This window comes from Homarus americanus, unplaced genomic scaffold, assembly GCF_018991925.1.
Source record: "Homarus americanus isolate GMGI-L3 unplaced genomic scaffold, GMGI_Hamer_2.0 scaffold9583, whole genome shotgun sequence".
NCBI classification, from domain to species: Eukaryota; Metazoa; Arthropoda; class Malacostraca; order Decapoda; family Nephropidae; genus Homarus; species Homarus americanus.
In genome coordinates this window covers 63,792-135,880 of record NW_024732098.1, presented here as the reverse complement: position 1 = coordinate 135,880, position 72,089 = coordinate 63,792, and the positions used below count along the sequence as shown (strand labels likewise).

At 50.7% G+C, this 72,089-nt stretch overlaps 1 protein-coding gene across 1 annotated transcript; it reads left to right on the top strand.

The window, feature by feature from the left end:
- Nucleotides 1-18,788: 18,788 nt before the first annotated feature.
- On the top strand, nucleotides 18,789-24,805 carry LOC121868162 (serine/arginine repetitive matrix protein 1-like). The gene is made up of 2 exons (XM_042368475.1): nucleotides 18,789-18,960; nucleotides 23,982-24,805. The coding sequence occupies exons 1-2, from the start codon at nucleotides 18,789-18,791 to the stop codon at nucleotides 24,803-24,805; spliced, it is 996 nt and encodes a 331-aa protein (XP_042224409.1).
- The last annotated feature ends 47,284 nt before the right edge of the window (nucleotides 24,806-72,089 follow it).

Here is a 72,089-nt window from a genome sequence, read left to right as displayed (position 1 = left end):
CCCCTCCCACCCACCCACCCTCCACCACCCATCTCTCCTCCACCACTCCATCCCTCCACCACCCCACTCCACCACCCTCCTCCTCCACCACCCATCTCTCCACCACCATCTCCTCCACCACCCATCTCCCTCCACCACCCACTCCTCCACCACCCATCCTCCACCACCTGCCCCTCTCCACCACCTCCATCTCCCTCCACCACCCATCTTCCCACCACCCATCTCCTCACCACCATCTCCCACCACTCCATCTTCCTCCACCACCCATCTCCCACCACCCATCTCCTCCACCACTCCACCACCCTTCCACCACTCCATCTTCCCTCCACCACTCCATCTTCCCCCACCTCCACACCTCTCCACCCTATTTCCTCCACCACATCTTCCTCTCCACCACTCATCTTCCTCCACCACTCCATCTTTCCTCCACCACCATTCTCCTCCACCACCCCAAGACAGCTATCAATCAACCATCGGATAATTGAAATGAAATATGATGCCCCTACCCCTTGGCGTCAACACAGTGCTAAAACACACACACACACACACACACACACACACATAGATCCTTTGTCACTTTGTTTCTTGAGGCCAGTTTGATTCTTAAGGTAATATCTACTATGTTACTATGTCATACCACCGTCATTATCCAGTTGGGTCAAGAAAATGCTTTACCTCATATAAGGTCCTTCATCACTTGTTTCTTAAGGAAGTTTTGACCCTTAAGGGGATATAATATACTATGGCATACCGTCTCAATCATCCAGTAGGGTCAAAACAGTGCTTTGCCGTTCTTAAGGTTCATTAAATGGGCATTCTTCCGGTAGTTTTGAACTCTGGGGGAAAGATTTGTGGCCATATAGTGCTAGACAACACATAAGGCTCATTGATATGTGGTACATCTGGTCTATCTCAACTCTAAGGTAATCTACTGTAGCTGTAGTCGTAGTTACACCCGTGGGTTATTTATTTAGTAGCGGGGGGAGTTTTGTGTAGTAATTAGGGGTAATGGTCGTTAGCCGGGACAACACTGGATAGGTGAATTTGTCATAATTTAATGGTGATGGTTGATGGTTGGTGGTGGTGGTGATGGTGATTGATGGTAGAGGGTGGTGGGGGTAGATAGTGGTAGGCTGGTGGTGGTGGTTGATGGTGGTAGATGATGGTGGTGGTGGTGATTGATGGTAGATGGTGGTGGGGTAGTAGATAGTGTAGGTCAGGTGGTTGATGGTGGTGGTAGATGATGGTGGTGGTGGTGATTGATGTAGAGGTGGTGGAGATAGTGGTGGTGTGTGGTTTATGGTAGTGGTAGATGATGGTGGTGGTTGATGGTAGTGGTAGATGGTGTGGTGGTTGGGACCCCAGACCAGCCAGACCCATCCAGAGCCATCTGACCATGTTTTTCATCCTGACCCTGCCATCTGACCCTGCCAGACTGTTGTCTGCCATGCCAAGACCCTGCTGCCAAACTGACTCAGTGCTGCTACCGACCCTGCCAGACCAGCCATGCTTGTGCTTGACTTACCGCAGACTTGCTACCAGCAAACGGTGCTGCAGCACTGAGCCACAGACGTAAGTGACGGCGGTCGTTGAAGCATGACGGCATGTTATCGACTTGTTGTTTGATCATGACAGCCAATGTTTTTCAGCCACATCTACCCTGTTTTATCTGACCATGCTGATCAGTCTTGCCAAGACTGCAATGTCTGTTTTTGTTCAGTCTGCCGTTGTTTGACTTGCCATGACAGTTTGTGCTTGTTTGACTTTCATCGTTTTTGCCCAATCTATGACAAACGGCCATGATTGTGCTAATGTGCTTGTGCTAAGACTTTTACTTGCTAACAACCAAGATCATCTATGTTATTGCTATCGTGTTTGTTGATTTTTACTGTATGGCCGATTTGTTATGATAAATTTGTTATGATGTTGTACTGTGCTTGTTTTATTTGCCAGTCTTGCAATACCTATATACAGTTTATGCTTGCTAACCTGCCTTTTTTACACATTAACCATAACTAATACAACCTGAGGTAAATTAGAACTACATAATGGGTTTCAAAATACAACAAAAATATAACAATTTCCCAACAAACAAAAAATAGTTTGTTTTTTGTTTACGACCAAAATACATTAAAAAAAAGAGAGAAAATAAATATATTCAAAAACAATTAGTAAATAATGTTTGTTGTTTTGGGTAACATCTGTTTGGGGATTTATTTCGTGAAAGATGTTGAATGTTTATTTCTTATATTTGATTTATTATTTGTTTTAGTGTAGGTTGTGATGTTAAGGTTAGGTTAGGGAATAGGTTGTGTTAGATTAACATTGGTTAGGTTAGGAATAGTTTCAGATAACCCTTTGACCTTTGTATAATATGAGGTCACGAAAGGTCAAAGGTCAGAAAATATAAACGTGATTCTTAGCATGAGTTCGCACCCTACTCGAGTACAGTTCAGGTAATTTTGTTTTCATTTTCCACGCTGTCATGTAGAGTTAGTTGCCTTTTGAACGGGTACGCAGTAGTCAACGCTGGTGTCCTTATTAGTATTCCAATTGAGTTTATCAGTACTTTCTACACACGGATGAATATTTTGCACCACTGGAAGACTAGACACCCCAGCTTAGTTCACCTGTAGATTTAACACCCTTAACGTTCAGAGCGGTTAACCCAACATTAAACCAACCCCACCCTAATCTAAAGCTAACCTAACATGACGCTAACGTACCCAGCCCAGCCCAGCCCGCCAGCCTGCCAACCCAGCCCAGCCCAACCCAACTCCAGCTCAGCCCAGCCCAGCCTGGCCCAGCCTGCCCAATCTCAGCCCACCCAGCCTAGCCCAACCCAACCCAGCCCACCCAACTCCAATCCACCAACCCAACCCAACCTAACCTCCCCTCAGGTAGCGTTTGGGTATTTAATCATCAGGTGAAATAAACTGGTGGCGCTAATCCTCAGGTGAATCCCATTTTGTTAATTAACCACAGTGCGTCAGGTGGTAAAGTCACTCTACATTTTGGGTCGAAATATGTTGAGTGAGTTAGGTGGGTGTGTGATGGAGACGTATGTTACAAGTCCCGCTTATTACAGGTGTCAGGTGTGTATCAGGTGTGTTTCTGTACTGTGTTATGGAGGTGAGGTGTTGGTAAGGCTAGAAGTGAGGTAGATGAGGGTGGAAATGGTGGAGGTAGAGGTGGGGGGATTTGGAGTGGAGGCCGCCATATGTTGTGTGTGGAGAGCGTGGGCGTGCATTAACTTTGTAGAAGTGGTGCTTGTGAGTAGTGGTGGTGGTGGAGGAGGTGGTGGTGGTGATGGGTAGTGGTGGTGTAGGTGGTGGAGAGGGGACAGGTGGTGGGGTAGTAGGGTGGTGGGGAGATGGGATGGTGTTGTAGGGGGGGTAGTAGGTGGTGGAGAGGGATGGTGGTGAAGGTAGATCGTGGTGATGGGTAATGGTGGTAGGATGGGGCAGGTGGGGGTGATAGGTCTGGTAAGTGGTGGGGAGTTGAGGGAGGGGAGGTGGTGAAGCAGTGGTGAAGCAGTGGAGGATGTGTGGTAGTAGTGGTGGTAGTAGTGGTGGGAAGGTGGTGAGTAGTTGGTAGTAGTGGTGTGTGGTAGTAGTTGCGAGGTAGTGTGTAGCAATTTGTAGTTGAACATTGGATTGGATGAAAACTTGAATGAGTTGATCAAGGGTAGTGGTTGGTTGTGCCCATAAAGACACACCTAACCTAACCTAACCTAACCTACCTAACCAACCTAACCAATCCTAACCTAACCCAATCAATTAACTCAACTAACCCAACCCAATAACCAGGTTACGTTGGTTCGCAAAGTTAGTTCAGTGTAATGTTTTTCCTTTTATACTTTGACCCTCTGTGTGTGTGTGTGTGTGTGTGTGTGTGTGTGTGTGTGTGTGTGTGTGAGCTGTTTGTTTTGAAGTCTGGATTGTTTTTTCTTTTCACTTTCGTTTTTCTTTTGATTCATATTGTTGTTTTGTTTTGTGTTAGAGTTTTATTGTGTTGGGGGAGGATTCCGTTCATGGCTGCAACTTTGACATAAAAAAACTAATCGCCAATTTGACCTGATTAGTGAACGAGATCCTGATGCTAACAGCCTGAAGGATCTGTTGACAAGGCCTACTGATCCTTCATCCAATATGGCCGCCGTCAGGATATTCCCAGATAAGAGGTCAATCCTTATCGAATATTTGCCTCTTGTTTTGTCAGGATTATATTCGCCTTTACTGACTTATCTGATGTATGTTGCTTTAACCCTCAGTTTAGTTATTATTTTCGTTTTATATTCATCAATAAACTTCCTAGTCTATATTGTTTACATTTTCGCTGGACTTTTAACATCAATTTTTTTTTACCCACACCGAATGCTAATCCCAGTCACAATAAATGGTCATGGGCAAATTATATATACCTTGTGATGGTCTTAAGATATATAACTCTGAGGTTGTGGGCGTTTCTCCCTTCATATATCCGAGAGATTATAGATATTTTCACCTTAAGAGTTGTGGGTGCGTTGTGTTGTGTTGTGATGGATGGCTGGTGGGTGTGTGGCGGGCTGCCTTATATAGTAATGTAGTGTGTCACTTATCTTACCCCTAGTGTCTCAAAGTCCTGGACCCTTATACCTACACTAACTGACCTGGTTACCTGTGAACCTACCTGAGTACCTGTGAACTAGCCTTTATAGAGAGTGTGGTATCCCTGAAAATTTGGTCCCATTGGAGGATTAGGTCCCCAGTCAGTTGAACGAGATAAACATCAACACAGCGGCAGCCAATAAGCGTGTCTCCCAGTCAGTTGAACGAGATAAACATCAACGCGGCGTAAGTGTTCAGTCAGTTGAACGAGATAAACATCAACACAGCGGCAGCCAAAGCGTGTCTCCCAGTCAGTTGAATCGAGATAAACATCAACACAGCGGCAGCCAATAAGCGTGTTCCCAGTTGAAGAGATAAACATCAACACAGCGGCAGCCAATAAGCGTGTCTCCCAGTCAGTTGAACGAGATAAACATCAACACAGCGGGAGCGTTCTCAGGTTAACGAGATAACATCAACACAGCGGCAGCCAATGCGTGTCTCCCAGTCAGTTGAACGAGATAAACATCAACACAGGGGCCAATAAGCGTGTCTCCCAGTCAGTTGAACGAGATAAACATCAACACAGCGGCAGCCAATAAGCGTGTCTCCGGCAGTTGAACGAGATAAACATCAACACAGCGGCAGCCATGGTGTCTCCAGTCATTGATCGAGATAAACATCAACACAGCAGCCAAAGCGTTCCAGCGTGATCGAGATAAACATCAACACAGCGGCAGCCAAAAGCGTGTCTCCCAGTCATTGATCGAGATAAACATCAACACAGCGGCAGCCAATAAGCGTGCCCCAGTCGTTGATCGAGATAAACATCAACACAGCGGCAGCCAACAAGCGTGTCTCCCAGTCAGGTGATCGAGATAAACATCAACACAGCGGCAGCCAATAAGCGTGTCTCCCAGTCAGGTGATCGAGATAAACATCAACACAGCGGCAGCCAATAAGCGTCTCCCAGTCAGCTGATCGAGATAAACATCAACACAGCGGCAGCCAATAAGCGTGTCTCCCAGTCAGGTGATCGAGATAAACATCAACACAGCGGCAGCCAATAAGCGTGTCTCCCAGTCAGGTGATCGAGATAAACATCAACACAGCGGCAGCCAATAAGCGTGTCTCCCAGTCAGTTGATCGAGATAAATCACACGCGGAGCGGCCTTGTCCCCAGTCAGTGATCGAGATAAACATCAACACAGCGGCAGCCAATAAGCGTGTCTCCCAGTCAGTGATCGAGATAAACATCAACACAGCGGCAGCCAATAAGCGTTCTGTCAGTGATCGAGATAAACATCAACACAGCGGCAGCCATTGCCGCCCCCAGTCAGGTGATCGAGATAAACATCAACAGCGGCAGCCAATAAGCGTGTCTCCCAGTCAGGTGATCGAGATAAACATCAACAGCGGCAGCCAGTCAGTGATCAGATAAACATCAACAGCGGCAGCCAATAAGCGTGTTCCCAGTCAGTTGATCGAGATAAACATCAACACAGCGGCAGCCAATAAGCGTGTTCCCCAGTCATTGATCGAGATAAACATCAACACAGCGGCAGCCAATGCGTGTCTCCCAGTCGCTGATCGAGATAAACATCAACACAGCGGCAGCAGCGTTCGTGTGATCAATAAGCGTGTTCCCAGTCAGTTGATCGAGATAAACATCAACAGCGGCAGCCAATAAGCGTGTCTCCCAGTCAGTGATCGAGATAAACATCAACACAGCGGCAGCCAGCCAAGCGTGTTCCAGTCAGGTGATCCGAGATAAACATCAACACAGCGGCAGCCAAGCCGTGTCTCCCAGTCAGGTGATCGAGATAAACATCAACACAGCGGCAGCCAATAAGCGTGTCCCAGTCAGTTGATCGAGATAAACATCAACACAGCGGCAGCCAATAAGCGTGTCTCCCAGTCAGTGAGATAAACATCAGGGGTGGGTGTAGGCCAATAAGCGTGTCTCCCAGTCAGGTGATCGAGATAAACATCAACACAGCGGCAGCGAATAAGCGTGTCTCCAGTCAGTTGATCGAGATAAACATCAACACAGCGGCAGCCAATAAGCGTTCCCCAGTCAGCTGATCGAGATAAACATCAACACAGCGGCAGCCAAGCGTCTCCCAGTCAGTTGAACGAGATAAACATCAACACAGCGGCAGCCAATAAGCGTGTTTCCCAGTCAGGTGATCGAGATAAACATCAACACAGCGGCAGCCAGTCAGTTGACGATAAACGCGGCAGCCAATAAGCGTGTTCCCCAGTCAGGTGATCGAGATAAACATCAACACAGCGGCAGCCAATAAGCGTGTCTCCCAGTCAGTGATCGAGATAAACATCAACAGCGCAGCCAGCGTGTCTCCAGTCAGGTGATCGAGATAAACATCAACACAGCGGCAGCCAATAAGCGTGTCTCCCAGTCAGTGATCGAGATAAACATCAACACAGCGGCAGCCAATAAGCGTGTTCCCCAGTCAGGTGATCGAGATAAACATCAACACAGCGGCAGCCAATAAGCGTGTCTCCCAGTCAGTTGAACGAGATAAACATCAACACAGCGGCAGCCAATAAGCGTTCTCCCAGTCAGATCGAGATAACATCAACACAGCGGCAGCAATAAGCGTGTCTCCCAGTCGTTGATCGAGATAAAACATCAACACAGCGGCAGCCAATAAGCGTGTCCCCAGTCAGGTGATCGAGATAAACATCAACACAGCGGCAGCCAATAAGCGCGTCCCCAGTCAGTTGATCGAGATAAACATCAACACAGCGGCAGCCAATAAGCGTGTCTCCCAGTCAGCTGATCGAGATAAACATCAACACAGCGGCAGCCAATAAGCGTCTCCAGTCAGTTGATCGAGATAAACATCAACACAGCGGCAGCCAATAAGCGTGTCTCCCAGTCAGGTGATCGAGATAAACATCAACACAGCGGCAGCCAATAAGCGTGTCTCCCAGTCAGGCTGATCGAGATAAACATCAACACAGCGGCCAATAAGCGTGTCTCCCAGTCAGGTATCGAGATAAACATCAACACAGCGGCAGCCAATAAGCGTGTCTCCAGTCAGGTGATCGAGATAAACATCAACACAGCGGCAGCCAATAAGCGTGTCTCCCAGTCAGGTGATCGAGATAAACATCAACACAGCGGCAGCCAACAAGCGCCCCAGTCAGCTGATCGAGATAAACATCAACACAGCGGCAGCCAATAAGCGTGTCTCCAGTCAGCTGATCGAGATAAACATCAACACAGCGGCAGCCAATGCGTGTTCCTGTTGATCGAGATAAACATCAACACAGCGGCAGCCAATAAGCGTGTCTCCCAGTCAGTTGATCGAGATAAACATCAACACAGCGGCAGCCAATAAGCGTGTCTCCCAGTCAGCTGATCGAGATAAACATCAACACAGCGGCAGCCAATAGCGTCTCCAGTCAGTTGATCGAGATAAACATCAACACAGCGGCAGCACGTGTTCCCAGTCAGTTGATCGGATAAACATCAACACAGCGGCAGCCAAAAGCGTTCCCCAGTCAGGTGATCGAGATAAACATCAACACAGCGGCAGCCAATGCGTGTCTCCCAGTCAGTTGATCGAGATGAACATCAACACAGCGGCAGCCAATACGGTTCCAGTCAGGTGATCGAGATAAACATCAACACAGCGGCAGCCAATAAGCGTGTCTCCCAGTCAGTGAACGAGATAAACATCAACACAGCGGCAGCCAATAAGCGTGTCTCCAGTCAGCTGATCGATACATCAACACAGCGGCAGCCAATAAGCGTGTCCCATTTTCCCCCAACACTGCCGAACGAAAAAAAAAAAACTCAGTATACGGCTGCAGTGAGCGGGTCTGCCAATTAATGAGACAAATAAACAGTTCGCAGCGAATGTGGGAATAGTTGAAGGGCACTTTAGATAAACGGAGCGCTCGACCCCAACGAAAAGCTTTTGAAGTAAGAGGAAAAACACTCAACGTTTACTGTACCGTCAGGTGAGTTAGAGTACGGCGGAGTGTGCACCTGTGGGAACCCTGATGAGGTGTGAACTAGACAACAAATGTTTTTAAAAGTCGACGGATAAAAAATATAATAATGATAGTAATAATAGTAAGAGTGTGAATCGATGGTGATAATAAACTGAACTCTTTTGTGTTACGGGTATATTATCTGATGCTTTTGTTATATATTATTGTGATGCTCTCTCTCTCTCTCTTCACGTGTGTTAGGATTTCTTCTAGTGTGACCCAGCCGACAGTCCCATTACAAGGCTGGATAGATCATTATTTGTCATCTACATAGAGGGAGGCGCCCCCACGCCCTCACCCCCTACCATATATGAATTATTTCTTTATTAAGTAAAACAAGAGTGTGGTAAGAGACCCGTCCCATGAGGGTGAAGTGGGAAGGAGATTATAGGAGGTTCTTTGAGTAGTGTGACAGGACAAATAGGCGTCATACTTGATAGGCCCAACATCTGATAGGCCCCACATCTGATAGGCCCCACATCTGATAGGCCCCACATCTGATAGGCCCCACATCTGATAAGCCTCACACCTGATAGACCTCCACCTGATAGGACCCCACACCTGATAGACTACATGATAGACCCCACACCTGATAGACCCCACACCTGATAGACCCCACACCTGATAGACCACACACCTGATAGACCCTACACCTGATGGACCCCACACTTGATGGACCCCACACCTGATGGACCTCACACCTGATGGACCCCACCTGATGGACCCCACACCTGATGGACCCCACACCTACAGGCCTGACACCTTATAGCCCCAGACCATCATCAACTGTACTCAACCTAACCATTGCCATTCAGATCGTCCTGATTGGCTTCAACTATAATGTGATCCTCTCCAATGGTTCCACTCGTTATACATTCCAATCGTAATAGGTTTCACTGTTAATTGTGGGGTTGGGTTAGGTTAGGCTAGCCTTGGGGCCCATAATGGGGGCCTATTTGACAGGCAGCCTTGGCGTGCAGTAGGACTCTACTCCTGACGGAGAGGTTCCCCACGTGGGTTCTCAGTCCTCAAGGGGCGCGTGTGTGTGTGTGTGTGTAGGTCCACCTCCATGCTGTCTGCCTCCATCACCTCCTCCTCCTCCAACATTACTCCATCACCTCCTCCAACATTTACTTCCATCACCTCCTCCTCCTCCTCCAACATTACCTCCATCACCTCCCTCCTCCTCCTCCTCCAACATTACCACCATCACTTCCTCCTCCTCCTTCTCCAACATTACCACCATCACCTCCTCCTCCTCCTCCTCCAACATTGCCTCCATCACCTCCTCCTCCAACATTACCACCATCACCTCCTCCTCCTCCCCTCCTCCTCCTCTCTCTCCAACATTGCCACCACCATCACCTCCTCCTCCTCCTTCTCCAACATTACCACCATCACCTCCCTCCAACATTACCACCACCACCATCTACCTCCTCCAACATTACCACCATCACCTCCCTCCAACATTATCACCATCACCCTCCCAACATTACCACCATCACCTCCTCCAACACACCACCATCACCCTCCAACACACACCCACCATCACCTCATCCTCCAACATTACCACCACCACCCTCCTCCAACATTACCACCATCACCATCTACCCAACATCACCACCACCACCACCACCTCCTCCTCCTCCAACATTACCACCATCACCACCTCCTCCTCCTCCTCCTCCTCCTCCTCCTCCTCCCTCCTCCTCCTCCTCCTCCTTCCAACATTACCACCACCACCACCTCCTCCTCCTCCTCCTCCTCCTCCTCCTCCTCCTCCTCTTCTCTCCTCCTCCTCCTCCTCCAACATTACCACCACCACCACCTACCCCTCCTCCAGCATTACCACCACCAACTCCTCCTCCAACACTACCACTACAACCACTATCACCACCTACTCCTCCTCCAACATTACCACCATCACCTCCTCCTCCTTCTCCAACATTACCACCACCACCACCTCCTCCTCCTCCTCCTCCTCCTCCTCCTCCTCCTCCTCCAACATTACCACCACCACCACCTACCTCCTCCAACACTACCACTACAACCACTATCACCACCTACTCTTCCTCCAACATTACCACCATCACTCTCCTCCTTCAACATTACCAACACCACCACCACCACCACCACCTACCCTCCTCCAACACTACTACTACAACCACCATCACCACCACAACTACCATTACCATATACCACCACTAACCCAAACACCGCCGCCTACCACAACCTCTCCACCACCACCGCCAACCACAGTATTAACATCACGAATACCCATGATACTCCTCCCGCTTGTAGTAGTAGTAGTGGTCAGAGCGGTTGATTGTTACGCTACCATCCTCATGGCATTATGGTGGCCCGGGAGGTAATTACCTCCCTGGTCGTGAAATTGGCAGTTAGAGAACAAAGGCTTGTGACCAGCGCCCCAGCCTGACCTCGACCTCCTGCCCCCCTTTCCCTCCAACCCTCCTGCTCCCCCTTCCCTCCTCTCTTCTATCCTCCTCCTCCCTCCTTCTCTATCCTTCTCCCTCCGTCTTTCCCTCCTTCTTCTCATTCTCCGCTCCCCCTCTCCTCCCTCCTCCCTCTCCTCCCTCCCTCCTCTCTCTCCCCCACCCTCCTCCCTGAAGGAATGTTGACCAGCGGAGTTTCGTGTACCGCCCTGGAACACTTATGCTAATTAATGCAGGTAGGATGTAGGTGAAGACGTCAGGTATGCTGCTGTGATTTATGTATGTCTGCTGGGATGTGTGTATGTGTCTGCTGCGATGTGTATGTCTGCTAGATGTATGTGTTCGCTGGGATGTGTATGTGTCTGCTGCGATGTGTGTATATGTCTGCTAGGGATGTATGTGTCTGCTGCGATGTGTATATGTCTGCTAGGATGTGTGTATATGTTCGTTACAATGAATGAATAATAACGTTTAAGTTAATCCATGTCCTGGTCATGATCCTAACCTAACCTAACCTGGACTGACCTGACCTAACCTAACCTAACCTGACCTAAACAGACACATAAATTATTCGTTCATTAAAACCTAAAGACTCAATCTCCTTTCCTCCCCCTCACCTCTCTCTCCCCCCAATTTGAAGCCCCCAATTTTATATTAAACCTCTTCCTGTGGCTTAGTTTAGAACACAGGGTTTAACAAGCGTTTTAAGTTTGATGAAGATGAGGGTTTATCCATCCGTTCGTGACTTGCCTTGCCACGCCCCCCACGCCCAGCCGCGGCAAACATCAAGGGCGTGTGGTCTTCTATCACCCTTGTTTACGGGAGGTAATATCAGTTGTCTACTTCCAAAGCGGTAAATTTCACTATAAACAAGATGGTGTGTGTGTGTGTGTGTGTGTGTGTGTGTGTGTGTGTGATGCAATTGATGTCCGCTATACCGGATACTTCTCTCGACGTACCATTAAGTAAGCAATAATAATCTTACAGTTCTTTGGGGGTTTATTGATCAAATGGACCCCAATTCCTAATGGGCCCCTGTCCTAATAGGCCCCCAGTCTTTATAGGGCCCCTAATCCTAACAGGCTCTAGTTTAATATAACCATTAGTAATATGTATAATTAACCTCAACTACGCCATTAAGTAGCTTGAATAATTAATCCCCTAATTAATATATAAATTATTCCTTGAAGAAACCTGTCTATAATTATCCCTCAAGGAATTATATACAGTAAAATTATCGTATTTTTAGGGGCTATAATTACCACACGTTGTTATATATGAGTTATAGATAGATTAAGGTGGTTATATTAGTTTTATTATAGCCTTATGTGAGGTGGGGTTAGTTATAGGTGCACAGGTGAGTAATTAACAGGTGAAATACGTACTACTACCAGGAACACAAGACTTCCATCTGACGAAGTATATAGAGATGAAAGTCCGTTATATCGAGGGTCCGGATTATATATATATAGAGAGAAGTCCGTTATATCGAGGTTTCACTGTCATTTGTTTACCATCAGATCACTGTCAGCTCAGATCACTGTCAGCTCAGATCACTGTCAGCTCAGGTAATGTCAGGGTTGAGGACCAAGGAAGTTAGCACATACACCTACTGTACATGAACACTGCTGTTGCCTTAACCTGTCGTGATACAAGTACTGGTTTGTTTAGTGTGTAGGGGTTGGACCCTCCCCATGTAGGCTGGATTCCCTTCCCCTCATGTATGGCTGGACCCCTTCCCTTATGTACTGGACCCTCCCCTAGTGTAGATGGACCCCCTCCCCCTATGTATAGCTGGACCCTCCCCATAGCTGACTCCCTCCCCTATGTTAGCTGGACCCCTCCCCCCATGTATAGTTGACCCTCCCCAAGGGTGTCAAGCGACCCTCTCCCATGTAGGATGACCCCCTCCCATGGTTGGACCCTCCCATGGCCGACCCCTCCCTATGTGAGGCCGACCCCTCCCCATAGTAGGATTCTCCCCCCATGTATACATGACCCCTATGTATAGTTGACCCCTCCCCCTAAGCTGACACAGCGACTCTCTATCGCCCGGCTAAGGAGCAAAACAAACAAAACAAATAAACAAATTGAGCAACCACTGAGTACCTTAAGGGGGTGAGGGGGGGAGGTTTGAAGGGGGGGTGAGGTGGGTGAGATTGAGGGGGGGGTGGAGGGGGGTGAGGGGGGGGAGAGGTATGAAGGAGGTTGAGGGGGGAGGTGTGAAGGGGTGAGGGGAGGTTGAAGGGGGGGAGGGGGGGAGGCATGAAGGGGTGAGGGGGGGAAGCATGAAGGGGTGAGGGGGAGGTATGAAGGGGTGGGGGGGAGGTTTGAAGGGGGGGAGGGGGGAGGTATGAAGGGGGTAAGGGGAGAGAAGGGGTGAGGGAGGTTTAGAGGGGTATGAAGGGGTGAGGGGGGGAGGTATGAAGGGGGGTGAGGGGAGGTTTGAAGGGGAGGGGAGTGAGGTAAGGAAGGGGTGAGGGAGGAGGAAGGGGGGGTGAGGGGGGGAGGTATGAAGGGGGTGAGGGGAGGTATGAAGGGGGAGAGGGGGGGAGGTATGAAGGGGTGAGGGGAGGGAAGGAAGGGGTGAGGGAGGGAGGTAAGGGGGTGGAGGAGGAGGCATGAAGGGGGAGGGGGAGGTAAGAAGGGGGTGAGGGGGGGTGAGGGCATGAAGGGGTGAGGGGGAGGTATGAAGGGGTGAGGGGAGGATGAAGGGGGGTGAGGGGGGAGGGTAAGGAAGGGGGTGAGGGGGAGGTGGTGAAGGGGGTGAGGGGGAGGTATGAAGGGGTGAGGGGAGGTATGAAGGGGGGGTGAGGGGGGGAGGCATGAAGGGGTGAGGGGGAGGTATGAAGGGGGAGGGGGGAGGTATGAAGGGGGGTGGGGAGGGGGGGAGGTATGAAGGGGGTGAGGGGAGGAAGTGGAAGGGGGTGAGGGGAGGTATGAAGGGGGTGAGGGTGAGATTGAGAGGGGGGTGAGGGGGAGGTTTGAAGGGGTGAGGGGGAGGTTTGAAGGGGGTGAGGATGAGGGGTGAGGTATGAAGGGGGGTGAGGGGGAGGTATGAAGGGGGGTGGTGGGGAGGTATGAAGGGGTGAGGGGGAGGTATGGAAGGGGGTGGAGGGAGGAGGCATGAAGGGGGTGAGGGGGAGGTATGAAGGGGGGGTGGAGGGGGAGGTATGAAGGGGGGTGAGGGGAGGTGTGAAGGTGAGGGGGAGGTATGAAGGGGGGTGAGGGGAGGATGAAGGGGGGTGGAGGGGGAGGTATGAAGGGGGGGTGAGGGGAGGATGAAGGGGGGGTGAGGGGGGGAGGTGGGAAGGGGTGAGGGGAGGTATGAAGGGGGTGAGGGGAAGTATGAAGGGGGTGTAATAGAGATATACAGTCATCTGAACTTATCTTAAAGGATGTGGAGAATGACCTCCTAACGTGAGTCCAGCATATAGAGGGTCGAGGTGTGTGAGGTGGTGGTGTGGAGGTGGAGGTGGTGGTGTGGGAGGTGGTGGTGTGGAGGGGTGGGTGGTGGTGTGAGGTGTGAGGTGTGGTGTGAGGTGGTGGTGTGAGGTGGTGGTGTGAGGTGAGGTGGTGGTGGAGGTGAGGTGGTGGAGGGTGGTGTGGAGGTGTGAGGTGGTGGTGAGGGAGGTGGTGGGTGTGAGGTGGTGGTGTGGGGTGAAGCGGAGGTGTGAGGTGGGGTGTGAGGTGAGTTAGGGAGGTGAGGTGGTGGTGAGGTGAAGTTATGAGGTGAGGTGGTGGTGGTGAGGAGGGGAGGTTGTGGAGGTGATGTTGGAGGTGAGGTATAGGTGTGAGGTGGGTGTGAGGAGCTATGAGGGTGGTGAGGTGGTGTGTGTGGAAGTTAAGGAGGTGTGAGGTGGTGGTGTAATACCCAGTGACAATATTAGTGGAGACTCTCCCTCCCTTTAAACTCTTGACATAAACCAAGACTTCAGGTACCATCGTCTCCTTCCCCTCCCTTCCTCCTCCTCCTTCTTCCCTCCCTCCCTATCCCTTCCTCCCCCTCTCCCTATCCCTCTCCCCTATCCCTCCTCCCTCCTCCTTCAAAAGTCATTGTTGTTGGGTCTCTCTTCTCTCTCTCTCTCTCTCTCTCTCTCTCTCTCTGCTCCGCCTTTGATGTTGACGCCTCAGCTCCTGGACGGCACAGGAGTTAAGAGGCCATCACGGAGACTCACTTTTGGACAGAGACTCGATATTTGGGCTAAGTTAATTAAATCTGAATGGAATGGCGCCACTCTCCCTATTGATGAAGAGAGAGAGAGAGAGAGAGAGAGAGAGAGAGAGAGATCCGCCTTTGGTAATGCTCTTCGTTTAGGTGGGGAGAGAAGGGGAGGGGGAAGAGAGATAGGGATAGAGAAAGGAGGTGGAGGAAGGAAGACAGAGAGAGGGAGAGGGGGAGAGAGGAAGAGAAAGAGGGGATAGAGAGAGATATATATATATAGAGAGAGGGAGAAGAAGAGAGGTAGATGGAGAGAGAAGATCTTCTTTTGGTAATGCTATTTAATAATGACAAGAGAGAGAGAGGAGAATCATTATAATATATTTATTATTTGTATCATTATATATATATATATATATATATATATATATATATATATATATATATATATATATATATATATATATATATATATATATATATATATAATCTTGCTTTTAAAAAAAAATCATCTAAAATTATCCACGACAGTTTTACAGAAATATGTTAATTTAACACTGAAACAATTCCATATATTTTCAAATCAAAAGAATTCCTCCACTAACGCTCAACAGCTGGTCGTGTAGATAGTTAAAAAAAATATTCAGCCAACACATCTAACAAGTGCCATCAGAATGGGTTACCTGGGGAGTTTCAGGTGTGTAAAGTGGATGAAGGGGGAGGGTGTTGATTGGCTGTACGGGAGAGGTGTTGACCAATCCGGGGAAAGGGGGGATTAAAATTGTGACTTTTGACCTTTTAGAGGGAGGGGGGTTAGTTGTTTAATCAGGGGTGTCTTATCTTTAGGTGATGGTTGTGTGTTTTGTGCTTATTTTGTGGTTGTTGTAGTTGTACCTTTTTTAGTTGTTGTATTGATTTAAGTTGTTGTGTGTGTAGGGGTTCATATGCATGAGGCATGACTTAAGTAAGGGATCTCACAGCAAATATGTTGAAGGAAATCTGTCGTGATGTCAGGGTAGAACCGACCTCCTTCCATTGGACGGTGAGAATTTCCAACACAGGATCTTAAACACATCCAACGAAGCCCGTGTTGACGTCAGTGCTCGAGGATTCTGGACCCGGGGACAGCGAGCCGCCTTCGACATCAAGATTTTTTATTCCATGGGCGCATGTCACCGTAAATTAGCTCTCGATGCTGTACACAGGAGGAACGAGAACGACAAGATATGGGCATATGGGAGAGAGAACGTTGACCAAAGCAGCTTCACTCCTCTGGTGTTCACAACCTCTGGTGGGATGGGACCAAGTGCAAGTTGCTTCTACGCCAGACTTGCGGAGGTGTTATCCGAACAGAAGCAGCAGCCCAGTAGTTATGTTACAGCCTGGATGAGATGTCGACTGTCCTTCTCTCTCCTAGGTTCGGTTTTGCTTGCCTCAGGGGAACGAGAGCATCGGGCTCCAAAGCCGACAAATAAATGCAGATATTGACTATGAGGCTACAGTCACTGAATGCCCCATAGATCTGCGGCTCAACTAACTCAACACAGATAGGATAGCTACTTATGTATTAGGATATTTAATATTAAGGTAATAAAATGGCAGGAAGGTGGCTGTTGGGGGAGGATGGAGGCCACTTTTTTTTAAGTTGTAGCTGTTGTATTAATTGTAATTGTAGTTGTTGTTGTAGCTGTAGTAGAAATGGTAGTTATTGTAGATTTTGTAGTAGTAGTAATAATGCTTGTAATTGTAGTAGTAGTAGTATAAGTAGGATAGCTTCATGTATTAGGATATTTAATATTAAGGTAATATTAAGGTGTGGCTATTGGGGGAGGCTGGAGGCCATTTTGTTAATAATAAAAAAAAGTGGTGGTAGTAGTAGTAGTAATATTTGTTATAGTTATTGTAGTCTTAGTAATTGTTGTTGTTGTTGTAGTAGTAATGGTTCACCGACTTATAAACCTGCCAGATTACAAGGCAGAAAGTTAACACCTGGTTCACACATCAGTAAGTTCAGTTTACCTGTGATCAACATAAACTTATTAACCTTATTACACCTTCAAGTTCAACTCCAGTTCGTCTTTTACCCGACCTTTTAATTTTTACTTCAAAGGTTAAAAGGGAAATAATTTTTAGTGTATTAAAATGATGCAAAGTTTTCTGTCTAGAGTTTACATTAGTTCATGTTAATAATGTACTGATAGAAAACGGGATCCAGGTATGTCGCTGGAGTGCTGTGTATGGACGATCGTTCTACTTTGAATACTTTACTTTGAAGTGTGATAAGTGTTAGTATGAAGTGTGAGGATGAGGCTATGGTGAACGTAGAGTGTGTCATTATAAGTGTGTTAGTGTGAAGTGTGAGGCTGATAAAGTGTGGCAGTATTCAGTGTGTGTAGTGAGGATGTGTACAGGCACCCACGTCTGGTCCGGCCTGATAACCTGACCCCTTGCTTGCTTATTTTATACATGTTATTTTGATAGTGTAGTGTAGGATGTCCAACATGTACACACACACACACACTCACACACACACACACACACACACACACACACACACACACACACACACACACACAGGCACACACACACACACACACACACACACACACACACACACACGGGCACGCCCACTCCACTTACATAGATACACACCATGTATACACCCTACACAAATCCTGGTCTCTCTCTCTCTCTCTCACCTTCAGCCAGGTCGGTGTGTGAATTCACTATATGTTACTGCCTGTAAACAAACGTGTGGTAGGTGTAAACAAGGTGGGGTGGGTGGTAAACAGGTGGGTGGTGGAAAACAGCGTGGGGTGGTGAAAACGGTGGGTGGTGGTGTAAATAAGGTGGACAGATAGTGCAAGATGTTATCAGGTGTGTGTGTGTGTGTGTGTGTGTGTGTGTGTGTGTGTATATATTGAGTCTAATGGTTATTTTCTTGTCCACAGGTAAAGGAGTGGAGGGAGAGTTGAGGCTGTGTGGTGACTACTACACCAGGTGAGAGAGAGAGAGAGAGAGAGAGAGAGAGAGAGGGAGAGAGGGGAGATCAACACGACAGGTAAGTTAAACACACAACACAGGTGAGTTTTTCCTCATTTACAAAACTTCTAACCTAAAAATAAATAAATAAAACACCTAACTATTTTATGTCTCTCTCTCTCTCTCTCTCTTATCTTTATTGTTTCGTGACGTAGATCAAGAATAAACAGAGATACGAAACAGAAGAAGAAGGAAGAAGATAAACCAGGAGATAAGGCATGATAAGACGAAAATAGATAAAAACATCTTGAAGAAACACACACACACACACACACACACACACACACACCACAGGCATCAAGTTCGTTCGTGGTTTTCAATATTATGTTTGTAATTGCTTTCTATCGTTCGTAGATGTGGGTTATGGACACGTGTTTGTTCGTAGGTGCAGAAAGTGGATGCGTTCGTAGACATAAAAAGTAGTAGACATGGGCATGGGTTTGGGCGTGGGCATGGGGAGGGTGTAAGTATGGGCAGGAGTGTGGGCGTAAACATGACATAAGTGTGGGCGTTAGTATGGCCTTGAGGAGTGGCATGGGTATGAATGTGGGTGTAAACATGGGCATGAGCGTGGGTGTAAGCATGGGCATGAGCGTGGGTGTAAGCATGGGCATGAGCGTGGGTGTAAGCATGGGCATGAGCGTGGGTGTAAGCATGGGCATGAGCGTGGGTGTAAGCATGGGCATAGGTGTGGGCGTGGGCGACACTAATTAAAGGTACAAGGAAGACACCTGTGGGTGGAGGAGATGAAAGAATTCCAATCGCTTTTTTTTCTCCAAGAAACTGAACCTGTTTGTACAGGAGGTGGATAGTGGTGTTTGTGTGGGTACAGAGGTGGATAGTGGTGTTTGTGGGTACAGGAGGTGATAGTGTTTGTGTGTGTACAGGAGGTGGATAGTGGTTTTTGTGTGGGTACAGGAGGTGGATAGTGGTGTTTGTGTGTGGGTACAGGAGGTGGATAGTGGTGTTGTGTGGGTACAGGAGGTGGATAATGGTGTTTGTGTGGGTACAGGAAGTGGATAGTGGTGTTTGTGTGGGTACAGGAGGTGGATGGTGGTGTTTGTGTGGGTACAGGGGTGGATAGTGGTGTTTGTGTGGGTAAAGGGTGGATAGTGGTGTTTGTGTGTGGGTACAAGAGGTGGATAGTGGTGTTTGTGTGGGTAAAGGTGGATAGTGGTGTTTGTGTGGGTACAAGGGGTGGATAGTGGTATTTGTGTGGGTACAAGAGGTGGATAGTGGTGTTTGTGTGGGTACAGTGGGTGGATAGTGGTGTTTGGGTACAGGGAGGTGGATAGTGGTGTTTGTGTGGGTACAGGAGGTGGATAGTGGTGTTTGGGTAGAGGTGGATAGTGGTGTTTGTGTGTGGGTACAAGAGGTGGATAGTGGTGTTTGTGTGGGTACAGAGTGGATAGTGGTGTTTGTGTGGGTACATGAGGGTGGATAGTGGTGTTTGGGTACAGGAGGTGCATAGTGGTGTTTGTGGTACATGGGGTGGATAGTGGTGTTTGTGTGGGTACATGGGGGTGGATAGTGGTGTTTGGGTATGGAGGTGCATAGTGGTGTTTGTGTGGGTACATGGGGTGGATAGTAGTGTTTGTGTTGGTGGGAGGTGGATAGTGTGGTGTTTGTGTGGGTACAGGAGGTGGATAGTGGTGTTTGGGTACATGGGTGGATAATGGTGTTTGTGTGTGGGTACAGTAGGTGGATAATGGTGTTTGTGTGGGTACAGTGGGTGGATAGTGGTGTTTGTGTTGGTACAGGAGGTGGATAGTAGTGTTTGTGTTGGTACAGGAGGTGGATAGTGGTGTTTGGGTACAATGGGTGGATAATGGTGTTTGTGTGGGTACAGTGGGTGGATAATGGTGTTTGTGTGGGTACATGGGGTGGATAGTAGTGTTTGTGTTGGTGCAGGAGGTGGATAGTAGTGTTGTGTTGGTACAGGGAGGTGGATAGTGGTGTTTGGGTACAATGGGTGGATAATGGTGTTTGTGTGGGTACAGTGGGTGGATAATGGTGTTTGTGTGGGTACAGTAGGTGGATAGTAGTGTTTGTGTGGGTACAGGAGGTGGATAGTGGTGTTTGTGTGGGTACAGGAGGTGGATAGTGGTGTTTGTGTGGGTACAGGTGGAAGATAGGGGAGGGAGGTGGGGGATGGGGAGCAGGGCAAGAGGGCGGTGGGTATGGGGGAGCAGGGCAAGAGGGCGGTGGGTATGGAACCCAGGGCAAGAGGGGCAGTGGGTATGGGAGCAGGGCAAGAGGGGCGGGAGGTAGGAGCAGCAGGGCCAAGAGGTGGGAGGAGCAGGGCAAGAGGGGCCAAGAGTAGGAGGAGGAGGGGCAGGAGGGGCGGTGGCGGGGCATAAAAAGTATAAGAGTGGGTTTTGGTGTAGGTGGGTGTCATCTGCATTCCTACTTGATAAGACTGTGTGCGGCTCCTCCTCCCTCTCTTCTCTTCCTTCCTTCCCTCCTCCCTCCCTCCCTTCCCTCCTTCCCTCCTCCCTCCTTCACCCTCTCTTCTTCCCTCCAGTGTGCAGCTCCTCCCTCCCTCCCTCATTCCTCCCTCCCTCCCTCCCTCCCCTCCCTCCCTCCAAGGTATATGGTGAGATGTGGACTGACGAAAACACACACACACACACACACACACACACACACACCACCACACCAACTTTCTTTTCTCCTTACTCTCCTTCCCTCCCCGACCCTATTACTCCCCCTCTTTTTTACTCTCCCTCACTCTCCTTCACTCTCGATACTCCCTCCTCTCCCTCCTCTCCCTCACACTTTCATTATGATCGTTGAGGACCTGATTGATGTGGACGACCAACCCCCAGGTGGTCGTAGTCGTGGTGGTGGTAGTGATTGTTGTTATTGTTATGATGGTGGTGTGGTTGGGTGTGGCAGAGAGATGGTGTGGTTGGGTGTGGCAGAGAGATGGTGGTGGTGTGGTTGGGTGTGGCAGAGAGATGGTGGTGGTGTGGTTGGGTGTGGCAGAGATGGTGGTGGTGTGGTTGGATGTGGCAGAGAGATGGTGGTGGTGTGGTTGGGTGTGGCAGAGATGGTGGTGGTGTGGTTGGATGTGGCAGAGATGGTGGTGGTGTGGTTGGGTGTGGCAGAGAGATGGTGGTGGTGTGGTTGGGTGTAGCAGAGAGATGGTGGTGGTGTGGTTGGGTGTGGCAGAGAGATGGTGGTGGTGGTGTGGTTGGGTGTGGCAGAGAGATGGTGGTGGTGTGGTTGGGTGTGGCAGAGATGGTGGTGGTGTGGTTGGGTGTGGCAGAGATGGTGGTGGTGTGGTTGGGTGTGGCAGAGATGGTGGTGGGGTGGTTGGGTGTGGCGAGAGATGGTGGTGGTGTGGTTGGGTGTTGGCAGAGATGGTGGTGGTATGGTTGGGTGTGGCAGAGATGGTGGTGGTGTGGTTGGGTGTGGCAGAGATGGTGGTGGTGTGGTTGGGTGTGGCAGAGATGGTGGTGGTGTGGTTGGGTGTGGCAGAGAGATGGTGGTGGTGTGGTTGGGTGTGGCAGAGATGGTGGTGGTGTGGTTGGGTGTGGCAGAGAGAATGGTGGTGGTGTGGTTAGGGTGGTGGTGTGGTTAGGTGTGGCAGAGATGGTGGTGGTGTGATTAGGTGTGGCAGAGATGGTGGTGGTGTGGTTAGGTGTGGCAGAGATGGTGGTGGTGTGGTTGGGTGTGGCAGAGATGGTGGTGGTGTGGTTGGGTGTGGCACAGGTGAGGTAGAGTTAAGTGAGGCAATGCTGTTTTCCATTTTGAAACACAGCAGCTAGTTATTGTGCACCCTCCCCCAGTGGTGAGGATATTGTGGCCTTAAGTGTGAGGGCAGTGTGTTGGGCATTGTGGTCAGAGGATGTGGTGAGTGTGGTTAGAGAGGTGTGGTGGGGTGTGTGAGATGTGGTGAGGGTGTGGTTGGGTCTGTTAGGGAGTGTGGTAGAGATATGGTGAGATGTGGTTGGTGTGTGGTAAAAAGGTGTGGTGGTGGTGTGGTTGACGCATTCACAGACCACTCTCCTCTCTCCTACACTCTCCTCTCTCTCCCTACACTCTCCCTCTCTCTACACTCTCCCTCTCCCCCTACACTCTCCCTCTCCTACCTCTCCCTCTCTCTCCTCTCTCCCCTACACTCTCCCTCTCTCCACTACACTCTCCCTCTCTCTCCCCTACACTCTCCCCTCTCCCTCTCCCTCTCTCTCCCCTCTCCCCTCTCTCCCCTACACTCTCCCTCTCTCCCTACCTCTCCCCTCTCCCCTCTCTCCTCTCTCTCCCCTCTCTCCCTCCTCTCTCTACCTCCCTCTCCCCCTCCCTCTCCCTCTCTCTCCCCCACTCTCCCTCTCTCCCTCACTCCCTCCCTCTCTCTCCCTACACTCTCTCCTCTCCCCTACCTCTCCCTCCTCTCCCTACACTCTCCCTCTCTCCCCTACACTCTCCCTCTCTCCCTACCCTCTCCCTCTCTCCCTACCTCTCCCTCTCTCTCTCCCCCACTCTCCCTCTCTCCCCTACACTCTCCCTCTCTCCCCCACTCTCCCTCTCTCTCCCTCTCCCTCTCTCCCCTACACTCTCCCCTCTCTCCCTACCTCTCCCTCTCTCCCCTACCTCTCCCTCTCTCCCTCCACTCTCCCTCTCTCCCCACACCCCCTCCCTCTCCCTCACACCTCCTCTCTCCCTCTCTCCCCTCACACCTCCCCCTCCCCACACCTCCCTCTCTCCCCACACCTCTCCCTCCCTACACCTCCCCTCTCCCCACACCTCCCTCTCTCCTCCTCTCCCCCTCTCCCCCCCACACCCTCCCTCTCCCCCACCTCCCTCTCCCCCTCTCACACCTCCCCCTCTCCCCACACCTCCCCCTCCCCACACCTCCCCTCTCCCCACACCTCCCCCTCTCCCCACACTCTCCCTCTCTCCCTACACCTCCCTCTCTCCCCACACCTCCCCCTCACCTCCCCCTCTCTCCCACCCCCTCCCTCTCTCCCCACACCTCCTCTCTCCCCACACCTCCCTCCCCACACCTCCTCTCCTCACTTCCCTCCCCCCCCCTCCACTCTCCCCCCCTCCCCCCCCTCCCCCCCTCCTCTCTCCCTCTCTCTCACACCTCCCCTCTCTCACACCTCCCTACACCTCTCTCTCTCACCCTCCCCCACCTCCCCCACATCTCCTCTCCCTCACACCTCCCTCCTCTCCCCACACCTCCTCCCTCTCTCTCACACCCTCCCTCACACTCTCCTCTCTCCCCACACCTCCTCTCCCTCTCTCCACACCTCCCCTCTCCCCACACCTCCCTCTCTCCCCACACTCTCCCTCTCTCTCTCCCCACACCTCCCACACCTCCATCTCTCTCCCCACACTCTCCCTCTCTCCCTACCTTCCTCTCTCCTCACACTCTCCCTCTCTCTCTCTCTCACACTCTCCCTCTCCATCTCTTCACACTCTCCCTCTCTCTCTATTCCCTCTCTCTTCACACTCTCCTCTCTCACCTTCCTTCCCCTTTATCCTTCTCTACTTTCTTCATTTTATTGTATGTTTTTTCGCTGTTTCCTGTTTGCCTCTCATCTTTTCCCTCCCTCTTATTCTCTCCACTCCATACCCCCTCCCTCCTCCCCCTCTCTCCCACCTTCCCTCTCTCCTCTCCCTGCCATGTCCTGGCAGGGTGCTGAGCGTGGACGGAATACTGAGCAGGAGAGATAAACCCCTTCCTGGCCGTCACACCAGGTCGCCGTCACACCAGTCGACGTCACACCAGGTCGCCGTCACACCAGGTCGACGTCACACCAGGTCGCCGTCACACCAGGTCGACGTCACACCAGGTCGCCGTCACACCAGGTCGCCGTCACACCAGGTCGACGTCACACCAGGTCGCCGTCACACCAGGTCGACGTCACACCAGGTCGCCGTCACACCAGGTCGACGTCACACCGGTCGCCGTCACACCAGGTCGACGTCACACCAGGTCGCCGTCACACCAGGTCGACGTCACACCAGGTCGCCGTCAGCAGGTCGCCGTCACACCAGGTCGCCGTCACACCAGGTCGACGTCACACCAGGTCGACGTCACACCAGGTCGACGTCACCCAGGCCGTCACACCAGGCCGTCACACCAGGTCGACGTCACACCAGGTCGCCGTCACACCAGGTCGACGTCACACCAGGTCGACGTCACACCAGGTCGCCGTCACACCAGGTCGACGTCACACCAGGTCGCCGTCACACCAGGTCGACGTCACACCAGGTCGACGTCACACCAGGTCGCCGTCACACCAGGTCGACGTCACACCAGGTCGCCGTCACACCGGTCGTCACACCAGGTCGACGTCACCAGGTCGCCGTCACCAGGTCGACGTCACACCAGGTCGCCGTCACACCAGGTCGCCGTCACACCAGGTCGACGTCACACCAGGTCGACGTCACACCAGGTCGCCGTCACACCAGGTCGCCGTCACCAGGCCACCGTCACACCGAGCAGCTATAACACCAGTTGTTTACTTTCTGTTCACCTGTTGTTCACCTGCCGTTCACATGCCGTTCCTCCCTGTTGACTGTATCGTTCATGCAATATCTGTTGCATTTATTGCTTCATATTGTTCAATTAGTTACCCTATAGTCTCGCCCGCTGTTGACAAAATGTTGCTGTTCTTTTGTCTTATCACAATAGCTAACACACACACACACACACACACACACACACAGATTATACTCTGTGGTTTGTTTATGAAATTGGAAAATAAGTTTATTTAATGTCATTCCAAGGGTTGGATATGTGTTTCAGAGAGGGGGCAAGGGCTGTGGAGGGGCTGGCTGAAGAGAGAGGAGGGGGGGGCAAGGGCAGTGGAGGGGCTGGCTGAAGAGAGAGAGAGAGGGGGCAAGGGGCTGTGGAGGGGGCTGAAGAGAAAGAGAGAGGAGGGGGGGGCAAGGGCTGTGGAGGGGCTGGCTGAAGAGAGAGAGGGGGCAAGGGGCTGTGGAGGGGTTGGCTGAAGAGAGAGAGAGAGGGGGGGGCAAGGGGTGGAGGGCTGGCTGAAGAGAGAGAGAGGGGGGCAGGGGCTGTGGAGGGGCTGGCTGAAGAGAGAGAGAGAGAGAGAGAGAGAGAGAGGGGGGGGGCAAGGTGGAGGGCTGGTGAAGAGAGAGAGAGGGGGGCTGTGGAGGGGGCTGGCTGAAGAGAGAAAGAGAGAGGGGGCAAGGCTGTGGAGGGGCTGGCTGAAGAGAGAGAGAGAGAGGGGGCAAGGGGCTGTGGGGGGGCTGGCTGAAGAGAGAGAGAGAGGGGGCAAGGGCTGTGGAGGGGCTGGCTGAAGAGAGAGAGAGGAAGGGGCAGTGGAGGGGCTGGCTGAAGAGAAGAGAGAGAGAGAGGGGAGGGGGGGCGGAGAGAAGAGAGGGGGCAAGGGGTGTGGAGGGGGGGCTGGAAGAGAGGGGGCAGGGGCTGTGGAGGGCTGGCTGAAGAGAGAGGGGCAAGGGGTGTGGAGGGCTGGCTGAAGAGAGAGAGAGGGGGGGGCAAGGGGTGGAGGGGCTGGCTGAAGAGAGAGGGGAGAGAGGGGCAAGGGGCTGTGGAGGGGGGCTGAAGAGAGAAAGAGGGGGGGGCAGGGGCAGGAGGGGCTGGCTGAAGAGAGAGAGAGGGGGCTGGCTGAAGAGAGGGGCAAGGGGCTGTGGAGGGGCTGGCTGAAGAGAGAGAGGGGCAAGGCAGTGGAGAGGGCTGGTGAAGAGAGGGGAGAGAGGGGGCTGGCTGAAGAGGGGGGGGCAGGCAGTGGAGGGGCTGGGAAGAGAGAGAGGGGGGGCAAGGGGCAGTGGAGGGCTGGCTGAAGAGAGGAGAGAGGGGGCAAGGGCTGTGGAGGGGTTGGCTGAAGAGAAGAGAGAGAGAGGGGCAAGGGCTGTGGAGGGGACTGGCTGAGAGAGAGGGGGGGGGGGGGGAGAGAGAGAGCTCAAACGTTACTGATACTTTATTGGTCAGTTTTGATCTCTCTGTATACAGTACTAATGTAGCTGTGTGTGTCCCAGCGTCGATCGGTAAGAGGTCGTGTTTATGTGTCTCCCCACGTTCTACATATCCCTCCCACACCTCCCCTCACTCACCCACACTCCACACACCCACACCCTCCCTCCCACACACCCACACACCCACACACCCTCCCCACACCCCACACCTCCCCACACCCCCACACCTCCCCACAACCCCACACCTCACCACACCCCCACCACACCCACGCCTACCACCCACACATCCCCCACACATCCCCCACAGCCCCACACCCACACCCCCCCACACACCCCACCCCCACGTCCCCCCCCACACACCACACCCCCCCACACACCCACACCTCCCCCACACACCCACACCCTCCCCACACACCCACACCTCCCCCACACCTTCCCACACCTCCCCACACCCCCACACGCCCACACCCTCCCCACACGCCCACACCCCCCCCACACACCCACACCCACACACACCCACACCTTCCCACACACCCACACCTTCCCACACACCCACACCTCCCCACACCTCCTCTACACCCACACATCCAACAAACCCACACCCCTCCCCACACACCCACACCCTCCCCCCCACACCCACACCTCCCCCCAAACCCACACCCCCCCCCCCACACCCACACCTTCCCCCCCACACCCACACCTCCCCACACCCTCACACACCCACACATCCAACAAACCCACACCCCTCCCCACACACCCCACACCCACACCCCCACACCCACACCTCCTCCCCACACCCACACCCTCCCCACACACCCACACCCCACACCTCACACACCCACACATCCAACAAACCCACACCCCCCCCCCCACACCCACACCTCCCCCCACACCCACACCTCCCCCCCACACCCACACCTCCCCCCCACACCCACACCCCCCCCCCCCACACCCACACCCCCCCACACCCACACACCCCCACACCCACACCTCCCCCACACATCCCCCCCCCCCACACCACCCATCTTCCGTCATGTTTGGTTGCAGGTAATTCATGGACTGGAAACACAAACAGTCGAGCTCCCAAGATAAAGTTAGTTGTATACGTATTGAGACAAGAGGGAAGACCCGCCTTGTGGTAGTGTCTTTGATGGAGGAGGCGATCATGGTGGTGTGTGTCGCCAGATTATTCCAGTCCCTACCCCGTCCCAACCCCTGCTAGTCCCTCGGCAGTCCTAATCCTCCTAGCCCCTTCCAACCCTCCTAAGCCAGTTTTGCTTCTAGTCCCATGCAACCCCCCCTCTCCAGTCAGCCTTCTCTTCCTCAACCAGTCCATCCTAAAGTTCCATTCAACACCTTATGTCTCCAACCCCTTCGCACCCTCTCCAGCCAGCCCAACTTCTAGTCCCTCCCAGTCCCTTCAACAATTCATACTCTAGTTCCTGCCAGCTCCCCTTCTATCAATTGCTTCTATCCTAATTATTGTCCATCTGTGTTCTTTACTATTCTACCCCGCCTTAGAATCTGTGGCTCCATACGCTTTTGACACACCTCTGTCATCAGTCCATCCAGGCGAAATCTTTAACATTCAGTAACATCAAAATTACTTCATGAATCGATATGAAATTTGGAATGCGACTTTAAGTTGTTAATATCTCATAGGAGCTAAAAAATTAATGTCTCAAGTGTTTATTTATCCGACTTATGGACGTCCTTATACTGAGCTATTTCGATGGGAGCTAAAATGGTCTTTGTTAGTATTCAATTGTTTTCTTTGAGTGTTTTATTGTTTAACACACACAAACACACACACACACACACACACACACACACACACACACACAAAACATTTAAAACAAACAAAACTTAAAAAAAATACATAAATCTCCGTCAACAAAAAACATCAAAGAAAAACGGGGGTAAAAAAACGAATAATTTAACAGAACTCAAGTAAAGTAAATAAGAAATATCCAGAAGGACTTAACCTTCTCCAAGTGTAAACAAAGGCTCTAGGACCGGATGTAAGTGAGGAAGACTAAGAAAGAGGAGGAAGATAGTATGGGACGTAGAGTGAGAGAGAGAATGGAATAAAAGAGAGTAATTGTAAAGAAACATAGAATAACATACATGATAAGGAGGAGGAAGAGAGAATAACAGAGAATAAGATGGCATGTTGGGTTAGAAAGGACATGAGAGAATTGGGAGTAACAAGAGGAAGCATAGAATGATAATTGTGGAGAAAGAAATTTGCAAGTGAGAAGACAATAAACGTAGGGATGATGATAATAATAATAATAATATAAATAAATAATAATAATAGGAGAATGAAGAGAGAGAAAAAGAAGAGGGAAGACAAGAAAAAAAGGAAGAGAGGGAAAGAAGAAGAAGAAAAACAAGGAGAAGGAAAGAAAGAGAAGGGAAGAAGGAAGAAAAGGGAAGAAGAAGGAAAGGGGAAGAAGGACTCATAAGCCAAGAAAGCATGAGTGAGTGTGAGTGATGGGGGCTAGTGAGACCTTGATGAGGCAACAGGATCACTCTCACAACAACGACGATGAGAGAGAGAGAGGGAGAGAGAGAGAGAGAGAGAGAGAGAGAGAGAGAGAGAGAGAGAGATCCAACATAGCTTAAAATCTGCCCCACATAACTAACACCTGTCCTACATATCCAACACCTGTCCCACATAATTATAATCCTTGATAATGTTGTTAGCATTGCAGGTTAGGGATGAGGTACCAGATATGAGGGTGCAGGCATGATATAATGAGGTGACATCATGCTATGTCGTAGGATATAAGGTGCCATCAGGCATAAGATATGATGCTATGATGCAGGTCAGGGATGAGGTACATGATGCCACAGTCATGTTTGGGTGGAAGTCAGTATGAGATGGCGAGATGCCTGACATTCTTGTATTAAGATGGCGATGTCGTTTTGTAATAGAGTCGTGGATGTTGGTAAATGGTGAGTTGGTAGAAGTGCAGGATTGTGGTGGTAGTAATTGTGATGATTGTGGTGGTTTTTTTTTTTTTTTTATTGTGTCATATTATTGTCTGTAGAAAGAAGGAAGGAGAGGAGGGAAAGTGTAAGGAGTGAGAGAGAGACAGGTAACACTGTCTACGTCCATCCAGGTGTGCTTAAAATCCTGGAACAGTTTTATTTGACTATCCTCCACCACTTGTTCCTCCACCACTAACCTCTCCACCACACTACCTCCATCACTACCCTCACCACTACCCCTCCCACCACTACCCTCCACCACCACTACCCCTCCACCACCACTCACCTCCACCACTACAACCCCCACCACATTACCCTCCACCACCACCACCTCCACCACTACTACCCTCCACCACAACCCTTCACCACTAACCTCCACCACCACCCCTTTCACCACCACCCCCCATCACTCCCTTCACCATCACCCTCCACCACTACCCCCACCACTCACCCTCCACCACCACCCCTTCACTACACCCTCCACCACTCATCCTCCACCACCACTCCTCCACCCACTACTCCCACCACCACTACCCCTCCACCACACCACTCTCTCCCACCACTACCCCTCCACCCACTACTCTCCACCACCACCCTCCACCACTACCCTCACCACTACTACCTCCCACCACTACCCCTCCACCACTACCCTCCACCACTACCCCCACCCCTGCCCTCCCCTCACCCCACCTACCCCTCCCACCCCACCACCACCCACCCACCACCTTCACTACTGCCCTCCCACCACTACCCCTCCACCACTACCCTCCACCACTACCCCTCCACCACTACCCTCCCTACCCCTCCACCACCTACCCCTCACCCCTCCACCACCACACCCCTCCCACCACTACCTCTCCCACCACTACCCCTCCACCACCACTACCCCTCCCACCCACTACACTCTACCCCCACTACCCCTCCCACCACTACCCCTCCCACCACCCACCCTCCCACCACTACCCCCTCCCACCTACCCTCCTCCCACTACCCCTCCTACCACTACCACCACTACCCCTCCCACCCCTCCACCACTCTACCCACCACTACCCCTTCCCACCACTACCCCTCCACCACTACCCTCCCACCACCTACCCCTCCCACCACCCCTACCCTCCCATTACCCACCACTGCCCCTCCCCCTACCCTCCACCACCACCCTCCCCCACCTACCCCTCCCACCACCACTCCCTCTACCACTACCCCTCCACCACCTACCCCTCACCACCACTACCCCTCCACCACTACTACCTCCACCACTACCCTCCCCCCACCCCCTCACCACTACTACCCCTCCCGGCTACCCTCCACCACTACTAACCCACCACTCTAACCCACCACACTACCCCTCCCACCTACCCCTCCCACCCCTCCCCCCTCTACCCACCACTACCCCTCACCACCACTACCCCTCCCCACCACTACCCCTCCCTTCTACCCTCGCACTACCCCTCCTACTACCCCCTCCCCACCTACCCCTCCCACCACTACTGCCTCCCACTCTTCCTCCCACTACTAACCCCACCACCACTACTACCCCCTCCACTACTACCCCCTCACCACTACCCTCCCTACCCCTCCCACCACTACACCTCCCCTCCCACTACTACCCCTCCCACCACCCCTCACCCACTACTACCCCTCCACCACTACTACCCCTCACCACTACTACCCCTCCCACCACTACCCCTCCACCACTACTACCCCTCCCACCTCCCACCACTACCTCCCACCTACTACCCCTCCCACTACTACCCATCACCACTACTACCCCTCCACCACTACTACCTCTGACTACCCTCCCACCACTACTTACCCACTACCCCTCCCCACCCTACCTCCACCACTACTACCCCTCCACTACCCTCCCACCACTACCCCTCCTCTACCCACTACCCCTCCCACCACTACTCCCTCCCACCACTACCCTCCCTACCCCTCCCACTACCCTCCTACCCCTCCCACTACCCTCCACCACCACTACCCTCCTGCACTACCCATCCACCACTTACTAGCCCACCACCACTACCCTCCACCACTACTACCCCTCCACCACCTACCCCTCCTACCACTACCCTCCCACCACTACCCCCTCCCACCTGCCCCTCCCACCACTACTACCTCCTCCACCACTACTACCCCTCCCCCCACTACCTCCCTCCACTACTACCCCTCACCACTACCCCCTCCTACTACCCTCCACCTACTACCCCTCACACTACCCCTCCCACCACTACTACCCCTCCACTACTACCCACCCTCCCACCACCTACCCCTCCCACCACCCCTCCCACCACCACTACCCCCTCCACCACCACTACCCCTCCACCACTCCTCCCACCACTACCCCTTCACCCACCTCCACCCCCACCTCTCCCACCACTACTACCCCTCCCACTACCCTCCCACTACCCCTCCACCACTACTACCCCTCCCTACTACCCTCCACCACTACTACCCCTCCACCACTACTACCCCTTCCACCACTACCCCTCCACCACTACTACCCCTCCACCACTACTACCCCTCCACCACTACTACCCTCCACTACCCCTCCCACCACTACTACCTCCACCACCTACCCCTCCACCACTACCCTCCCACCACTACTACCCTCCCACTACTACCTCCACCACCACTACCCTCCCACTACTACCCCTCCCACCACTACCCCTCCCACCTCCCACCACCTTCCCACCACCCCTCACCACTACCCCTCCACTACCCCTCCACCCACCCCTCCCACCCACTACCCCTCCCTACCCCTCCCACCACTACTACCCCTCCCCACCACTGCCCTCCTCCCACCACCCCTCCACCACCACTACCGTCCACCACCACTTCCTCCCACCACCACTACCCTTCACCACCACTACCCCTCCACCACTACCCTCTCTACTACTACCCCTCCACCACCACTACCCCTCCACCACTTCAACCCCTACCACTACTCCTCCCCACCACTACTCCTCCCCACCACTAACTACCACTACCCCCTCACTCCATCGCTAACCTGGCTTAACCCTGCTTCTTCCCCTCCCAGCCCTCCCCCAGCCTCCCCCTCCCCAGCCCACCAGGTGGCGTTCAGGTGTTTAATCGTCAGGTGATCCGATATACAAACTAGTTATTTTAGTGTTATTGTTTGGGTTATTATCTTACCTGGGTTTTACCTGTTAACTTACCTGGTGTTGGTTATTCATCATCATCATCACCACCTACACCAACTCAGGCGTCATGCTAATTGGATGGTACAGTAGTTAGTGTAGCCTCTGTGTTAGGTCTTTGGTGTTAGGGTATCAACTGGTTAAAGTTGACGTTGGTATTGGTGGGTGTGGATGATGGTGTGATAATATGGAGTGATTGACATGAAGGTGTGGAGGTGGATGATGTTGAGTGTATGGGTGGATGATGTTGGTGTATGTGGGTAGATGATATGGATGGGTAGATGATGTGGGTGTATGATGGATGATGTGGGTGTATGGGTGAATGATGTGTATGGAGTGATTAACATGGGTGATGAGGAGTTATTATATTTAAGAATACATTACCCCATCATCTTACATACATGTATACATACATGTAGGCAGGGAGAATAAAATACCCCGTTTTGTGATTTTTTTTTCAGCTTAATTGGCGTTTTGCGTTTGTACACTGCTTATGGCGTTTTCTTCCCTGGCTTAATGGCGTTTCTTCCTAGCTTGTTGTTTCTAGCTTTGGCGCCTCTCCCTACAATTTCTTGCCTAGTCGTGTGCAGATGAACGGGTGTGTTTTATTTAGTTTGTCTCAGGATGTTGCCAAACTTGTTTCTGTTTTAAGGAGGTGCCATCATGTGCTGTGGGGGGTGGGAGAGGTGCCATCATGCTGTGGGGTGGAGACATCGCTGTGGGTTGGAGAGCACATGCTGTGGGTGGGAGAGGTGCCATCATGCTGTGGGGTGGGAGAGGTGCCATCATGCTGTGGGGTGGGAGAGGTGCATGTGCTGTGAGGTGGGAGGTGCCATCATGCTGTGGGGTGGAGAGGTGCCATCATGCTGTGGGGTGGGAAGGGTGCCATCATACTGTAGGGTGGGGACATTTGCCTCATGCTTTGTGGGGTGGGAGGTGCCATGTGCTGTGGGGGTGGGGAGGTGCCATCATACTGTGGGGTGGGGACAGGTGCCATCATGCTGTGGGTGGGAGGGTGCCACTGTATGCTGTGAGGTGAGAGGTGCCATCTTGCTGTGGGGTGAGAGGTGCCATCATACTGTAGGGGTGAGAGGTGCCATCATACTGTAGGGTGGGAGAGGTGCCATCATACTGTGAGGTGGGAGAGGTGCCATCTTGTTGTTAGGTGAGAGGTCATCATGCTGTGAGGTGGGAGAGGTGCCATCTTGCTGTGGGGTGGGAGAGGTGCCATCATACTGTAGGGGTGGAGAGGTGCCATCATACTGTAGGGGTGAGAGGTGCCATCATACTGTGAGGTGGGAGAGGTGCCATCATGCTGTGAGGTGGAGAGGCTCATCATACTGTGAGGTGGGAGAGGTGCCATCATACTGTAGGGTGGAGAGTGCAGCTAATATACTGTAGGTGGGAGAGGTGTGCCATCATGCTGTGAGGTGGAGAGGTGCCATCTTGCTGTGAGGGGAGAGGTGCCATCATACTGTAGGGTGGGAGAGGTGCCATCATACTGTGAGGTGGGAGGGTGCCATCTTGCTGTGGGTGGAGAGGTGCCATCATACTGTAGGTGGGAGAGGTGCCATCATACTGTAGGGGTGGGAGAGGTGCCATCATACTGTGAGGTGGGAGAGTGCCATCATACTGTAGGGTGGAGAGTTTCCATCATACTGTAGGGTGGGAGAGGTGCCATCATGCTGTGAGGTGGGGAGAGGTGCCATCTTGCTGTGGGGTGGGAGAGGTGCCATCATACTGTAGGGTGGGAGAGGTGCCATCATACTGTAGGGTGGAGAGGTGCCATCATACTGTGAGGTGGGAGAGGTGCCATCATACTGTAGGGTGGGAGAGGTGCCATCATACTGAGGTGGGAGATGGTGCCATCATACTGTGAGGTGGGAGAGGTGCCATCATACTGTAGGGTGGGAGAGGTGCCATCATACTGTGAGGTGGGAGAGGTGCCATCATGCTGTGAGGTGAGGTGCCACGTACTGTGGGGTGGGAGAAGTGCCATCATACTGTGGGGTGGAGAGGTGCCATCATACTGTGGTGAGAGGTGCCATCATACTGTAGGGTGGGAGAGGTGCCATCATACTGTAGGGTGGGAGAGGTGCCATCATACACGGAGGTGGGAGAGGTGCCATCATGCTGTGAGGTGGAGAGGTGCCATCGTACTGGGTGGGAGAAGCCATCACGGGGTGGGAGAGGTGCCATCATACTGTGGGGGTGGGAGGTGCCATCATGCTGTGAGGTGGGGAGGTGCCATCATACTGTAGGGGTGAGGAGGTGCCATCATACTGTGAGGGGAGAGGTGCCATCACACTGGGGTGGGAGAGGTGCCATCATACTGTGAGGTGAGAGGTGCCATCATACTGTAGGGGTGGAGAGGCACCATACTGGGGAGGGGAGAGGTGCTACTACACTGTAGGGTGAGGGGTGATCATACTGTGAGGTGGGAGAGGTGCATCATACTGTGGGGTGGGAGAGGTGCCATCTACTGTGAGGTGGGGAGAGGTGCCATCATACTGTAGGGTGGGAGAGGTGCCATGATACTGTGAGGTGTGAGAGGTGCCATCATACTGTGGGTGAGAGGTGCCTTCATTGTGGGGTGGGTGTTTGTGGGTGGGAGAGGTGCCACTCATCTGTAGGGGAGAGGTGGCATCATACTGTGAGGTGTGAGGGGTGCCATCATGCTGTGAGGTGGGAGAGGTGCCATTGTACTGTAGGGTGAGGTGCCATCATATCGTGGGGTGAGAGGTGCCATCATGCTGTGGGGCCACTACTCCCACTGATGGCTGTCACACCATCTCTCAGCTGTTGTGATGGAGACACATGCCTTTCCAATCATCATTTCTTTTATGATAAACGACCATCTCTCATACACACACACACACACACACACACACACACACACACACACACACACACACTCAGCTGGTATCAGGAGAGAGACGCGAGGAAAATTAGCATTGATTGTCGAGAGCAGTTAGTGAAGACACACACACACACACACACACACACACACTTTATTATTCTATGTTAATTAATTTCAATTAGTATGGAATTAATTCCCATTTTGCATATTAATTAATTCCCAAATATATTTATTAATTCCCACTTCTATGTTAATTAATTCCCCATATTAATTAATTCTACTCCTGCATATTAATTAATTCTAACGTCCTCGTTTGGGATAATTCAATTTCACGTCCTCTGTTAATTAATTCCCGGTTTCTAGGACGATCATATGTTTGGGCACAGTCGTGTGTATGTGTGTGTGTGTACCATCAGTCCTATACACACACACACACACATGACCACCCCAAGGAAGCAATAACAGTCATGGATGTTCCAGTTTACTCTCATTAATATATTCTTCCTGGTTAAATTATATGACAGGGAAATAATAACAGGTGGGGGAAATTTATTCTGACACATCTTCTGAGGGAAACAAAGTGGTGAGATAAACCTTTCTAACTATAGTATGAGGGGGGTGAGGTTAGGAGGTGGTGGTGGTAGGATGGGTGAGGGGTTAGGTGGTGTGGTGGTGGTGGTGGGAGATGGGTGAGGGTTAGGAGGTGGGTGGTGGGGATGGGAGAGGTTAGGAGGTGGTGGTGGTGGGGTAGATGGTGAGGGTTAGGGTGGGTGGTGGTGGTAGATGGTGAGGGTAGGGAGGTGGTGGTGGTGGGTAGATGGTGAGGGGAGGTGGTGGTGGTGGGTGGTGAGGGGTTAGGAGGTGGTGGTGGTAGATGGAGAGGGTTAGGGAGGTGTGTGGGTAGATGCGGGGTTAGGGAGGTGGTGGTGGTGGTAGGTGGAGAGGGTTAGGGGTGGGGGGTAGGATGGTGAGGGCCAGCCAGCCAAGACCCCACCCCACCAGCCTGACCCCTGCCCCACCCCACCCCCACAGCCCATGCCCAGCCCATGCCCATGCTGCTGCCACATGTGCTGCTGCTGCTGTTGACCACATGCTGCGACTTATGTTTGTGGCAACAGACAGCAAAGGCCAGCCAGCCAGCCAAGACCAGCCCCAGCCATGCCAAGATCCCCATGCCCAGCCAGCCCATCCCTGCCCCATGCTGTGCCCACACCCCACATATGCTGCTGCAGACTTTGACACAGTGATGCTGCAGGTGAGGGAGGTGGTGGTGGTAGATGGTGAGGGTTAGAGGTGGTGGTAGATGGTGAGGGTTAGGGTGGTGGTGGTAGATGGAGAGGGTTAGGGTGGTGGTGGTAGATGGTGAGGGTTAGGGGTGGTGGTGGTAGAAAAGGAGGTTAATGGGATAATTTAGATGAATAGGAAGAGGGATAGGGATGGAGAGAGTAGGCGGAGATGATGATAAAGGAGGAGAGAGGGAGGAGGGAGGAGGAAGACAGAGAGAGAGATACAAGAGGTAAGATGGATGGAAGAGGTGAAGGATAAAAGGAGAATGACGAGGAAGGAGAGGGAATGGAGAAAAGAAGTAAAATATTATTAAACAAGAAGAGAGAGTAGATGTGAGGAGAAGAGAGGAGACAAGGAAGGGAAGAAGAGAGAGGAGGAGGAAGAAGACTTGAATAGGAAGAGGAGGGAGAATAAGATCAGTAAAAAAGATGAATTAATGGGAGAAAGAGAGGGAAGGAACCTACCCTTACTAGAACCTACCCTTAGCGGGAACCCACCCTGGCACTGGAACCTACCCCACTGGAACCTACCTCACTGAACCCACCTCACTGGAACCCACCTCACTGAACCTCACTGAACCTACCTCACTGGCACCCACCCTACTGAACCCACCTCACTGGCACCTACCCCCACTGGCACCCACCACTGGACCTACCCTACTGGAACCCACCACCCATTAGAACCCACCCTACTGGAACCCACCCCTACTGAACCCACTCCCACTGGAACCCACTCCCCTACTGAACCCACCCTCACTGGAACCCACCCTCACTGAACCCACCCCACTGGAACCCACCCTTACTAGAACCTACCCCTACTGAACCCACCCCTACTGAACCCACCTCACTGGCACCTCCCTAGGTGGAACCTAACCCCACTGGAACCTACCTCACTGGCACCTACCCTCACTGAACCCACCCCTACTGAACTTACCACTGGCACCTTCCTAGTGAACCCTACCCTACTGGAACCTACACCTCACTGGCACCCACCCCACTGGAACCTACCCCTACTGAACCCACCTCACTGGCACCTACCCTCACTGGAACCTACCCCTACTGAACCTACCTCACTGAACCTACCTCATACTAGAACCTACCCCTACTGAACCCACCTCACTGGCACCTACCCCACTGAACCTACCTACTGAACCTACCTTACTAGAACCCACCACTGGCACCTACCTCACTGGAACCTACCCCTACTGGAACTCTACCTCACTGGCACCTACCCTCACTGGAACCTACCCCTACTGAACCCACCCTCACTGGCACCTACCCTACTGGCACCTACCCTACTGAACCTACCCTAATGGAACCCACCTCACTGGCACCTACCCTTACTGGAACCCACCTCTTACTGAACCTACCCCACTGGAACCTACCCCTCAATGGAACCCACCTCACTGGCACCTACCCTATTGAACCTACCCCTCACTGAACCTTCCCTACTGAACCTACCTTACTGGAACCTACCCTTACTGAACCTACCCTACTGAACCTACCCCTACTGGAACCCACCACTGGAACCCACCTCACTGAACCTACCCTCACTGGAACCTACCCTTACTGAACCTACCCTACTGGAACCTACTCCTTACTGAACCTACTCCCTGGAACCTACCCTCACTGGAACCACCCTCACTGAACCCACCACTGGAACTCCACCACTGAACCTACCCTACTGGAACCCTACCCATACTGGAACCTATCCCTACTGAACCTATCCCTACTGAACCTACCTTTACTGAACCTACCTCTACTGGAACCTACCTCACTGAACCTTCCCTGCGGAACCTACTGTGAGGACGTCGCTGATTGGCCCAATTTGAGGGCTTACAGGTGGTTACAGAGCCAATTAAGCGGCAGTAATTAATGCGGTTAATGAGCGGTCTGGCCTGAAGAGTCTTCTGGAAGCTACAGGTCGTCCTTGCAGGTGTAGGTCGAATCCCTATAAGTGTAGGTCGTTCTTGGAGGTGTAGGTCGTCCTTGAAGGTGTAGGTCGTCCTGGAAGCTACAGGTCATCCAGAAAGTGTAGGTCGTCCTTAAAAGTGTAGGTCGTCCTTGAAGGTGTTGGTCGTCCTTGAAGTTACAGGTCATCCAGAAATTGTAGGTCGTCCTTGAAAGTGTAGGTCGTCCTTGAAGGTGTTGGTCGTCCTTGAAGGTGTAGGTCGACCTTGAAAGTGTAGGTCGTCCTTGAAAGTGTGGTCGTCCTTGAAGGTGTAGGTCGTTCTTGAAGGTGTAGGTCGTCTGAAGGTGTAGGTCGTCCTGAAAGTTGTAGCTCATCCTGAAGGTGTAGGTCGTCCTTGAAGGTGTAGGTCTTCTTGAAGGTATAGGTCGTCTGGAGGTGTAGGTCGTCCTTGAAGGCATAGGTCGTCCTTGGATGTAGGTCGTTCTGAAGGTATAGGTCGTCCTGAAAGTGTAGGTGACGTCATCATCATTATGTTGTGGATCAAATAATCATCATCTTGGACCTTTGCAGTTGGAGTGGGGTTAAGATGAGGTTAGAGTGGGGAGAGGATAATAAGGATTGAGGGGAGGGAGGAAGACAGGGGGAAGGTGATGATCTGTAAAGAGGGTAGGTGACTCTCTCTCACGCTCCTAGTACCTGGATCGATACTCTGCACTACCAAGAAACCCATCACCCACTATCCCCCCTGTTAACCCCCACCCTCCACACTCCCCACACCCCCTCCACACCCCCCACACACCTCCATACTCCTCCACACACCCTCCACACCCCCCACACACTCCCTCCCACCCCCACACACTCCATACTCCCACTCCCTCCATACCCCCACACACCTCCATACCCCCACACCCCCTCCACATTCCCTCCCCTCACACTCCCCTCCACACCCCCCACACCCCCTCCATACTCCCCACACACCTCCCTCCATACCCCCCCACACTCCCTCCACACTCCCCCACACTCCCCCTCCACACTTCCACATTCTCATCCACCTCCACACTCTCCTCACACACCCTCCACCTCTTTCACCAACAACAACAACAACAACAATAATAACCATATCAGAGTATTAGATGCTTACAATAACATACCAAAGTACAATAAATTACAATACAATAACTAACGATACTTACAATAACACAATACAATACATAGAGGTATACGTAAGATATATTTATTGATGTCTCGGTACAGGAGGACATAACTATTGTAAGTGGTGATGTAAGTGAACTATTGTAAGTGGTGATGTAAGTGAACTATTGTAAGTGGTGATGTAAGTGAACTATTGTAAGTGGTGATGTAAGTGAACTATTGTAAGTGGTGATGTAAGTGAACTATTGTAAGTGGTGATGTAAGTGAACTATTGTAAGTGGTGATGTAAGTGAACTATTGTAAGTGGTGATGTAAGTGAACTATTGTAAGTGGTGATGTAAGTGTCGTTTTAAGTGTGAATAACAGTGATGATATAACAGTAGGTAAACAGGTGGGTCATTACTTCTCTGTTTACACCACACAACGGGGGACGTATTTGTCAGTTTCGTCAGTTGGGAAAAGTGTTCATTAGTTGCGGTTAGGATAGAGGTAAGAGGGTGGTGGGTGTGTGGATAGGTGTGAGGGTGTTGTGTGGGTAGGGGAGGTGTGGGGTGAGGGTGTTGTGTGGGTAGGGGAGGTATGGGGTGAGGGTGTTGTGTGGGTATGGGGAGGTGTGGGGTGAGGGTGTTGTGTGTAGGGGGTGTGGGGTGAGGGTGTGAATAATACATATGACAGCCAATAGGAACTTCATCAACAGGTAGGACAAGCAGTGCAATGTGTGTGACTCGACCCAACGAACTGTGCCCATGTCCGTAGTATAACTCAAGAATAATAAGAGCTACGGTGTTCAAACTTGATATCTATTTTAATCTTGACTCCCTCTATTAATGTTATGTCTTAGAGGTCAGGAGGTCAAAGGTCAAGGTCACAGCTTTGATATATTCTACCCCCTCCGGCGTTAGTTAGAGTCTCGCCTGATTGAAGTCTACGTGTGATTTATATTAGGAATGTAATCATAGTGAACTGGTAGGTGATGAAGGAGGTGAGGAGGTGGGGGAGGAGGTGAGGAAGGGAAGGTGAGAGGTGAGGAGGGTGAGGAAGGGAAGGAGAGAGGTGAGGAGGTGAGGAGGGGGTGAGGAAGGGAAGGAGGTGAGGAGGTGGGGGAGGGGGTGAGGAAGGGAAGGAGAGAGGTGAGGAGGTGAGGGAGGGTGAGGAAGGGAGGAGAGAGAGGTGAGGAGGTGAGGGAGGGTGTATGAGGGAAGAAGGGTGAAGAGGACCGTCTTGGGTCGATCTTGAACCGTCTGGAATTAATCAGATGGGGGTCATGTCGAGTTCCCACCCTCACTCCACCCTCCTCCATCCACCCCTTCCGTTCTCCTCCTACCCTCCTCCAACCCCCTACTACCTCCTTTCGCCCACTCATCTCTCACCCTCCTCTACCTCCTCCTACCCTCCTCCTACCCTCCTCCCTACCCTCCTCCCCCTCTCCTACCCTCCCACCCTCCTCTACCCTCTCCCACCTCCACCTAAAACCTGAGTCGTCGTCTAAACACACTGGTCGTCGTCTAAACACACTGGTCGACGTCTAAACACTCTGATCGACGTCTAAACACACTGGTCGTCGTCTAAACACACTGGTCGACATCTAAACACTCTGATCGACGTCTAAACACACTGGTCGACGTCTAAACACTGGTCGACGTCTAAACACACTGGTCGACGTCTAAACACACTGGTCGACGTCTAAGCACACTGGTCGACGTCTTAACACACTGGTCGACGTCTAAACACTCTGGTCGACGTCTAAACACTCTGGTCGACGTCTACCACTCTGGTCGACGTCTAAACACACTGGTCGACGTCTAAGCATTCTGGTCGACGTCTAAACACTCTGGTCGACGTTTAACAGAGACTTAACAAGTAGGTAGCATACCTCGTCACTCACGGCAGAGCACCTGGCACCATTCATCACCTGGCACCATACACCACCTGGCACCATACATCACCTTGCACCGCCACCACCTGGCACCACACCACCTGGCACCATGCAACCACACACCTGGCACCACACACCACCTGGCACCACACACCACCTGGCACCACACCACCTGGCACCATACACCACTTGGCACCATACACCACCTGGCACCACCACCTGGCACCATGCAACCACACACCACCTGGCACCACACACCACCTGGCACCACACACCACCTGGCACCATACACCACCTGGCACCACACCACCTTGCACCATACACCACCTGGCACCACACACCACCTGGCACCATACATCACCTGCCCCACACCACCTGGCACCACACACCACCTGGCACCATGCAACCACACACCACCTGGCACACACACACCTGGACACACACCACCGGCACCATACACCACCTGGCACCTTTCACCACCATACACCACCTGGCACCATACACCCTTGGCACCATACACCACTTGGCACCATACCACCTGGCACACACCCACCTGACACCACGCACCACCTGGCACCATACACCCCTGGCACCACACCACTTGGCACCACACCACCTGGCACCACACACCACCTGGCACCATGCACCACCTGGCACCATACACACCACCTGGTAACAAACACCACCTGGGACGCCACACACCACTTGGCACCACACCACTTGGCACCATACATCCGGTACCACAGACCACTTGGCACCATACATCGGTACCACACACCACTTGGCACCATAAATTTGGTACAACACACCACTTGGCACCATACATCCGGTACCACACCATCTGGCACCATACATCCGGCACCACACACCATCTGGCACCATACACCATCTGGCACCATACACCATCTAGCACTACAATTGACACCACACCTGGCACTACACATCTGGCATCATACATCTGACACCATACACCATCTAGAGCTATAAACTTGACACCACGCATCATCTGGCACTATACATCTGGCATCACACCACACACCTGGCACTCTTGTCATCACTGGTGCAACATAACTACTGACAACATTCCTCTTAATTCTTACCATTCACGTGAAACTGGTTCCAGGTCAAATGGGCCCCAGTCTTAATGGGCCCCTTGATATAATGGCATCATCGGGCCCTTGATATAATGGCATCATCGGGCCCTTAATATAATGGCATCATCGGGCCCTTGATATAATGGCATCATCGGGCCCTTGATATAATGGCATCATCTTAATGGTGGTTTGGTTGGGATTTATTCAAACTCGGATCCATTAGAAGTGGGACTCATTAGAACTGGGACCCATTAGATCTGTAATCCATTAGAACTGTATTTCATTAGAACTAAGGCCCATTAGAACAGGGATCTATTGGGACTGGGGCCCATTAGACCAGCTGGCCTCAGTAAGCAGCCACCACCTGACTGAGTGTGAGTTACGCCCTTTTATAATTGATCGTCACAAAAAGACAAATAAATTAAGAGGTAATGAGCATAGCATGATGGTCGTCCCTGGTGGTGATGGTGGTGGTGAGAGTGGTGGTGATGGTGAGAGTGGTGGTGGTGAGAGGGTGGTGGTGAGAGTGGTGGTGGTGGTGAGAGTGGTGGTGATGGGAGAGGGTGGTGGTGGTGAGAGTGGTGGTGGTGGTGGTGAGAGTGGTGGTGGTGGTGAGAGGGTGGTGGGTGAGAGGGTGGTGGTGGTGGGAGAGTGGTGGTGGTGGGAGAGTGGTGGTGGATGGTGAGAGTGGTGGTGGTGGTGAGAGGGTGGTGGTGGTGAGAGTGGTGGTGGTGGTGAGAGTGGTGGTGATGGTGGGAGGGTGGTGTGGTGAGAGTGGTGGTGAGAGGTGGTGGTGATGGTGGTGGTGAGAGGGTAGGATGGTGAGAGGGTGGTGATGGTGAGAGTGATGGTGATGGTGAGAGGGTGGTGGGTGAGAGTGGTGGTGATGGTGAGAGTGGTGGTGATGGTGAGAGTGGTGGTGTGGTGAGAGTGGTGGTGGTGAGAGGGTGGTGATGGTGGTGGTGAGAGTGGTGGTGATGGTGGTGGTGAGAGTGGTGGTGGATGGTGAGAGTGGTAGTGGATGGAGAGTGATGGTGATGGTGAGAGTGGTGGTGATGGTGAGTGGTGAGATGGTGGGTGATGGTGGTGAGAGTGGTGGTGATGGAGAGTGGTGGTGATGGTGAGAGTGGTGGTGGTGGTGAGAGTGGTGGTGGGGAGAGTGGTGGATATGGTGGGGAGTGGTGGTGATGGTGAGAGTGGTGGTGGTGGTGAGGTGGTGATGGTGAGAGTGGTGGTGATGGTGGTGGTGAGAGTGGTGGTGATGGTGAGAGTGGTGGTGGTGGTGAGAGGGTGGTGGGGAGGAGGGTGGTGATGGTGAGAGTGGTGGTGGGAGAGTGGTGGTGATGGTGAGAGTGGTGGTGGAGTGGGTGAGAGTGGTGGTGATGGGTGAGAGTGGTGGTGATGGTGGTGGTGAGAGTGGTGGTGATGAGGAGAGGGTGATGGTGAGAGTGGTGGGTGGTGGGTGAGAGTGGTGGTGGGGAGAGTGGTGTGATGGAGAGGGGAGATGGTGGTGGTGAGAGTGGTGGTGATGGTGAGAGTAGGGTGATGGTGGTGGTGGAGAGTGGTGGTGGATGGGAGAGGTGGTGGTGATGGTGTGAGGTGGTGGTGGCGGAGTGGTGGTGGTGTGAGAGTGGTGGTGATGGTGAGAGGTGGTGGTGGTGAGGAGGTGGTGGTGGTGGGTGAGAGTGGTGGTGATGGTGAGAGTGGTGGATGGTGGTGGTGAGAGGGTGGGTGGATGGTGAGAGGGTGGTAGGGAGAGTGGTGATGGTGGGAGAGGGTGGTGATGGTGAGAGGTTGGTGGTGGTGAGAGTGGTGGTGATGGGAGAGTGGTGGTGGTGGTGAGAGGTGTGGTGAGAGTGTGGTGGTGGGTGAGAGGGTGAGAGAGTGGTGGTGGTGGTGGTGGGAGAGGGTGATGGTGAGAGGGTGGTGGTGGTGGGAGAGTGGGTGGTGATGGTGAGAGTGGTGGTGGTTGGGTGAGGAGTGGTGGTGGTGTTGAGGAGTGGTGGTGATGGTGAGTGGTGGTGGTGGTGAGAGTGATGGTGTGGTGGAGAGTGATGGTGGTGGTAGAGTGGTGGTGGTGGGAGAGTGGTGGGTGGATGGTGAGAGTGGTGGTGGTGGTGAGAGTGATGGTGGTGGTGAGAGGGTGGTGATGGTGAGAGTGGTGGGGTGATGGGAGAGTGGTGGTGATGGTGAGAGTGGTGGTGGTGGTGAGAGTGATGGTGGTGGTGAGAGTGGATGGTGGTGGTGAGGGTGGTGGTGGTGGAGAGTGGTGGTGATGGTGAGAGGGTGGTGGTGGTGAGAGTGGATGGTGGTGGTGGGAGAGGATGGTGGTGGTAGAGTGGTGGTGGTGGTGAGAGTGGTGGTGATGGTGAGAGTGGTGGTGATGGTGAGTGGTGGTGGTGGTGAGAGTGGTGGTGATGGTGAGAGTGGTGGTGGATGGTGAGAGTGGTGGTGATGGTGAGAGTGGTGGTGATGGTGATGATGATGATGATGATGGAGATGAAGGTGACAGAGGAAGTGATGATGATCTTCCTGCTATAATAATATTAATAATAATAATAATAATAATAATAATAATAATAATGAAAATAAAAGTGTGTATATGTTGTGTTAGAGAGAGAGAGGGGGGGGGAGTAAACACTCAAGGACAATGATGTATCTGAATCAAACTTGGGTACATTAATACCTCAACAAGATCTTAAGAGAGTCCGACCATCCTCACACCAGTACACAAGCTGCTATTACTAGTTGTGGTGTGGTGGGTACTAGTTCATCATCATCATCATCATCATTGTCATTCATCATTATTGTCATTATTATCATCATTGTCATTGGTTGTCATCACCTCCCGCGTCAACACCACCAGCAGCTTCATCATCACCACCAACTACCATCACCACCTCTACCACCATCATCGCTACCACCACCATCATCATCATCATTGTCATTCATCATTATTGTCATTATTATCATCATTGTCATTGGTTGTCATCACCTCCCGCGTCAACACCACCAGCAGCTTCATCATCACCACCAACTACCATCACCACCTCTACCACCATCATCGCTACCACCACCATCATCACTACTACCACTACTACTACCACCACCACCACCACCACCACCACCACCACTACTACCACCATCATCGCTACCACACCACCACCACCACCACCACCACCACCACCACACCATCATCCTTCTACCACCACCACCACTACTACCATCATCGCCACCACCACCACCACCACCACCTACTACTACCACCATCATCACCCACCACCACCACCACCACCACCACCACCACCACCCACATACCTTTAACACGTATTAAAAACAAATTAACCTCACACACCGTATGTTAACTTACCTGTGTTTTCCCTCACATGTTTTTCAGTATTTTCAACCTTCAATTAAAATGAAAAAAAATTTACGTGTTTTTTTTTTTACTTAATTTATGAAAAAGAAATTGTAGTCTGATGAAACGTATATATAGGTGAAAAATACTCTCGCTGTGTATAGTTTAGTATGAAAGGTCAATAATACGAAAATATACACTATAATGAAGGGAAGATTGCGTATATATTTTTAATGGTGAATAAAATTGGTTAATAATGATATAGAAAAAAAATCATGGTAAATTTCTTAAGTAAAGTGTAATAATAAACTTTAAATGTTTTAAGTCGAATAATATGTAAGGTTAAGTAAAGATGTCAAGTATTATAAGTAAATTGATAATATTAAGTAAAATCATAAGTAAGAAAGAGTCAATATAAAATTTTAAGTAAAATATGTAAAATCATACTTACAAATATTATAACTTGTCAAAATATTAAGTAATGTAAAGAAGACAGACTTATATAGAAGAATTTTAAGTAAAGTCAGCGTGTAAAGTAGTAATGTAAGTACGGCGTAAGATGGCAGCTGGACTTGTTGACAGGATATTTGTAAGTGTAAAAAAGTACCAAAAAACGGAGAAGCGGAGAATGTCAAACGGGAGGGTGGCACTACTGGCACCCTCACTAGGCACGGTGCCATGGGAGGAGATGGGGTAGGGAGGGGAGGAGAGGATACATGAGAAAAGAGGAATGGAAGAGAGAAGAAGGAAAGGGAGGGAGGGAGGGGAAGATCAAGGGAGTGGAGAGACAGGTGGGGCAGTGAGGAAGGGGAGAGGTGGGGAGGGGGAAGGGAGCTGGGAGTGAGGAGGGGAGATAGGTGGGGAGATGGGAGAGAATGAAGATCTTGGTGTGATGGGTAAAACTGGGTTCCATATATGTGTGTGTGTGTGTGTGTGTGTGTGTGTGTGTGTGTGTGTGTGTGTGTGTATGGGGGGAGGGTCAGGGAGGGAGGGAGGTAGGTGTCTGGGAAGGAAGGGTGCAGAATACTGGGAAGGAAGGGTGGGTGTCAGGGAGGGAGGTGGTGTGGGGAGGGAGGGGTGGTGTCAGTGAGGAAGGAGTGGTGTCAGTGAGAGGAGGGATGGTGTGGGGAGGTGGAGGTGGAGGTGTCAGGGAGAGAAGACAGAGTGGAAACCAATATTATATGTATTAAATCGTGGCATCCCAGCTATGACTAGGATCTGTGGAGGGGGGGAGGGGGGTAAAGTGTGTGGTAGGTGAGGGGAGGAGAAAGGAGGGAGGGAGTAATGGAAGGAAGAAGGGAGGGAGGGACGAAAGAGAGATAGAGAGAGAGGAGGGAAGGGAGAAAGCAAGGAGAGTAGGGAGAGAAATCAAATTCAGGGAAGTTCCCCTCAAAAAACATTTATCATAGGATCCCCAGGTAGTAGGCAGCTACCAAACAGGGAGGTACTACCGTCTGGGAAGATATTGGAAGCATAATCTATCTAATATACTATAGGACTAGCCGTGTGTCTGTGTCTGTGTGTGTGTGTGTGTGTGTGTCTGTTCTGGGCAGCCGAAACGGCACAATCGTTTTTCATCAAACTTGGTGGAAAAATCGCAAAAAATTCATAAAGTGGAACAAACCTGGTCCCATGTCGATAGTTTCTTTAGCAAGGCATTAGTTAACAATTTTATTTACGATGGAAAACTATGCAAATCTACGGACTTGGCGCACCCTAATTAACCATGCAAGTCTACGGACTTGGCACACTCTCATTCGCTGTACGCTGTCACGAGCGTTCAAACTCTCACAAGGGCACGAACGTGCCCGTGATCACTTGTGTGTTGTCTAATGGTAGACCCTGCTGCCATATTATTATTATTATTATTATTATTATTATTATTATTATTATTATTATTATTATTATTATTATTATTATTATTATTATTATTATTATTATTATTATTACAACCCCCCCCCAGGTCCTGATGTGGATCAGTGACCTGTGTCCGGGTGGGCTAATCCCCGTAAAAAAAGAAATATATATTTATATATATATATATGTATATATATATATGTATATATATATATATATATATATATATATATATATATATAAGTTATCAGCATATACATAGAATCACACGCCCTACAGTGATTTACTTGCATATATATATATATATATATATATATATATATATATATATGTATATATGTATATATATATATGTGTATATATATATATATATATATATATATATATATATATATATATATATATATATATATATATATATATATATATATATATATATATATATATATATATATATATATATATATATATATATCCCCTCGAGGCGACTGGCAAAGGGTACAGTATAAGGCTAGGCACTATGACCAGGCACTATGGCTAGGCACTTTGGCTAGGCACTATGACCAGGCACTATGGCTAAGCATTATGGCGACACAAAATGGGACTATTGTAATAAATTATCTCCCGTCTCTATATACTGTGAGGGGGGGGGGCGATATTCCTACTGACTTATCGTGTTTACCTGACAAACAGACAACAGGTAGACAGACCAACAGGTAGACAGACCAACAGGTAGACAGACCAACAGGCAGACAGACAAAGGCAGACAGACAAAGGCAGACACTCGGACGAATCTGCTTGGGTGGTTGTCACAAAGTCTTATCGTCTTAAGTTGTGGCCGAAATTGACGTGGGAACTTGAGTCGGGTTTCTAGGTCAGGTCAGGTCAGGTCAGGTCAAGTCAGGTTAGGTTAGGTTAGTTTAGGACACAATCTTCCACTGTCCTATTGGTGTCCATTACAACTAGGGTCGGTGCATAGGACATTCCAGCAGTCAAATAGTCCACAGTTCTAATGGGGCCACAGTTCTAATGGTCCACAGTTCTAATGGTCCAAGTTCTAATGGGGCCACAGTTCTAATGGTCCACAGTTCTAATGGGCCACAGTTCTAATGGGGCCACAGTTCTAATGGTCCACAGTTCTAATGGTCCACAGTTCTAATGGGGCCACAGTTCTAATGGTCCATAGTTCTAATGGGCCACAGTTCTAATGGGCCACAGTTCTAATGGGCCACAGTTCTAATGGGGCAACAGTTTTATGGGGCCACAGATTCTAATGGTCCACAGTTCTAATGGTTCCACAGTTCCTAATGGTTCATAGTTCTAATGGTCCACGTTCTAATGGGGCTACAGTTCTAATGGTCCATAGTTCTAATGGGGCCACAGTTCTAATGGTCCATAGTTCTAATGGTCCACAGTTCTAATGGTCCACAGTTCTAACGGTCCAGTTTTATGGTCCACAGTTCTACGGTCCACAGTTCTATGGTCCACAGTTCTAATGGTCCACAGTTCTAATGGGTCCACAGTTCTAATGGTCCACAGTTCTGAATGGTCCACACGTTCTATGGTCCACAGTTCTAATGGTCACAGTTCTATGGTCCACAGTTCTAATGGTCCACAGTTCTAATGGGGCCACAGTTCTAATGGTCCATAGTTCTAATGGTCCACAGTTCTAATGGTCCACAGTTCTAATGGTTCATTAGGTTTTAATGGTCCATTGTGTTCATGTGGTCTACAGGTTCTAATGTTTTACAGTTCTAATGGTCCACAGTTCTAATGGTCCACAGTTCTAATGGGGAATAGTAATTTTGGCCCCTAATTTAATCTAATATAACCTCAGCATTAGGATATGGGTCCTTTATTCGGGTCCATTAGGGTTAGGGCTCATTAAGCTTAGGGGCCCATTAGGATTAGGACTATTAAGGCTAGTGGCCCATTAGAACTTGGGTCCATTAGAACTATGACTCGTTAGAAGCGGAAATCCATTAATAATTGGATCAGTGTGAATAAGGATCCATTATAAATAGGGCCCCTTAGAATTAGGTTCCATTACAACTGGGGCCCATTAGAATAAGGGCCCCTTAGGACTGGGGTCTGCCTCACCCGTCATGTGGTGGTGGTGGTGGGCGCCTCGTGTGGTGGTGGTGGGCGGCTCGTGTGGTGGTGGTTGGCGTGTGTGGTGGTGGTGGGCGGCCTGTGGTGGTGGGCGGCTTGTGTGGTGGTGGTGGGGCGCCTCAGTGGTGGTGGTGGCGGCCTCCGTGTGTCTCCTGTAATTAATTTGAGCTCTCCTGCCCCCTCCGTCGGCCCTTCTGAAGGACCTTAATGTCACCGAGGCTTTCCTGTGTGGGCATCCTAACATCATCTGTGGGCACCTGACATTGTGTGTGGGCATCCTAATTTCACCTGTGGGCACCTGACATCATGTGGGGCACCTGACATCATCTGTGGGCACCTGACATCATCTGTGGGCACCTGACATCATGTGTGGGCACCTGACATCATGTGTGGGCATCCCATATCATATGTGGGCACCTGACATCATGTGGTGGGCACGTGGGATGATTGTGTGGGCATCCCTAATGATTCTGGGGCACCTGACATCATGTGTGGGGCATCCCTATCATCTGTGGGCACCTGACATCATGTGTGGGCATAATAAAAGCAAAATGTTAAGTAAAGCAAGAGAGGGGGGGGTGGGGGGGGGGGCCATTAAGACACTGTTGGCTTAGTGGGTTATCTTAGTGAGTGCACAGACCGCCTGCCTACACCTGTTGGGTATGTGCCCGGGCTGGAGGTGTGTAGAGATGTAGATAGGGTAGAGACAGGTGTGATAAGGGTAGAGACAGGTGGATAAGGTGACAGATGGGTCATAGTAGAAGCAGGTGTGGTGCGATAGAGACAAGTAGACAGGTGTAGTCATGGTTAGAGACAGGTGTGGTTGGGATGAGACAGGTGTGGTCATGGTAGAGGCGGGAGAGAGAGAGAGAGATAGAGAGGGGGGGGGGGGGGGGGGGGGGGGGGGGGGGGGGGGCATATACACTGAGTGATTTTAACTCTGTAGGACAAACAGAACTGTCCTCACGGAAGCGCTGTGCCCTTATGTAGGGATTGAGAGGTGAGTGGGAGAGTGGAGGTGAGTGGGAGAGGGGTGGGAAAGGGAGATGGGCAGGAGATGAAGGAGGGAGTTGGGATGAGATGTGGAAGTTAGAGGAAAGAGAGGAAGGAGGAAAGGAGAGGATGGGGTTGAGGTGAGAGGAGGAGGATAAGGGGTTGAGGTGAGGAGAGGGATAAGGGGTTGGGTGGAGAGTGAGAAGTGAGAGAGAGGGGGGGGAGAAGGGGATGTGAGGAAGGAGTTTGTTGAAGGATGAAGGAGAGGGATTCTGTGGGGTGGGGAGGAGGGTGCTGTGGGGTGAGGGAGGAGGGAAGGGGGGGTGAGGGAGGGGTGCTGTGGGGTGAGGGGAGGTGGGGTGCTGTGGGGTGAGGGAGGAGGGTGGTGGGGTGAGGGAGGAGGGTGCTGTGGGGTGAGGAAGGAAGGTGCTGTGGGGTGAGGGAGGAGGGTGCTGTGGGGTGAGGGAGGAGGGTGCTGGGGTGAGGAAGGAAGGTGCTGGGGGTGAGGGGAGGAGGGGAGGTGGTGAGGGAGGAGGGTGGTGTGGGGAGGGAGAGGGATTCTGTGGGGTGAGGGAGGAGGGAAGGGGGTGAGGGAGGAGGGTGCTGGGGGTGGGGGGGGGTGTGGGGGTGGGAGGGTGCTGTGGGGTGTGGGAGGAGGGTGCTGTGGGGGTAAGGGAGGTGGGGTGCTGGGGGTGAGGGAAGGGTGCTGTAGGGAGGAGGGTGCTGGGGGTGAGGGGGGAGGGTGCTGTGTGGTGGGAGGTGGGGTGCTGGGGGGTGAGGGGATGAGGTGCTGTGGGGTGAGGGAGGAGGGTGCTGTGGGGTGAGGGAGGTGGGTGTTGTGGGGTGTGAGAGGGTGCTGGGGAGGAGGGAGGAGGGTGTGGGGGGGAGGGAGGGTGCTGGGGGGTGGGGGGGAGGTGTGGGTGTTGTGGGGGTGGAGGGAGAAGGGTGTTGGGGGTGAGGGAGGAGGGTGCTGGGGTGAGGGAAGAGGGTGCTGTGGGGTAAGGGAGGTGGGGTGCTGTGGGGTGAGGGAGAAGGGTGCTGGGGTGAGGAGGGGTGCTGTGGGGGTGAGGGAGGAGGGTGCTGTGGGTGAGGAGGAGGTGTTGTGGGGTGAGGGAGGTGGGTGCTGTGGGGTGAGGGGAGAAGGTGCTGTGGGGTGAGGGAGGAGGGTGCTGGGGTTAGGGTGGAGGGTGCTGTGGGGTGAAGAAGGAGAGGGATTCTGTGGGGTGAGTGGAAGGAGGGTGCTGTGGGATGAAGGAGGAGGGTGCTGTGGGGTGAAGGAGGAGGTGCTGGGGTGAAGGGAAGGGATTCTTTGGGGTGAGGGAGGAGGGTGCTGTGGGGTGAGGGAGGAGGGTGCTGGGGTGAAGGAGAGGGTTCTGGGGTGAGGGAGGAGGGTGCTGGGGGTGAGGGAGGAGGGTGCTGTGGGGTGAAGGAGAGGGATTCTTGGGGTGAGGGAGGAGGTGCTGTGGGGTGAGGGAGAGGGGTGCTGTGGGGGTGAAGGAGAGGGATTCTGTGGGGTGAGGGAGAGGGTGCTGTGGGGTGAGGGAAGGAGGGTGCTGGGGGTGAGGGGAGGGGTGCTGTGGGGTGAGGGGGAGGAGGGTGCTGTGGGGTGAAGAAGGAGAGGGATTCTTGGTGGGGTGAGGGAGGAGGGTGCTGTGGGGATGAAGGAGGAGGGTGTTGGGGTGAGGGAGGAGGGAGTTGTGGGATGAGGGAGGAGGGGTGCTGGGGATGAGGGAGGAGGGTGCTGTGGGGTGAGGAAGGAATGTGCTGGGGGTGGGGGAGGAGGGCTGTGGGGTGGAGGGAGGAGGTGCTGTGGGGTGAGGGAGGAAGGTAGGGGATGAAGGAGAAGGTGCTGGGGTGGGGAGGAGGGTGCTGTGGGGATGAAGGGAGGGATTCTGGGGTGAGGGGAGGAGGGTGCTGTGGGATGGAGAGGGAGGAGGGAGGTGGGGGTGAGGGAGGAGGGTGCTGGGGGGGTGAGGGAGGTGGGTGCTGTGGGGTGAGGGGAGAAGGGTGCTGTGGGATAGGGAGGAGGGTGCTGGGGTGGGGAGGAGGTGCTGTGGGATGAAGGAGATGATTCTGTGGGGTGAGGGAGGAGGGTGCTGGGGATGAGGGAGGAGGGTGCTGTGGGGTGGGGGGAGGAGGTGCTGTGTTGGTGAAGGAGAGGGATTCTGTGGGGTGAGGGAGGAGGGTGCTGTGGGGTGAGGGAGGAGGTGCTGGGGGATGAGGGGAGGACGGTGCTGTGGGGTGAAGGGAGGAGGGTGCTGTGGGGGTGAGGGAGGAGGTGCTGGGGTGAGGGAGGAGGGTGCTGTGGGTTGAGGGAGGAGGGTGCTGTGGGGTGAGGGAGGAGGTGCTGTGGGATGAGGGAGGAGGGTGCTGTGGGGTGAGGGAGGAGGGTGCTGTGAGATAAGGGAGGAAGGGTGCTGGGGATGAGGGAGGAGGGGTGCTGGGGGATGAGGGGAGGGGTGCTGGGGGGTGAGGGAGGAGGTGCTGGGGATGAGGGAGGAGGGTGCTGGGGGATGAGGGAGGAGGATGCTGTGGGGATGAGGGAGGAGGGTGCTGGGGGTGAGGGAGGAGGGTGCTGGGGTGAGGGTGGAGGGGTGCTGTGGGGTGAGGGAGGAGGGTGCTGTGGGTGAGGAGGAGGTGCTGGGGTGAGGGAGGAGAGGTTGGGGTGAGGGAGAAGGGTGCTGGGGGTGAGGGAGGAGGGTGCTGGGGTGAGGGGAGGAGGGGCTGTGGGGTGAGGGAGGAGGTGCTGGGGTGGGGAGGAGGGTGCTGTGGAGGAGGAGGGTGCTGTGGGGTAAGGGAGAAGGGTGCTGTGGGGTGAGGGAGGAGGGGTGGGGGGTGAGGGAGGAGGGTGCTGTGGGGTGAGGGTGAGGGGTTGGGGTGAGGGAGGAGGGTGCTGTGGGGTGAGGGAGGAGGGTGCTGTGGGGTGAGGGAGGAGGGTGGAGGGAGGAGGGTGCGGGGTGAGGGAGGAGGGTGCTGGGTGAGGGTGGAGGGTGCTGTGGGGGGTGAGGAGGAGGGTGCTGGGTGAGGGAGGGAGGGTGCTGGGGTGAGGGAGGAGGGTGCTGTGGGGTTAACTACACAGGTCTGGAGAGCATGAGAATATGTGGCCAACTGAATCCTATCACTGACGGCCACATTTGTACCTCCTCCTTCTCCTCGTCCTCCTCCTCTTCCTTCCTCCTCGTCCTTCCTCCTCGTCCTCCTCCTCGTCCTCATCCTCCTCCTTCCTCCTCTTCCTTCTCCTCCTCCTCCTTCCTCCTCCTTCCTCCTTCCTTCTCCTCCTCCTCCTCTCCTTCCTCCCTCTTCCTTCTCCTCCCTTCCCTCCTCCTCCTCTTCCTGCCTCCTTCCTCCTCCTCCTTCCTTCCTCCTCCTCCTCCTCCTTCCTCCACCTCCTCCTCCTCTTCCTCTTCCTTCCTCCTCGTCCTCCTTCCTCGTCCTCATCCTCCTCCTTCCTCCTTCCTTCTCCTCCTCCCTCCCTTCCTCCCTTCCTTCTCCTCCCTTCCTGCCTCCTCCTCCTCCTCTTCCTCCTCCTCCTCCTCCTCCTCCTCCTCCTCCTCCTCCTCCTCCTCCTCTTACTGGACCACTACCTTCTCACTTCCTCCTACTGACCCCCTCCTCAACCTCTACCCTCCTCCTTTCCTCCTCCTCTTCCTTTAACCCTTCCTTCCCTTCCCCTTAACCCCTCTTCTTCCTCCTCTCCTTCTGTATCTATCTATCTATCTATCTATCTATCTATCTATCTATCTATATTTGTCTATCTATCTATCTATCTATCTATCTATCTATCGCCTCTTCCATTAGCGGGTCGAGCCAGGATACGGAAGAGTGGCACTATTCCTGACACACACACACACACTAAGTAGGCACCGCGTCCTGGTAATAGCACTGAAAGTAGTAGTAGATTGTATGGGCCCTGTCCTAATGGGGCCCCAACCTGATTAATTCAAACATTAGGATATGAAGCCAGTTAGGTTAGTTTAGGTTAGGTTAGGTTAGGTTAGGATAGATTAGGATAGGTTAGATTAGGTTAGGTTAGGTTAGGTTAGGTTAGGTTAGGGCCTATTATAACTTTCTCTTCTCCTCTTTCGTCTCCTCCTCTTATTTCTACTCCTCCTCTTCCCTCCTCCTCCTCCTCCTCCTCCTTTCCTCCTCCCCTCCCCCTTTCTCTTCCTCTCCTCTTTCCTCTCTTCTTCGTCTTTGTCTTCCTCCTCCTCCCCTTCTCTTCCTCCGCCTCCTTCTTCTCTTCTTCATGCTTCTTTTCCTTCTCTTACTCCCCTGTCCCCTATATTCGTCTCCTTCTCCTCAAATTCCTGTTCTTTCTCACTTTGTCTCTCTGAATCCAAGTCTCCAGGAATGTCAACATGAGTGCTGACGTTTGTTTGTAGTTTCCTTAAGTGCATCTCCCCATCTCCCTCCCTCCCCATCCTCCCCATCCCTCCCCACCTTTTCCACTCTGACCTTCCCTCCCCACTCTTTCCTTCTGATCTCCCTAACCCCATCTTCTTCCATTTTCTCTCCCCTTTTCCCTCTCTGGTCTCCCCCCCTTTACCAACGTCACCTTCCTCCTTCCTTCTCTCTCTGTCATTCTCCCCCCTCATCATCACCCCCTGTGTATGTGGTATGTGGGTGTGTGGAACTGGGTTATGTTATATATATGGGTGTGTGTGGTGGTGTGGTATGTGAATGCACCTCCACTGGTACACACCTCCACAGGTACACATCCTCCACAGGTACACCCCCACACAGGTACACCCCACACAGGTACACCCCACACAGGTACACCCCTACAGGTACCCCCCCCCACACACACACACACACACTATTACCACCACTACTTTTTTTTCCTTTTTCAACGTGGCCTCCATCCTCCCCCAATAGCCACACCTTCGCCACCATTTATTTACCTTAATATTAAATATCCTAATACATAAGTAGCTATCCTATCTGTGTTAAATTAGTTGAGCCGCAGATCTATGCGGCATTCAGTGACTGTAGCCTCATAGTCGATATCTGCAACTGTTGTCGGCTTTGGTGCCGATGCTTTCGTTCCTGTAGAGCAAAGCCGACCTAAGGAGAGAGAAGGACAATCGGCATCTCATCCAGGCTGTAACATAACTTCTGGGCTGCTGTTTGTTCAGATAGCACCTCAGCGAGTCTGGCGTAGAAGCATCTTGCACTTGGTCCCATCCCACCAGAGGTTGTGAACACTTGAGGAGTGAAGCTGCCTTGATCAACGTTCTGAATTCTCTCCCCATATGCCCTTATCTTGTCGTTCTTGTTCCTCCTGTGCAGCATCGAAAGCTAAGTTCGGTGACATGCAGCCATGGGATAGAAAACCTGATGTCGAAGTGCCTCGCTGTCCCTGCGTCCAGAATCCTCGAGCACTGGCGTCAACACGGGCTTCGTTGGATGTGTTTGAAGTCCTATGTTGGAAGATCTCACCATCCAATGAAGAAGGGTCGGTTCTACCATGACATCACGGCAGATTTCCTTCAACATATTTGCTGTGAGATCCCTTACTTCGTCTTGCCTCATGCATATGAAACCCCCTTTCTTGCATACCATGGCGTGATAGACGTCATAGGAAGAGCCACACACGCATTGGGAGGGCAAACCTTCTACTGGCCTACCGTACCTTAGAGCAATGGCATCTGTAAATTCTTGCTTATTGAGACTGAAACCATTTAACCAGTTCGAGGCGCCCACCTCCTGCGCTATAGCTACTTTTTTTTCTTCAAATTCTCCGGTACTTGCAGCAACAGTTGCTGCAACTTATCACTTTGGCCGTGCTGTCGTTTTATCGTAATGGACCTTCGAATCTTGTTTACTTTACTACTACTACTACTTTTTGTCATTCGGAATCGAGTACGACGATCATCCAGCTATGATACAATGATATGAGTTATTGGCGATGTCACCTAGGTTAGTGAGTTTTGAGGTGTCTAAGAAGCCGATACGGTACCGGCAGAGGTCGTTCACAGATGTTGCGCATGGGGCTACATCTACTGCGGAGGGCGGTGACACGGTCTTTTCCGGCGTTGGCGCTTATCTGCCCTTTGTTACATCGGGCTAACTCGAAAGTATTGACACCTTCTCGTGTGATCCTCCAAGCATGGAGGAGGCGTCTCCCAGGTGAGGGGGTCGATTTGGCACCTTTTCAGGTTTGTCTTAAGATCTCTCGTACCTTTTCAGTTGCCCGCCAGCATTATATTTACTATTCGTTAGGTGACTGTAAAGTAGCTGCTTTGGCAGTCTACTGTCGTCCATGCGGGTAACATGGCCAACCTCTCTTACCCGTAGCTCGAAGATACCAAGTTTATAAAGGCCATATATACTGTGTTTATAAATACAAACATATGTATTTTTTTCATACATACGGGAAAATACTGAAAAAATGCCCAAATTTGTTATGTATATTTTTCATTCATAGTTGAAGAAATACATATTGTGCAATGACGAGACTGTATTAAGAATAAATATAAATACTAAAATATGTATACTTTTTATACATATGTAAACAATTAATAAAAAGATTTTGTGTAATGGTAAGAATGTATGAAGATTTATATGTATTCCAAAATATATAACTAATATATTTTATAATGTATACCCTCCATGTATACTCAGTTCTCAAGACATGGGTTAGTGTGGCGGTATTTCCTGTGTGGTACTGAAGATGTTGTTTACACCTCGTCTTGTTTACAAATATCTGTGTGTAATTATTTCTGGTGTGTGTAAGAATGTGAGTGAGGAGGAAGCCACACAGACCTTACTCAGTGGTCCACACAGTCAGATTATCCGAGAATGTCAACATGGGGGACGACTGTGGCACTCCCATAGTGGCACTGATGTGACGACCACTCTGGATCATTAATGGTACCGGGGTGATATTTCCCTACTATGGGTCAACACTGGCACTCCTCCTCACTCTGGGTCAACACTGGCACTCTCTCCTCACCCTGAGTCACTGGCACACTCTCACCCCTGGTCAACAGTGGCACACTCTCCTCACCCTGGGTCAACAGTGGCACTCTCCTCACCCTGAGTCAAGACTGGCACTCTCTCTCACCCTGAGTCAACACTGGCACTCTCTCACCCTGGGTCAACACTGGCACTTTCTCACCCGAGTCAAGACTGGCACTCTCTCACCCTGAGTCAGCACTGGCACCTCTCACCCTGGGTCAACACTGGCACTCTCTCACCCCTGAGTCAACACTGGCACACTTTCTCACCCTGAGAGTCAACACTGGCACACTCTCTCACCCTGGGTCAACACTGGCACTCTCTCTCACTCCTGAGTCAAGACTGGCACTCTCTCACCCTGAGTCAACACTGGCACTCTCTCTCACCCTGGGTCAACACTGGCACACCTCCTCACCCTGGGTCAACAGTGGCACACTCTCTCACCCTGAGTCAAGACTGGCACTCTCCTCACCCTGGGTCAACACTGGCACTTTCTCTCACCCTGGGTCAAGACTGGCACTCTCTCACCCTGGGTCAACACTGGCACTCTCCTCACCCTGAGTCAACACTGGCACTCTCTCCTCACCCTGGGTCAACACTGGCACTTTCCTCACCCTGAGTCAACACTGGCACTCTCTCACCCTGGGTCAAGACTGGCACTCTCTCCTCACCCTGGGTCAACACTGACACTCTCCTCACCCTGAGTCAACAGTGCACACTTCTCTCACCCTGGGTCAACACTGGCACTCTCTCACCCTGGGTCAACAGTGGCACACTCTCCTCACCCTTAGTCAACACTGGCACTCTCCTCACCCCTGGTCAACACTGGCACTCTCTCTCTCACCCTGGGTCAACAGTGGCACACTCTCCCTCACCCTGAGTCAAGACTGGCACTCTCCTCACCCTGGGTCAACACTGGCACTCTCTCCTCACCCTGGGTCAGTGGCACACTCTCACCCCTGCAACACTGGCACTCTCCTCACCCTGAGTCAACACTGGCACACTTTCCTCACCCTGAGTCAACACTGGCACTCTCACCCTCTGGTTCAACACTGGCACTCTCTCCTCACCCTGAGTCAACAGTGGCACACTTCCTACCCCGCAACACTGCACACACTCACCCTGGGTCACACTGTACCTTTCACCCTGAGTCAACACTGGCACACACTCTCACCCTGGGTAACACTGGCACACTCTTCTCACCCTGAGTCAACACTGGCACACACTCCTCACCCTGGGTCAACACTGGCACTTTCTCTTCTGAGTCAACACTGGCACACACTCCTCACCCCGCATCACTGGCACACCTCACCTTGGGTCAACACTGGCACTCACTTGATATAATCGGATAATTGGGCAATAAATTAAAACTACATCATCCTCGTAAGATGCCCGAGTGAGGGTGCCACATGGTATGCCCGCCCTACCCCTCCTGGTGATAATACCCGCACTGGGTATTCAGGAGAGGCATACTGCTTGGCACTTATCCGTCCGTCTGTCCATCCCAAGTATATTAAGAGAACACACACACACACACACACACACACACACACACACACACATCCATTATACCCAAATATAATTCTCACCAGTTAACTTTATATCCCAGTTAGTAAAGTTCACTCGAGCGAGGTGCCAACTCACGCCCGGTAGTGTGTTTTCCGGAGCTGTGACCTTAACTTTGACCTTCTGACCCTAGAATATAGCAGCTCTATTGGTTGTCATGGTAACTATATACGACACGGACATATATAAATACATAACTACACAGGTATAGACACTAGATATACAGCCACAGACATGCATAGATACGAGTACACAGGGATACACAGGCATACACAGGCATACAGGTTACACTGTTCGCCCTACTCACTTGACCCCTGTCTAATCTGTGTGACTGATAAAATAACACTGAGTTTCATGATACAAATAAATACATATACAGATAAGTATATAATCAATTTAAGATGCTTTCTAAAATACATATTAAAATACATATTGAAAATAAATGAAAATACATTATACAAGAACTAATACTACAAGAACTAATACATCAATACAATGGAATACAAACACTTTAATTGTTGGTGACTCACAGGTAAGGTACTTGGACAGGGCCTTTTGTGGTAAAACAAAAATAGGATGAGGGTGTGTTTAAGTGTGAGCTGGGGAATATATTGACAGGATGGACAATATCTTGTCTGGTAATGGGAACAAACCCATTATTCGTTTCTAGTGCAGGAGGCAATGATATTGGCCGGTGTAGGAGTGAGGAGCTTGATAAGTTTCAAGGCAGCCGTAGATCGTATTAGGATTAGAGGGATCCTTGATCATAAGGCGGGGTCCTGCCTAGAAGGAGAGTTGGCAGTGAATGGTTGTCAAGGGCAGTTGGTGTCAACGAATGTCTTGACAGTTATTGCAGTCAATATCAGTCCCATTCATTGATAACTGGGACAACTTTCATGGCAGGTGACCTTTTATGCTAGGGATGGGGTGCACCTGTCTAGGAGGGGTGGCAACTCTGGCTGGGGTTTAGAGGGGCAGTCTAAAAGATATCGAAGTTCTCGAACTGCTAGGGAGAACATATGAGCACGGGGGTGGAGGAGACTGCAGTGGAGCGGTAAACAAAGTGAAAGATTACAGAGAAATAGTAAGTAAATGATGACAAACTAAATTAGACAGGGAGTTTAAAACTAAACGCGGTAAGGGAGGACTCCTCAGAACACGACTCAGTCTTAAATGTACTACGCGAACAGTAGAAGTATGAGAAACAAAATGGCTCGGTATGTGTACCGAAAAATCGATATAATAGCATTCACTGAAATATGGATCAACCTAGACTCACGGAGGCTAAGCCGGTCGAATACAAAATTGCGGGTTACAAATTGTTCCATACCGATAGGCAAAACCAGAAAGAGTGGAGTAGCAATCTATGTTAGATAATCTAGTGTGAAATAAATATGAAATAAAAACTGAGCGGAATACAGAAACAATTTGGATAGAATTAATCAACGGTAGGAAAATTAATCACAGGAGAAATATATATATCCCCCAATCTTGATAAGAATAATGAGCGACTTATCTGGATGAAAATGTGCAGGGCTTCCGGCACACAACAAAGTCTGTATTAGGCTACTTAACCTTTGGCCAGTCAGACGATCGACCCACAGATAACTTAAGAATCAGAGGATTTTCGAGACGATCCAGGACTGTTTTCTAAGTCAACATATAAACCGAACTCCACCCGGGTAATAATATATTCGATTTAGTTCTGGTCAAACAGGAGAAAACTTATTAGCAAAAAAGTGTCAGAGGTAGGGAAACGAACTTTGGTAAAACAGCGGCCTAAAGAAATTAGATTCAGTTAGATTTTTCAGGCAGACGAAGGAAAATTCCACTAAAGTACCAGATTTCAGAAGGCAAATCCTTTGACAGCTTAAAGAGGCTGCTGAGAGGGGTGTCGCTACGGCTTGAAATATGACAGATGACACCGACTCCGATAACGAGATCTGAGAGTCGCCAGTTCCACGACAATTTAAATAGTGAGTTACTTAATGCACAAAGGCAAGAACATACCATACAAAAACTCATCATAACAATGACCCTAAATGGATAAATAATTATTTAAAGAACATTATTGGCCAAAGGAAGGTTATAGGTAGAAGGATAAATCAGGCGAAATTCCACTGACTATTATAGTGGCTGGGCGAGAAGTTAAAACCGAGATAAGGTGCCAAGAGGAATAATGAGTAAAGATAGGCATGTGAGGCGAAGACAACCCCTGAAGATTTTACTACCGTATCAACTAAAACACGAGAAAAGAGCCAATTTAATACGGGTCAGATTTACCTGGGCGAGCTCAACATACCAAGCAGAGAACAGAGTAATAATTTGAATAAATATTTTTTCAAACAGTTTACTTACTGAAAATTTAAACACAGATACCTGGGCAATTGACTCCTGGCCAGAGATAGGTGAATAAAAACAAATAATAGTAGTGACTAGTAACGATGTTAAGGGCAAGACAAACTAAAGCCTAAATAAGTCGCCTGGTCCTGATGAGATATTTAAGCAGAGTATTAAAGGAAGGTAAGGAAGAGCTTAGTATGTTCTTAGCAAAGTTTTTTAAACATGTCCTAAAAACAGGTGTAGTAAATTGCAATCCTGGAGGATAAAGCGTAATGTACACTGACGCCAAGAAGGGGATAGATCACTATCCTCAACTACCGCCTAATCAGCTCCTAACATCACAGTAGGCAAATTACTGGAAGCAATCATTTCAAACTCTATTTGAAATCACTCTGGAGAAGCAACTTCTATTGATCAATGATTCCAGCATGGCTTGCCAAAGCCGGGATGCTCATGTCTAACTAATCTATTAACATTCTTTTTCATCGCTTTGAATCGGTGGACGAGAGGGCACAATTATGATGTATATTCCTTACCTTAGTAAAGCCTTCTTCGACAGAAGTCCCCCACGAAAGACTACCTAGGAAGGTGTTAATATGGCATCGTGCTGTAATATCCTTAAATGATTTAGGCGGTTACAGGACAGGAAACAGCAGTGAGCATTAACATTAAGTCCCATTGGAGCAACGTCACAAGTGGAGTTCCCTGCTGCTCAGTACTTGGACCATTATTATTTATACATAAACGATACAGATATCAGCATAGACAGCAAATGATAAGTTAAATTTGCTTACACACTAAAATAGACGGTTATTAAATCTGACGAGGACTCACAAAATCTGCAGGAAGATCTAAACAAATTTTGAATGGTCTAAAATGGCATGAAATTCAACGTGACAAATGTGCACTTATAGGAGATGTAAACAGGAAACCAGATACCAGAGAACAACGATGCTGCAGAAACCAGACTGCTAGAGAGATTTAGGAGTAATGATAAGTAGGAACCTTTAAGCCAAGTTAACAATGTATTTGTCAGTATCAAGGCTAATAAAGCACGGGTTCATACAAAGGAGAGCATATAAGACTAGCAAGGTCATCCTAAACTGTAGTATTCATTTCTTGTGGAGACCACACCTGGATTACGAGTTCAGTTCTGGTCACCGTATTACAGAATTAGAGTAGAATTTTGGGAAAGAATTAGAGGAGAAATGACAAGATTAATCCTGCAGGAACTCTTGAGTATAGAGACAGTTAAAGCATCTTAATTTGCACTCCCTGAGGGGCGACCTGATAGGTGTGTGTATAAGTGGAAGGCAGGCTAAAACAAAGGGGACATTATACATCAAACCATCCAACCAGGAGCAACTCTGTAAATAAATGGTTTTAAATTAGACAGATTTAAATCAGCAAATAGGTAAAACACTGGTTTGAAACAGAGTAGGATACGGAACAAGTTACCAAATATCATCATTAACTCGAATACGCTGAATAGCTTCAAACATAGGTTGGATGCTTATACATACAGGGTTGTGTAAACGGGATTGTCTGTGGCAAATGGCTGAGTCTGTTGTAGTTTAGGCAGTTTCCATTCTTATGTTCTATGTTCTTTCTTTAGTGGTGGCGGGTGAACGGGCGTCCCAGGCCAGGTAGTGGTGGTGACCGGGTGCCAGTGTGGGGAGGAGGTGACCTGCAGAGGGTCGTGCCCAGCTGATAAACGCCTGCACCTGGCCTGTTGGGGCGAGGTAGGCAGGGTGGGGTGTGGGTGGTTGTGTGTGGATGGATGGGTGGATGGTGGGTTGTGATGGTGGTGGTTGTGGTAGGTAAATGTATGGGTGGGTGGTTGTAGTGGGGTGGTTTTGTGGATTGTGGGTTGGTTGTGTGTAAGGGTGGGTGGTTTTGTTGGGGAGTGCAGGTGTGTGTGGGTAGGTTGCTGGGGGTGGTTAGTCGATAGATGGATGGATGGATTATTCTATTGTGGGTGGGTGGGTGGTGGTGAGGGAGGGGGGAGGAGAGGTTCAGCTGTAGGCAACATTATCACTGGGTCGGGGTGGCTGGACACTATCTGGGACTAGAGGGTGGAGAGAGGTAGGGAAGGTGAGGAAAAGGTGATTAGGGGATGAGGAGGGGTGTAGGAGGGGTGGTGAGAGAGAGGTGGACAGGAAGCTGGGGGTGGATGCGCTTGCTGTGTGAGTGGCTGAATAATTATACTGCCCTTCACCTCCTCTATCCTGTCTCCAGGTGGGGTGAGGCGCGTGCCCTGAGGAAGAGTCCTGAAGGAGGGAGCTGGGTGGCTGTACTGTTTGTTTGTTGCTTTGCTGGGCAAAGTTCCCACTTGTTTAGCTTTGTATGTATGTATGTATGTATGTATGTATGTATGGACTGTATTTTATAACATCAACATTTGTACCTGTAATTATATATATATTTATATTTTGTATATATATATATATATATATATATATATATATATATATATATATATATATATATATATATATATATATTATATATATATATATATAGTATTAAAAATTTTTATTCCTTTAATAATTATGTTTCAGGGTTGGTTAAATATATATATAATGAACCCTTAATTATAAACTTGTATTTAGTGTTTCCTAAATCATACAAATTATCATAAAAATTAATATTACGTGTTGGTGTAGTCTTATTTCTGTCACTGTTTATATTTGGTGTTAAATTAGTCGCAGGTGAGTGTGAGCGTGCAGGTGGGCTGTGTTACAGGTGAGCGTTCTTCCATCAGTAATGCCAAAGTGTAAGCTCAAGCCATTTACAGAGAGAGTCTTAAGAACCGCTGTAAAAACCTAGTCATTGACGATTTTTTTCCACCATCAATTACTTGAAGTATTTTTTATCGATATTGCACCAAAGTCTCGTAACTTAAGATAAAGTAAAAATTTTCGTAACTTCATAAACGTTCACTTAACACTATAAAAATTGTCTATTGTAATTTTGTTCCTTGACTGATGTATATATATAAAAGCTAGACTGTGTATACATCAAATGAGTGGATCATATTCTACACACCAGTACTTGCACACTACACACACACACACACGCACACGCACCAGACGCACACGCAGCAGCACACGCACACACTGCTATTCAAACCATCTTTTCTTTTCTCCCTGTCCTACCAACTCTTACTCAACACCCTTCCTTTTTTTTTCCTTTCTCTTCCTACTTTTCAAAATCCCTCATCTCCCTTTCTTCCCCATCCTCCTTTCCTTCTATATATCTCTCTTCTCCCTTATCTCTCTTTTAACCTCTATTCTCCCTGTTTTTCATATCCACTATCTGGTGACAGAAATAGTGTAGGACCCTTGCCTTGTGGGACGCCGTATAGAAAATGGATACTCTTCAGCTGACAGTTTCTCAATAGGTTTAACCACTAGAGTGTCAGGATGTGGTAGTGGTTGTTGTGATGGTCGTGTTGGTTGTTGAAGTTGGGTAGTTGTTGTGGTTCTTGTTGTGTTGGTTGTTGTTTTATTAATGATGGTTTGTTGGTTGTTATAGCAGTGGTTATTGTTGTTGTAGGATAATGGATGCTGTTGAAAGTAGTGGCGATTGTGGTTGTTATATAATGCTATGTGACGCTTCCTTACTGCTGTGTGACGCTTCCATTGCTGTGTGACGCTTCCTACCGCTGTGTGAGACGCTTCCTACTGCTGTGACGCTTCCTGCTGCTGTGTGATTCCTGCTGCTGTGTGACGCTTCCTACTGCTGTGTGACGCTTCCTGCTGCTCGTATGCCTACTGCTGTGTGACGCTTCCTGCTGCTGCGTGACGCCTGCTGCTGTGACGCTTCCTGCTGCTGTGTGACGCTTCCTACTGCGGTGACGCTGCCCACTGCTATGTGACGCTCACTGGTGTGTGTGACGCTTCCTACTGCTGTGTGACGCTTCCTGCTGCTGTGACGCTTCCTGCTGCTGAGTGACGCTTCCTGCTGCTGGTGACGCTTCCTGCTGCTGTGGACGCCTTCCTGCTGCTGGTGACGCTTCCTGCTGCTGAGTGACGCTTCCACTGCTGGCGTGACGCTTCCTGCTGCTGCGTGACGCTTCCTACTGCTGTGTGACGCTTCCTACTGCCGTGACGCTTCCTACTGCGTGTGTGACGCTTCCTGCTGCCAGACGTTTCCTTACTGGTGTGACGCTTCCTGCTGCGGACGCTTCCTGCTGTGTGACGCTTCCTACTGCTGTGTGACGCTTTCATGCTGGTGACGCTTCCACTGCTGTGACGCTTCCTACTGCTGTGTGACACTTCCATTGCTGCGTGACGCTTCCTACCGCTGTGTGACGCTCCGCCGCTGTGTGACGCCTTACTGCTGTGTGACGCTTCCTTGCTGCTGCGTGACGCTTCCTGCTGCTGTGTGACGCTTCCTACCGCTGTGTGACGCTTTACTGCCGTGACGCTTCCTGCTGCTGGTGACGCTTCCTTACTGCTGCTGTGACGCTTCCTTACCGCTGCGTGACGCTTCCTGCTGCTGTGTGACGCTTCCTACTGCTGTGTGACGCTTCCAGTCTGCGGTGACGCTTCCTGCTGCGTGACGCTTCCTACTGCTGTGTGACGCTTCCACCGTTGTGTGACGCTTCCCTACTGCTGTGTGACGCTTCACTGCTGTGTGACGCTTCCTACTGCTGCGTGACGCTTCCTGCTGCTGCGTGACGCTTCCTACTGCTGTGTGACGCTTCCTACCGCTGTGATGCCTTACTGCTGTGTGACGCTTCCTACTGCTGTATGACGCTTCCTACTGCTGTGTGACGCTTCCTACTGCTGTGTACGCTTCCTGCCGCTGTGTGACGCTTCCTGCTGCTGTGTGACGCTTCCTTACGCGCTGTGTGACGCTTCCTACTGCTGTGTGACGCTTCCATTGCTGTATGACGCTTCCACTGCTGTGTGACGCTTCTACTGCTGCGTGAGACGCTTCCCACTGCTGTGTGACGCTCGCTGCTGTGGTGACGCTTCTCCGCTGTGTGACGTTCCTACCGCTGTGTGACGCTTCCTATGTTGTGTGACGCTTTGCTGTGCTTCCTACTGCTGTGTGACGCTTACCGCTGTGTGACGCTTCACTGCTGTGATCGCTTCCTTGCCGATGACGCTTCCTTACTGCCGTGACGCTTCCTACTGCTGTGTGACGTCGCTGTGTGACGCTTCCTGCTGCTGTGTGACGCTTCCTTGCTGCGTGACGCTTCCTACCGCTGGTGACGCTTCACTGCTGTATGACGCTTACTGCTGCTGTGTGACGCTTCCTCATTGCTGGTGACGCTTCCTGCTGCTGTGACGCTTCCTGCTGCTGTGTGACGCTTCCACTGCTGCGTGACGCTTCTTACTGCCAGTGACGCTTCCTGCTGCTGTGTGACGCTTCCTGCTGCTGTGTGACGCTTCCTGCTGCTGTGTGACGCTTCCTGCTGCTGTGTGACGCTTCCTACTGCTGTGTGACGCTTCCTGCTGCTGTGTGACGCTATAGTATTATTATTATGTACCCCAACAGCGACGTTCTTTATGAGTGTGTCTGTCTGTTTATAATACATGTGAATGGGCTTATTCCTCGCCTATACCTCCCCCCCCCCTCCCCCCTTCTTTCTCTCCCTTCTCCTCTTTCCCTCCTGTACACCATCCCTCTTTTCCTTATCTCTTCCCGTCCTCTTCCCCTTCCCTTTCCCTTTCCTTTTCCCCTACCGCCTTTCCTCTGGCTTGAAAAAATCCCCTCCTCCTTCCCTTTCCCACTTCTCCCCTTCCTATCCTCCTTTGCTCTTTTTTTTCCTATTTCCTTCCTCCTCCTCCCTCCTCTCCCTCCTTTCTTTCTTTTCCTCCTTCCCTCCTACCTTCCCCTACCTATTCCTCCCTCCTTCCTCCTTTCCCCTGATTCAGTTTCGCTCTTAGTTTTATATACACAAGACCCTGATGGTGTAATTTTTGTCAGTATTATACGCCTGAAACTTAACTGCGTATAATTATTATTTTTTATATAATATACGCTTGGTGTTTATAAAGTAATAGACGCCAGTATAATACATTTTACGGAGTCTATTATACGCCGGCACTTGGTAATTGCGTATGATTTTGTTATTTATTTTTTTTACAAGTTGAATGTGGTTTTTTTGAGGTGTTGACGGAGAGTTTTATTTTATGTATGAAGGAATATACTGTATACTGGTCTCTTGATAATTTGTATAGTTTAGTATGGGTCACGTTGCTGCTTTGTGTACCGAGGTGTGAGTTAACAGTGTGCTGTATCCGCACCGCCCCTAACTGGTCGTCAGGGTAGGTGGAGACCGTTTACTTTTGGTAATGCGTGTGTGAGAGCTAACGAGATCTGAGAGAGAGGATAAATTACTAGAGAAATATGAGAAAAATTACAATAATATTATGACAATCTCTCAACCCACATGTGCACACGGGACTATAAGACCATACATACACATAGCAATGTTCACATGTGCACACAGAACATATACACACACACACACACACACACACACACAAAGTTAATTTGACCCCAGAAGCTTATATAGGAGGTCATAGCCCAGTGGATGTCAGAGCGTGTGTCTGTCTGGGGGGGAGAGGAGGGTAACATGGTGAAGCTGACCCCTCACTATACATGTCTGGGGAGGCGGAGGAGGGTAACGTGGTGAAGCTGACCTCACTATACATGTCTGGGGAGGGGAGGAGGGTAATATGGTGAAGCTGACTTCACTATATGTCTGGGGGAGGAGGTAAACAGAGCTGACCCCCTCACTATACACATGTCTGGGGAGGCGGAGGAGGTAACATGGTGAAGCTGACCCCCTCACTATACATGTCTGGGGGAGGCGGAGGAGGGTACATGGTGAAGCTGACCTCACTACATGTCTGGGGGGGGAGGAGGAGGGTAACATGGTGGCTGACCTCACATCATGTCTGGGGGGAGGAGGAGGGAACATGGTGAAGCTGACCCCCTCACTATACATGTCTGGGGGAGGCGGAGGAGGGTAACATGGTGAAGCTGACCCCCTCACTATACATGTCTGGGGGGGCGGAGGAGGGTACATGGTGAAGCTGACCCCTCACTATACATGTCTGGGGGGAGGAGGAGGGTAACATGGTGAAGCTGACCCCTCACTATACATTATCATCCCCAGCGTCGTCATTATTATTATTATTATTATTATTATTATTATTATTATTATTATTATTATTATTATTCACATCTTTAATTTCTTCTTCTTTTTAGTGTCTTATTCTTTAATTCTTTATTATTCCTTCCTCCCTTTACTCCCTCTCTCCTCCCCCCCACTTCTCTCCTCCTTCCCTCTTTCTCCCTCTTGAGGCCATTTTTTTCCCTCGTTGCAAAATTGAAGATGGTTCAAGATGTTTCCCCTCATAACACTGTTTATTTCCTTATGTTCTCTCCCCTTTATCTCTCCTTTATACCTCTGCTCCTTCCCTTTCTTTGACTTCTTCCTTTCCCCTCCTCGTCTCCTCTCCCTTCCTTCCCTTCCTCTTCTCCCTCTTCCTCTCTCATCAGTCTAAGTACTTGATTGTCCTTAAACCATTGTTGACTTATAGGTCATCCTTCCCCCACTCTCCTCAGCCTTCCCCTCTCACTCCTCCTCCTCTTCCTCTCCCCCCCTCATCATTGCTCTCCTCTCCACCACCCTCCCCACTGCCCGCCTCCTCACCACACTTCACAGTTTTTTCTCCTGTCATCTTTCCTCTTCCTTCCCTTCCCCCTCCCCCTTTCACAGCTCTCTCTCTCTGTGTGTGTGTGTGTGTGTGTGTTTAAATAACAGTCATTAGCTTGTACTTCCATCTCTGTTGATCAATAAGTAGGTTATAAGGTGAAGGACGGAGGGAGGAAGGCCACCAAACACAGTTTTGAGGAAGGAAGGAAGGAAGGAAGGCCACCACAGCACTTTGAGGAAGGAAGGAAGGAAGGAACAAAGGCCACCAACACAGCACTTTGAGGAAGGAAGGAAGGAAGGAAGGAAGGAAGGAAGGAAGGAAGGGACAAGGCCAACACAGCACTTTGAGGAAGAAGGAAGGAAGGAAGGCCAAACCAGCAGCACTTTGAGGCAGAAGGAAGGAAGGAAGGCCACCAACACAGCACTTTGAGGAAGGAAGGAAGGAAGGAAGGAAGGAAGGCCACCAACACAGCACTTGAGGAAGGAAGGAAGGAAGGCCACCAACACAGCACTTTGAGGCAGAAGGAAGGAAGGAAGGCCACCAACACAGCACTTTGAGGAAGGAAGGAAGGAAGGAAGGAAGGTCACCAACACAGCACTTTTGAGGCAGAAGGAAGGAAGGAAGGCCACCAACACAGCACTTTGAGGAAGGAAGGAAGGAAGGTCACCAACACAGCACTTTGAGGGCAGAAGGAAGGAAGGCCACCAACACAGCACTTTGAGGAAGGAAGGGAAGGAAGGAAGGAAGGTCACCAACACAGCACTTTGAGGCAGAAGGAAGGAAGGAAGGCCACCAACACAGCACTTTGAGGAAGGAAGGAAGAAGGTCACCAACACAGCACTTTGAAGGATGGAGGATGGGAGGAGGGAGCGTTACTAAAACATTTGCCTGCACTAAAGACGCTCCGTTTCATAATGTTAATGGCACGAGAGGGTAATTGGCACACCTTTGATGTAAACGGGACGCCGAACTCTCCCTCCCTCCCTCTCCCTACAACATCAAGGGGGTCACCACCTCAACATCAGGGGTAGGGGGTCACCTCACCTACAACATCAGGGGGAGGTCGGACCTCACCACAACATCGGGGTCGTACCTCACCCACAACATCAGGGGGAGGGTCACCTCACCTACAACATCAGGGGGAGGGGGTCACCTCACCTACAACATCAGGGGGAGGGGTCACCACCTACAACATCAGGGGAGGGGTCGTACCACCCACAACATCAGGGGGAGGGGGCCGTACCTCACCTACAACATCAGGGGGTGCACCACCTACAACATCAGGGGAGGGGTCACCACCTACAACATCAGGGGAGGTCGTACCTCACCTACAACATCAGGGAAGGGGTCGTACCTCACCTACAACATCAGGGGAGGCCGACCTCACCTACAACATCAGAGGGGGAGGGGGTCGTACCTCACCTACAACATCAGGGGTGGGGGTCGTTCCAACTAGAGCCATGACAGAGGCGCAATCAATCGTCTATGTAGAAAACGTTCAAAGGTGACTACTCGCCTCTCATCAACGCCTGACTCAAACGTTTGGGACGGTCAAGGGGAGAACGTTTCCCGTCCAGCCTGAGATTAGAACGTTTGTTGTCGCGTGTTGAGATGATCAGCTGTGAGGGAACGTTTAGATGGATGGATGGATAGATAGATAGATAGATAGATAGATAGACAGATAGTACGAGTGTACAGGGTGTTTATAATGTCCCTTGATGGTATTATTATTATTATTATTATTATTATTATTATTATTATTATTATCATTATCATTATCATTATCATTGTTATTGTTATTGTTATTATTATTGTTATTATTATTATTATTATTATTATTATTATTATTATCATTATCATTATCATTATCATTATCATTATCATTATTATTATTATTGTTGTTGTTGTCATTATTATCATTATTGACATTAGTATTTTTATAACAGGCTCTAGATAAACAATGAACAAGCCAATATGATAATGAAGTATGTCCCGTGTATGATGGGTGTGTTTACAACCAGTATGATGACCCTGGGTATGATGAAGTCGTAGGTAGGGGGGCACGGCGGGGCATTTAGTGTGGGTCACAGGTCAAGTGAGATCAGGGTTGCTGGTCAAACGGGCACCAGTTCTGATAAGAGTCCAATCTAACCTAACTTAACCTAATCTAACCTAGCCTAGCCTAACCTAACCATTTGGTATCTAAGATAATTTAAAAGTTAAATACCATTAGATTTCTGGTCATGTTTAGATTGGGGCCCATTAGACTATATTTCTTAAAATTGGGGGCCCATTTGTAACATCTGGGGTCTATTTTCCCCAGATGAAAGACGTCAATGGGGTTCACTTTTTTTTTGCTAATTACATCTGAGGTATTTTTCTTAATTGTTATTTCGCCTCACCTGCGCTTTGTTCAGTATTTCACAAAGGTATTTCAAGTGTTAATTGTCATGGTTCTCACGTTAGCAGTCGTTCAGTGTCACCATAACACCTTTGTCCATTATTTCACACACACACACACACACGGTAACTATTGTTAGGTTAGGTGGGGCATTTTCCTGTCTCTTCTCTGCCTCATAACCCGGAGTTAATTTTGGGTTCCGGGTTGGTGGAGGGAGGGATGCGTAGGAGGGATGGGAGGTAGAAAGGCGAGGGGGAATGGAAGAAGGAGGGGATGGGGAGGGA

Coding starts and splice junctions, on each gene's coding strand:
- LOC121868162 (XM_042368475.1), top strand. CDS start 18,789: ATGGCCTTGAGGAGTGGCATGGGTATGAATGTGGGTGTAAACATGGGC. Junction 18,961..23,981: donor GGGTGTAAGCATGGGCATAG/GTGTGGGCGTGG, acceptor CCGTCACACCAG/GTCGCCGTCACACCAGTCGA.